The 72,089-nt window shown below is 46.0% G+C and overlaps 2 protein-coding genes across 5 annotated transcripts in view; one reads left to right on the top strand and one right to left on the bottom strand.

The window, feature by feature from the left end:
* PAK1 (p21 (RAC1) activated kinase 1) overlaps window positions 1–21,334 on the top strand; it is a 120,228-nt gene extending 98,894 nt beyond the window's left edge. For all 4 annotated transcript variants that reach the window (XM_068266731.1, XM_068266732.1, XM_068266733.1 and 1 more), the window contains 7 exons: window positions 3,341–3,389; window positions 4,763–4,875; window positions 7,796–7,913; window positions 8,957–9,056; window positions 9,988–10,184; window positions 11,577–11,714; window positions 20,968–21,334. In XM_068266731.1, the coding sequence (XP_068122832.1) occupies window positions 3,341–3,389; window positions 4,763–4,875; window positions 7,796–7,913; window positions 8,957–9,056; window positions 9,988–10,184; window positions 11,577–11,714; window positions 20,968–21,051 (799 nt within the window). In that variant the 3' untranslated portion in view covers window positions 21,052–21,334. The remainder of the gene's footprint in view (window positions 1–3,340; window positions 3,390–4,762; window positions 4,876–7,795; window positions 7,914–8,956; window positions 9,057–9,987; window positions 10,185–11,576; window positions 11,715–20,967) is intronic.
* Window positions 21,335–35,799: 14,465 nt separating this feature from the next.
* Window positions 35,800–68,750, bottom strand: ALG8 (ALG8 alpha-1,3-glucosyltransferase). The gene is made up of 13 exons (XM_068264805.1): window positions 68,585–68,750; window positions 62,886–62,964; window positions 61,451–61,644; window positions 60,939–61,048; window positions 58,628–58,695; window positions 54,433–54,559; window positions 51,810–51,913; window positions 50,190–50,310; window positions 41,330–41,469; window positions 40,287–40,426; window positions 38,727–38,824; window positions 37,642–37,714; window positions 35,800–36,164 (listed from the first exon to the last, which is right to left on the bottom strand). Exons 1-13 carry the CDS (start codon window positions 68,701–68,703, stop codon window positions 35,930–35,932), a joined length of 1,608 nt encoding a protein of 535 aa, XP_068120906.1. The 5' UTR covers window positions 68,704–68,750; the 3' UTR covers window positions 35,800–35,929.
* Window positions 68,751–72,089: the final 3,339 nt, after the last annotated feature.

Below are 72,089 nucleotides of genomic sequence, written 5' to 3'. Positions count from 1 at the left end.
TTTTTGGCAGTTGGAAACCGCTGTAATAAACAGCTGTTATTTCCCACAATGCAACAAGGCTCCCACAGTGTGAGGTCAGGACTTGGGGGGGGGGGGGGGGGGTGTCACTTGTGTGCTGAGTTCTGAAGGTTGGCTTTTATAATCGAATTGGAATGTAAAAGCTTCTTAAAGGAGTCATCAGTTAATATGTGCTACCCCATGAAATACTTACCCAGGGCTTCCTCCAGCCCCTTGCAGCTGACATGTCCCACACCACAGCTCTGCTCTCAGCTGCCGGCCCGGGGTCCCCACCAATGCAAAGGCCAACCTCGAGGTCGTCCTCTACTGCGCCTGTGTGGCGCGCCGCTGTCAATCAAGTCCACGTTGTTCGCGGTGTATTGCGTAGGTGCAGTACTCTGTGGACAATGTCGACTTGATTGACCGGCACAGGCGCAGTAGAGGAGGTTGGCCTTGGCACCGGCGAGGACCCCAGGCCAGCGTCTGCCAGCGGAGATGCTGTATGGGACGTGTCGGCTGCAATGGGCTGGAGGAAGCCCCGGGTAAGTATTTCATGGGGTAGCACATATTGACTGATAACTCCTTTACATCATTATGTTAATGGGGACACTCAATTGCCTTCTGATTAGTTTTGATTGTTCAAATCACGTCGAAAGATCAAATCCGAAGGAAAAACTGTGCCATTAATGGGCATCTTAATGCTTTTGAGTTTAGCATCAAGTTAAAATAACAGGAAACTGAGATCGATGTTTTTAACCACTTCCGGACCGCGCTGATTTAAATCTCTTCCCTGGTATGACGGCAGAGCTGTATGAGCCAGTCAAGAGCCCATTTCATTGGCTTCTGACCCATGATCACTGTGAGCCAATCACATTAGCTTACATTGGTGGACAGGGTCAGGAGCCAATGAAAGCGACTCCTGACCGGCTCACACATCTCTGCCGCCATAGCGACAGCAGAGGGCAGGACCTGCGGCGATGGGTGACCGGCAAAAGCGGCGGGTCCGTGTGGCGATTTGTCAGTAAGCACCGTTCTTTGGTACTGGCAGTCTCTGGTCCATAAGAGGCCAGAGACTGCTGGTACTGAAGAGGTTAAAGATGATTATGTTCATAAAATTTTAGTAACCGTAACAATAAAACTTGTTAATGTCTAGAGAGTGTGACTTGCAATGTCAGAAGCCTGTGCAGCTGAGGCAGAAGAATAACGGCACACTTGCTTGGCAGAGCGCTGGGTGTTAATCCTCCTGAAAAGTCACACTTAATTAACGTGACTTATAACGAGGTGTCGGTTCCCAGGCTATAGCTGTCCCATCAGCATTCTCCCAGAGAGTTTGTTTTTATTTAGAAATGGAAGCCAGCGATTGTCCCCTCCCAGCAGCCGGTGTGTCCCTGATGTCACCACTCTCTGCGGAAGAAACTGAGGGACTGTTTTGTGCAGGCCGGTCTGTCAGTAGCTTTGCTGGCATAAAGATTGTATAAAAATCCAGGGTTGTCTCCTGTGAGCTGGTTACGGACCAGTGGATGGGCTACATTCCCTCACAGCCGCGGAATGCCTGGCCTGCCTGTATGAATGTTCCCATTGTGTGTCCATCAGACAGTTCTCTGCTTGGGCTGCTAACATCCTGCAATACCACCTATCAGCATGTAGAATTTGGTCACAGAGTGCCACTCATGTTGGCAGGGGCGCCTCTAGGCATAGACAGTACAGGCAATTGCCTGGAGTGCCATTGGTCCTGGGGGGCGCCATGCTGCTGGATTAAGCCCCGCCCCCAATTAAGCCCCACCCAATATTAAGCCACACCCCTGTGTGTGTTCTATTACTTGCTTCTGCTGCATCTACTTAGCGTAAGTTGCAGGCAGCTGACACCTCTGTGCCTTGTGCATCCTTCTTTCCTCCTTTGTACCATCTCTGCCTCCTTCTGTGCCATCTTGCCTCCTTCTGTCCCCTGTGCCTCCTTTTGTCCCCTTTGCCTTTATTTGTCCCTGTGTGCTACTTCTGCCCTCCTGTTCCTCCTTCATTCCCACTCTGCCTCCTTCTGTAGCCCTTTGTGCCTCCTTCTGTCTCCATGTGCCTCTTCAGTCCCCATGTGCCACCTCTCTCCCTGCGCCTTCCTCTGTCCCCCTGTGCCTCCTTCTGTTCCCATTTGTGCCTCCTTCTGACCCACTGTAGAAGGTGCCAGGCCGACCAGGCGGTCACAATTGCTGTGCGGGGGTGACCGCAGTCACCCCCCCCCCCCTGCCAGATGTTGTGTCCCCAGGTGGTGAACAGGCTTGTCAGTTCACTGGGCCGAAGCCTTTAAGCTCACTTCTGCAGCCTTACATTACGTGTATTTTCTGGTGAAACGCTGCCCGCAATGCAAATTTTCTGTTGAAACTCTTTCGCATTATGATTATTTCCTTGTGAAACGCTGCTACATTACGATTATTTTCATGGAAGGGCGCCATGGGGGTGGGTGCCACAGATTTTCTCGCCTGGAGTGACAAAATGGGTAGAGGCGACCCTGCATGTTGGTCTGTTTGTTTACCTTGATAAGCATGAGTTGGGAGCCGGGAAGGGGTGCCACTAGTAGTTAGTACCGGTAGTTTACCAATATGTGTCTATGTACTTACCTGGCACTCATTCTCACTTAAATGCACCCACTAGTGCCTCAACCTAACCCTCCACCCAATGCCCAACACTATAAGTAAACCTTTATTTGGCTACAGGGCCGAATTTTTCCTGCTGCTTTGGAACTGCATCTTCCCCAGCTTGGCAGGCTATGCAGAATGGGCAGCTGGGAGCTCTCATACATACCTGTCTGGAAGCCTGGATCGGCTTCTTCTTCCTCCATCACAAGGGCAATGTACTCCTGATATGTCTTCTCGGTTCCAATCATGATATGTCATGTGATCGGGTTCCAGGAGACCATGTCCGCATTACAGTGCCACCCAATGATAAGAGTCTCTTCCATCACTCCTCTTCCACCACTGGGTGGCGCTGTAACGCTGACATGGTCTCCTGGATCCCGATCACATGATATGACGTGATCGGGACCTTGAAGATCTGCCGGATGTTCAGAGCTGCCGGTGGAGGAAGAGAAGAAGCTGTCCAAAACAGGTAACTATAACTGCTACATACTGGCTCGTCTGGCTGCACTAGGCCAAACAAGCAGACATGATTAGACATGAGATCACTGCCCAGGACAGCCTCGAAGGCCGAGACTGGGTGACTCATGCTGTGTTGTTGGCATACTTCTGATTGGGGACTGATGTGAATGGGGGTTTTTACATTATAGAGTGTTGTGGAATGTGTAGACAAACAAATGTATGAAAAGAGTAAACTGGAATGTGTCTTCTTCACACAGGGCTTCCGGAACAGTGTACATCGCGGTGGAAGTGGCCACCGGTCAAGAGGTAAACCAGCTAAGCCATAGATAGATCGATAAATAGATAGATATGCTGTTTACTACACTACTACTTTGGTTCCTCGTCTCTGGATGCAGCTGGTGGGTGGGTCCATCAGCCATGATCATGTGACTTTCAGAGTAGGAATAACAATGGAGGCCAGATTACTAACTATGGGGTAGCAGCCCCCACAATCGCAGACTTCCATCAGAGCCCCCCTCCTATGCCCCCCTGACAGTGTCAGATCCACAGATCATCGTGGCAGCAGGGTCTTACCTCCGCCGTCGGACCTTCGTCTTGGTCTACCGCATGCCGGGTGTCTTCGTGTGAAACTCAGACCACGAAGACAGAGGTCAGAGGACATCTAGTGGGTGGAGCCTGAGCACTGGAAAGACCTGGTGGTGGAAGAAGTGAACCCGGACTGCCACTGCCGCAGCACTGATCTGTGGGTCTGCTGACACAGTCAGGGAGCACAGGAGGGGGGATGAGGGAAGAAGTCCTGGCCCCTCCTTCCTGCTTGGCACCAGGGGGCATGAATGTAGGAAGGGGGTCCCTGTGATGCACAGTTACGTCCCTGCCAGATAACATGTCCTGGATTCCCTGCAGTGCATATGTATGACGAGGTCACAGGAAGTGGGGGGCTGAGCAGCTGTAAGGCATACATCTAATTAAGGCACTGGGAAATTTGGGCGCAGGGTAAAGCCGATAAACGTCTTACCCTGCTCCTACACAAGTCCCAGCAGCGTTCATTTTTATTCCCCCTCCAGGCTGCCATTGACACTGGGTTAAGACATAATTCGGCTGTTGCTGGTAGTCGAATTACGCTATTTTTTATCGTAATTTGGGTTCCGTCTTTTGACAGCACCCAAATTACTGACTGAGTGCGCTGGTTGCGTCCAAATTTCCAGCGCAGTTTATTCTGTAGAGTAGAGATAGCACCGGGCCCCTTCTCTGCAAGGGGGTGGGGCTGTCAGAAGACAGCAGACATAGGTGGGAGGGATTTGGAAGAAAAAGACCTGGCAGGTAATTATAACTTTATGGACTAAGCTGAATTTGCTCTTTAAAGTTTATGTCAAGGCTTAAGCTAAAATTCTTCAGCAGACAGTACTCTTGTACAGAATATAAAATATACATGTGCTATTGTTGTCAATTCAGAAAAAAAAGAGTGCAACATATAGCAGTCATCTCAGCAGTGTAGGGACGCCAGGTCACTGATCAGGCTGTGAGAGGGGAGGGGTGCAGCAATGCAAACAGGAGAGGAGTAAACACTCCATCCTCTATTGTGATTTATACTGAAGGGAACAGTCAGTTGTCAGCTGTAAGCAGACTCCTGTGATTGGTGCTGAGGGAACCTACAATTTATATTTGTGTTTTGCACTCAGGTGGCCATTAAACAGATGAATCTACAGCAGCAGCCAAAGAAGGAGTTAATTATCAATGAAATCCTGGTAATGAGGGAAAACAAGAACCCAAACATTGTCAACTACCTGGACAGGTGAGGGGGGATGGCGTGTGTATACACTTTGATCTGGCTAAACGAACACAGGGCACAGAGCAGTGGATTTCTTCAGCAACTATATGTGGAATGAAAACTTTTCATTGTGTGCTGTGCAAGAGTTTGCGTCCGCTTTAACAGCTTGGATTGTACATCGATCGTCTTTCACCATTAACTACTCAAACTCAAATTAAAACTGGATTATACTATTAAAGCTAATATTTCAGTGACTACTGTTAGTTATGCAGTACTACTGCGCAGTCATAGAATGCCGTGCCATGCATGCGCAACTAGGACTGGCTTTCGGGCTGAATTGTCGGAACTGGAGCCATGTAGGGAGATGGAGTGGGACGAGCGGCCTTTTATTATTATTTTTTATTTATATAGCGCCAACATATTCCGCAGCGCTTTACAAAGCACAATAAGACGACAAGGGGAACATAGATACAACTAACAAATATACAGCAGAGTTCCAAGCAGCACAAATATAGTTACAAAAACAGTAAACATTAGGAGGAGGACCCTGCCCTTGCGAGCTTACAATCTAATGGGTTGTGGGGGACACACTAGCTAAGGGGGTGGAGGATGGATGAGGCAGTGACCCTTTGCCTCTGATTACATTGTGACAGATAAGTAAATAAGGGCTATAGAATGTTATAAGCTTGTCTGAAAAGGTGTGTTTTAAGAGTGCGTTTGAAGATGTCCAGGTTTGGAGCATGATGTACAGGCTGTGGAAGAGAGTTCCAGATAAAGGATGATGCTCGTGTAAAGTCCTGGATGCGAGCATGAGAGGAAGTGATCAGCTTAGAGGCCAGGAGAATTTCTTGGGAGGAGTGGAGGTTGCTGGAGGGACAATATCTTGAGATTAGTGATGAGATGTATGGAGGGCACAACTCATGGAGGGCTTTGTATGTTAGAGTCAGGAGTTTGAACTCTGGGTAATGGGTAACCAGTGGAGAGAACGGCACAGTGGGGCTGCGTTGGAAGAGCGTGTGGAAAGGTGAATGAGGCGGGCCGCTGAATTTAGAAGGGACTTAAGGAAGGGCCCCAGGTAAATATGGTACCTGATACACTTCTCGTCTCAGGTTCCCTTTAAGTTTACTTGTCATGAGAATAAGGAGGCTGCTATTGCTGACCTCCCTCTGAATATGTTGGCCATCAAGCCACAAGAGAGGCAGGCAGAGGTCAATCAGCAGGGAACAGTGACTGCAATAAGTACGCTCCCCATGCTTCTTACAAGTAACAGCTACATAATGTTATAAAGGGTAGTGGGTTAAAGAAAATCTGAAGCCACCCTGGAAAAAAAGTCAGATACTCCCCTATGGAGAGGGATCCCATAGAGCCTCCTGGCCCTCTCTCCATGCCCTTGTCCCACCTGGAAAGTAAGACCTTTGGAAGGTTTTGGAGATACTCGCATCACCAAGTGCTTCTGGGCGGCTTTGTACTGCACATGCGCAAGCGAGCACTCAGGCATGCGCGGTATGGAAGCACTTGGGGGTGCCAGTACTTCTGAATCCTTCACAAGGACTCCTGAAGGCATATAGTTGGTTAAATAACTTTCAAGGAGGAACAACAGTGGAACGAGGACACTGCGGGAGGACCAGGAAGGCTCTAAGTCATCCAGAGACTTCCCTCTCCATAGGTATTATTATTATTATTATTATTGATTTATAAAGCGCCAACATATTCCGTGGCGTTGTACAAAGTAAGAAACAAACATGGGGTACATAATAATACAGACAATGGTGCACACCAATATACAAGATACATAATTAGTGACAAAATACAAAGAATGATACAAAATACAGAATACAAAATATAGAATTTGTAATGACAGTGATAAAAGTAACATGATGAATAAAATGTATAATGATTTCCAAGACACAAAAGGGGGAGAGAGCCCTGCCCTTGTGGGCTTACAATCTAAAGGGAATGGGGGGAAACAAGGGTAGTATACGATAAAATATATAGAGGCTGTGTGTTTTAGAATACCTAGTAGGGGTGCAATTTGGTCTTAGGACAAAGGGAAGTGGCCTAGGGTAGCGCATATGCTTGTCGGAACAAATGTGTTTGTAGAGAGCGTTTAAAAGTAACAAAGGTTGGCGAGTGACGGATGTGTTGTGGGAGGGGATTCCAGAGAAGGGGTGAAGCGCGTGCAAAATCTTGTAAGCGGGAATGTGAGGAGGTGATTCTAGAGGAGGACAGCAGAAGATCGTGTGCAGGTCTGAGATTGCGATTGGGTTTGTATCTGGAAATTAGTGAGGATATGTACCGGGGAGAGAGATTGTGGAGAGCTTTGTAGATTAGGGTTAGGAGTTTGAACTGGATCCTCTGGTTAATTGGCAGCCAGTGAAGAGCTTGACAGAGAGGGTCAGCTGAGGAAGATCGAGAAGAAAGATGAATGAGACGAGCAGCTGAGTTCAGTACCGACTGGAGCGAGGCCAGTCTGTTAGAAGGTAGTCCACAAAGTAGTATGTTGCAGTAGTCCAGACGAGAAATTATAAGAGCATGTATTAACATTTTGGTTGTGTCTTGAGTGAGAAAGGGACGGATGCGAGATATGTTTTTGAGTTGGAGATGGCAGGAGCTGGTTATGGAGTGAACATGAGGAATAAAAGAGAGAGAAGAGTCGAATATTACCCCCAAGCACCGTGCTTTGGGAACTGAAGTTATGGGAGTGTTATTAACATTTATAGTTACTTCAGGCAGAGAGGTGGCCAGAGACTGTGGAAAAATTATTAGTTCCGTTTTACTCATATAAAGTTTTAGGAAGCGAGAGGATATGAAGGAGGATATAGCAGATAGGTATCTGACTCTTTTCAGGTTGGCTTCAGTTTTACTTTAAATATCTTTATTGCCATGACTTTACTCTATACTGCACTGCTTTCTCTATTTGATTCCTGTGATCTGATCCTTGCAGTTACCTGGTTGGGGATGAGCTGTGGGTGGTGATGGAGTACTTGGCTGGCGGATCGCTCACTGACGTCGTCACGGAAACAGTGATGGATGAAGGCCAGATCGCTGCTGTGTGCAGAGAGGTAACCTTGCTGGAATATCTATCACAGCTAGGGATGAGGGAGAATGATTTTGGGCTGTGTACATAAGGGTTGACCAAGCTGAGCCGCCGCCTCCCTTCCCATCCGTTCCAAGCTGCATTCCATCTTCTCACACTTCTGCCCTCAGAGCTTCCGATTTAGATGGCGAAAGAGATGGAACATGACCTGGAATGCATCGGAAAGGAGGCGTGGCTTAGGTGAGTTAACCCTTGCGTACACAGTTCACACACCCCCCCCCCCCCCCCCCACACACACTGCAGGACGATTTCAGCAAACTGCCCATCAATCAGTAGTTTATTGATGGGATCACTGGCAGAAGGTGCTGGGAATGTCAACAAGTACACGACCACCTTCAGAGTTCCTTACCCCTCAGAGACGTCAGCGGTCACATCTCCTTACTGATACAATACATAAACCAAACCGATCCATTCTTTTTTAATTTCCAATCAGTCAGTTCAGTGGTTTGCTATTGAAATAAGATCTGTTCTTTCTGTCTATAGATCTTTTTGATAGATTTATTTTATTGTTGTATATTTGATTCGCTGTGACCGCTCCTCGCAGGTCTTCTTCCCAGCTATAGCCACTAGGAAGGAAGCCTGCTCCTCATCAGATCAGCTCATTTTAGTGAGATCGTTTGGGCGCCGCCATAGGTCGAAATGAGAGTTACAGCTATAGCAGTGCTCAGTGACTAATTCAGGCACTAGCGATTGCAGGAGCTCAAATTAGTAAATAAAAGGCAATTCGGCTGTAGCCTGTGCATGAATCATATGTCTCCCCCCCCCCCCCTTCCCCATGCGAAATGCCAGCCGTAGTTGGTAGTATCACTGTTATTTTACATCAGTATGAACTGATCTTCCTGTATCCTGATGTGACTCGGTCCGGTCTCACTGCTGCAGATTAGATCAGGCTGGGCTGTTCTGAGGTTAACAGACAATTGTGCTGTAATAAATCAGGTTTGTGGATGATGATAGAGATGGATGTGTCTGCGCCGGTCCCTGTCTCACCCTTCTCTCCTATCTCTCTAGTGCTTACAGGCTCTTGAATTCCTGCACTCCAACCAAGTCATCCACCGGGACATAAAGAGTGACAACATTCTGCTGGGCATGGATGGATCCGTCAAACTGAGTGCGTATTTGCAACGTGTCACCCCAGCGGGAGCCCTGCGTATCCTGTGCCAGTGCATGTACATGGATCTCTGCATGCCTCCAATATACATAAGGCAGCCAGCGCAGGGATTTAGGATTACACTTTTGCTAATGATTTATTATATGCAGAGCTGGTCCCATGTTACATGGCGCCATGGGCAAAAGTCTGCCTTGACTCCCTCCCCAGTCACTGGCAGATATCAATCTGTCCTATGACTAATAATATGTATAAAAGCATGTGAGCCTCTTATGGAGCACATGGGGTAGGGGGCAGTTACGAAGAAGGTGAAAGCAGAGTACACAGGGACTACGTCTGGAAGTGATGGAAAAGGAATGGGGACAGTAAGGGGAAGGGAACGAGAGGGAGAAGTTAGGATAGATGAGCATGCTGGGAGTGACGGGGAAGCCGGATGAATAAACTGGGGGTCGGGGAGAGTGGAGCACATCGGAAGAGGGAGAAAAATGGATAACCATGTGGGGTGGAGCATGCCAAGGAGGGGGACGGATAAGCGGGGGAGGGGTGGACCAAACCATGAGAGTCAGGGAGTGGGGGGCAGGGAGTGGGACATAGCACAAGGGATCAGGGCCAGGCCAGGGGGGCACACAACTCACTCAGCTATCAATCCTCTATTGTGTTTGAGGCAGAGAGAAGTAAGAATACTCTAATAGCAATCAGTGTGGAAGGGATGGAGGGGCGCACTTTGGTGTCTTAGCCTTGGATGCTGGAGGACCTTGTCCCGGGCGCTGCGAGGGATGAAGGTGGGTGGGGGGAGGGGTGTGGAGACAAACATTCCCAAGATAATGTATAAGTGAATATTGTGTAAAAAAAAAAAAAAAAAGTGATTTGATTCAATACAATATTTTCAGTACAGTTACTTTTTAAGGCATAATTTTTTTATTCATCTTTTCAGCGGACTTTGGTTTCTGCGCCCAGATAACTCCGGAGCAGAGTAAGCGCAGTACCATGGTGGGCACGCCGTACTGGATGGCCCCCGAGGTGGTCACACGCAAGGCATACGGCCCGAAGGTGGACATCTGGTCTCTGGGCATCATGGCCATAGAGATGATAGAGGGAGAGCCTCCTTACCTGAATGAGAACCCCCTCAGGGTACGTATTACTTCTACTGCCACACTGTTCACACTTGTCAGGCTGCAACAGATACCCCCTAAAACAGGTATGTCAAACCGGTCCTACGAGGGCCGAGATCCCCACACATTTTTGATACAGCTCAAATGAATTGATGGGTCTGAATCAGGATAGGTGCGGTCCATCAGGTAGAGCACATTCCTTTCTTTCTCAGTCCATCCTAAACACTGGCATGGATCCGGCCCTCCAGGCCTGGAGTTCGAATTGAAAACTGAGTACAATCCACAATCCATCCACCAGGGGCGTAGCAAGCAACTAAGAATCCCCATAGCAAAGTTTTGGTTGCGCGCCCCCCCCCCCCCCCCCCTCCCCACAACAATTATAAGGAACCTTTGTACTCCACCCAAACACACCAGTTTTAGGTAGCCAAAGATCCCCCATAATTACCTTCAGTATCGGTAGCCAGAGCTACCCCCAGTACACGTAGACAGAAGTGCTTCCCGCTAAAGTACCCCCAGTATAAGGTAGCCCCTCAGTACAGGGAGCCAGAAGTGCTCCCCACTAAAAGGTAACCAAAGGTACCCCTAGTATTAGGTAGCCCCCAGTATGGGTAATTCGAGAGACCTCCAGTAATAGCCCCCTAGTATAGCTAGCCAGAAAGACCCCCAGTATTAGGTAGTCCTTCAGTATAGGTAGCCAGAGGGGCCCCCGCATAGATAACATCTCTCCATTGCTCCGCTTGCATTATTCTGCACCTAAGGTGGCCCGCTTTGGACCCTATAGTCGCTGATGGCCATTGCCACTGGGCCCATAGGAGCCGCTATGGCTGCTACAGTGATCTTTTATACCACTGCCATCCGCTAACAGGATTGATCAATTCGGCACCCAATTGTAATGTCCACCAGGGAAATGTGTGGTGCTACTGCACAATAAGTTCAGATGATGTTATCCACTGCATATCCGTTCTACAATAGATCTTCTAGTGTACGGGCTAGGTCTGTCACTAATACCACTGCTCGCATGCGCGCACCCGCCGCGCGGCCATCACGCGCGCGTCCGACGCACACGCCCACCCCTTCTGGCCCCGTCCTCCTCCGGCTCTCCGCAGTGTCTTTGCGTCTGTCCCTGCACATGCGCAGTGCAAAAAAGCACTGACACAGGGACGGACGCAGGGACATTAGGGTTTTATTATAGAGGCTGGGACTGATTCCAATCACAGAACAGTCATTAATAGTCATTAACACCAATCAGGAATGCCCTAGTGTCTAATAACTTGTTGAATTTCATGTCTGTTTCATATCTCGGATAGGGTTTACTTACCTTCCTTACTTTCCGTCCATGTCACCTGTGTCATTTTGCCTGTGATTCCTTCAGAGGCCAGCCTTTTACCTAACATTTCCCTCCTACAAACAGGCGCTGTATCTGATCGCTACCAATGGAACCCCTGAGCTGCAGAACCCAGAGAAGCTGTCAGTAGCATTCCGGGACTTCCTGAACCGTTGCCTGGAGATGGACGTGGAGAAGAGGGGATCCGCCAAAGATCTGCTACAGGTATGCTGCAGTCATGTGACCGCGGACACATAACCAAGGCCAGATTTATTCTTGCCCCGGCCCTATGCCAACTTTCTTTTGACTTCCCTTCTACATGGAACAGCCCCCTCCCATTCCGTGTGCAGCCCACTCTTCCATGTGTAACATCCATGTGCAGCAGTCCTCTTTTATGTACAGCCGCTTCTTCAATGTGTTGTGCCCATTTGGAGCCTTTCTTTTTCATTTATAGCCTCTTTCTTCATATGAAGCCACACCTCTTCCGTGCTCAGCCACCCCCTTGGGTAACAGCTGCCCAAGGCCCAGACCTTTGTTGCATTGCAAGCAAATCAGCCCTGCTAATAACCTATCATGTTTGCTATTCATTTTGTTGCAGTACGTAAAGCCAAACTTGGGGATGTAATTACAAATCAATGGGTATCCTAGCAATATTTTGACGCCCCTCAGCATGATTCAGCAATAGCACCGTTCTCCATAGATATGGAGCCTAACTATAGAGTGGACTAACCACGTATAGAAATAAATAGGTAAATATTTTGTTTGAAGACTGCTGGTGCACTCTAAACCTTTGCTGGCAAATCTCATTTGGCTGCCTAGTGCAGCAAACGAGTGGGCAGCAGGGATCAGTTATATTTACCTGTTCCGGGCGATGACTTCACCCGCAGCTCTGAACTTCCGGCAGGTCTTCTGGATCTCGATCACGACATGGCATGTGATCGGGATCCAGGAGACCATGTCAGCGTTACAGCGCCATCAAGTGGTGGAAGATCGCTAAGACTCTTCCATCAACCCTCTTCCACCACCAGGGGCAGAGTAACGCTGACACAGTCTCCTGGATTCCAATCATGTCATATGTGATTGGAACCCAGAAGACATGTCGGAATTACATCACCTGCAGTAACGATCCACACAGGACTCAACCCTTCAAGGAGTGATTTCCAGCAGAATATTTATTTAAGCATAGCGGTCATACAGCATACAGGTAAGCACAACGTTTCGGGCAGAAGCCCTTTCTCAAGTGCTCTAACTAATCTGGTTACACCATGTGAAATATAAAACCAACTTTAACACACCACACCCAAATCATTGGGGGGCGGGCACATGCTTAAAGGTACACTAACCCTTTTCGGGTCAGAGAGCAGCAAAAAATATTCATAAGAAGCATCTGAGACTGAAGTCTTCGTTTAAGCCATAAGGTGACTGAGTGCCCAGCCTCTCCATCCACCACGCCTCACGTCTAAGCAAGGCAGTTCTACGATCCTGGCCTTCATGGAACTGCACTACCTCCAAAACCAACCATCTCAGCTGACTAACACTATGCCCTAAATCCCTGAAATGTCTTGCTAAAGGGGGGTCCCGATTTCTCTCCTCCTCCCCCCTTTTGTTTTTATTGGGGTTTTGAATGGTGCTTCTATGCTCATTTAATCGAGACCTTATATCTCTTTTAGTCTGACCTACATAGGCCAACCCACAGGGGCATTTTATACAGTAAACCACCCCCTTAGTGTCACAAGTGGCATAGTCTCTTAGTTGGATTGGGGTTCCCTGCCGTGGATGGCTGACTTCTGCCCCCCTAATAATGCCATTGCAATTTTGGCAATGCAAACAGGGAAAGGTGCCTACTTTCGGTGGCCCCAAAAACCGTTGTACAGGCCCACTCGTTCTCCCAATATCTGCACGGACCAAATGGTCCCTGATGGACTTACCCTTTCTGTATACAAATCTTGGGGGGGTCCTACATACAGGAGACAGCTGGGCATCCGCCTCAATCACCGGCCAAAACTTCAACATCGTGTCTCGTAGAACAGCAGATGCTTCTTATGAATATTTTTTGCTGCTCTCTGACCCGAAAAGGGTTAGTGTACCTTTAAGCATGTGCCCGCCCCCCAATGATTTGGGTGTGGTGTGTTAAAGTTGGTTTTATATTTCACATGGTGTAACCAGATTAGTTAGAGCACTTGAGAAAGGGCTTCTGCCCGAAACGTTGTGCTTACCTGTATGCTGTATGACCGCTATGCTTAAATAAATATTCTGCTGGAAATCACTCCTTGAAGGGTTGAGTCCTGTGTGGATCGTTACTGCAGATTGGACTTTGTTTGTGAGGAGTGATGGGCCTCTCACTGCACTGGACTCCCCGTGTGATATAGAGCATCCTCTGTGGCCGGCAGGTACGTCTTACGTTGTGTTGGAATTACATCACCGCCATGGTGGAGGAAGAAGAAACCGATCCATCTGTCTGGATAGGTAACTGTGAAAGCTCCTGGCTGCCCGCCCTGCACACCCTGCTAGCCTACAAGGCTGGGGCGGCACACTTTCTCAGCAGCAGGAAAAATTTGACCCTGCAGCCAAATAAAGTTTTACGTTATGTGGCTGCTAAAAGGTTAAGGGCTCGTTTCTACTATTGCGGTGCGGAATCGCCTGGATTCCACCGCTGATGAAATCGCATGCGGATGCGATTCCCCATGCGTTTTTGCTGCAAATTCGCATAGGTGAGGGTATATGCGATTTTAACCATGTCACTGCCTGTGTGAATTTACATTGGTACCTATGCGAATTCGCGGCAAAAAACGCATGGGGAAAACGCATGCGATTTCCCTATTAAATACATTGCATGCGATTCGCATGCATTCCACTCACAGGCGAATTCTGCGGCTCTTTTGTGCGTTTTTTCACCGCTGAAAAAAACGCACCTCAACAACGCTACAGTGGAAACAGGCCCATCCACTTGCATTACATGTGCGAACGCATGCGGATTCGCGATAGTGGAAACGAGCCCTAAAAGAGCAGCATAGCTGTGTTCTGGTAGGATAGAGAGAACTGTAGGTTGTTGTACTTGCACTGTGTACTCTGATCTGTGCAGGACTGAGCCGGTGTTCTATTCCTGTGCTGTCCATATTGCATGGAGCAGGTGGCCTCTCCTGTAGCTCTCCCCTATGAGGCTGGCAGCAGACACAGTACCAACAGAAGCTCTGAGCTCACTCTGTATAAATAGACTGTTCTTTACACTGTCAATGGTGCTGCGATCTCAGCATGCTGCAGCTAAAGCTTCATCCGGGCCAGACTTCCCACAATCCTCCTCTCCACAAAGCAGCCAAGTCCTGCCTAGCTGTACTGAGATACTGTATCAGTGTCACGCCATATACTGTACAGCAATCTGTGTGACCTGACCAATGGGTGAGCAGGAAACACAGCTGTGGACAAAGCATTGCAATGACTTACTTTCAGCAAGATTGAATAACTCCTAAAATAGATTAATTTACTCTTTAATGCCCCACATACAGTACATTTTTTAAATTGGAACTAAAGACCCAGGATTTTACTTCATCCCAATCAGTAACCGATATCTCCTTTCCCATGAGAAATATTTACCTTTCTCTAACAGATCATCAGGGATGTCTGTATGGCTGATATTGTGGTGGAAAAAAACAAAAAAAATGAGCCCTGTGGCCAGGGTTTAATCCAGTGCACTCCCTCCTTCCCCTGTATGGGCTGGTGCACACCAAAACCCGCTAGCAGATCCGCAAAACGCTAGCAGATTTTTAAACGCTTTTTTTTATTTTTATGAGGCGTTTTGCTAGCGTTTTGCGGATTGCTGCTGCGGTTTTCAGTATAGTAGATTTCATATATTGTTACAGTAAAGCTGTTACTGAACAGCTTCTGTAACAAAAACGCCTGCAAAACCGCTCTGAAGTGCCGTTTTTCAGAGCGGTTTGCGTTTTTCCTATACTTAACATTGAGGCAGAAACGCATCCGCAATCCAAAAAATGCCTCACCCAGGCATTTTTCGTTTCTGCAAAACGCCTGCCGCTCTGGTGTGCACCACCCCATTGAGATACATTGACCAAGCAGATCCGCAGCCGCAAGCGGATCTGAAAACGCCCAAAAAGCCGCTCGGTGTGCACCAGCCCTAAGTGTTTGTCAGCATGCACACAGCTTATGCTGGTGTATGTGCATGGTGCGCATGGACACAGAACGTTAGCTCCCTTGTGGGATTGGTAAGATTCACTGTCTGTCCCAGGAGAGGACGTCAGGATGTGTGCTCCTAATCCATTGATAGGTTTATGCTGGTGTATGCGCATGGTGCGCATGGTGCACATAGACACATAACGTTAGCTCCCTTGTGCGATTGGTAAGATGCACTATCTGTCCCAGGAGAGGACGTCAGGATGTGTGCTCCTAATCCATTGATAGGTTTGATGCAATGAATGTTTGCACTATGCATGTTACAGGGACACCTACGTTTACATGGGTACTTCTGTGCGCATACGAGAGGAATCGCTGCCGGGAGACTTGGGCGCAGGATACAGCCGGTATGGCCCATCCTGCTCCTGCACAAGTCCCGGCAACGTTAAATACTATTCCCCCTAAAGGCCGAATTACAGTGTTTTATAAGTAACTTTAGCTCAGTCTTCTGACTGCGCTGAAGTTACTCACTGTGCGCCGCTATTACGGCCTATGGTGGCGCCGGCTGCGCCCAAATCTCTGGCGCTGGAATGGAAGTGTTTGTTCTGTGCAGTGCAGGTGACTAAGCATAAGAATGCATTCCTTTGTGAACGAAGACCCCGGCTTTTAACATAGCTGTAGGGATAACAGTGGTGCCTGGAAAAGTGAATCTGTAAATGCATTTGTTTGAACATTTGCATGCGAGTGTGCGAAGGGTTCATGTTTTTTTTTTTTTATATTGTGGTGAAACCCCTCCCACAGTGTGATGTCAAAGCCATGGTCCTGACAGTTTGGTGTCCTGTGAACCTAGTTGGATTGTGGGAAATTACAGCTTTTTCCAACTGCCAAGCAAGCAATATCCCCCTCCCCATAGAACTCTCAGGCTACATACACACTTGAGATAAAAGTCTTTAGAAAAGTCAAGATCACAGACCAATTTTACCCCCTTCCATGTAGTATGAGAGCCATACCTTCACAGTCTATTCTATGGAGCTGAACTCCCCATCAGATAAACCTCTTTGCAAGATGCTGTACACATTCAACAGATCAGTATCTGCAAAAGATCTGTTCCTGCAAAAGATCTGTTCCTCCTGCAAAAGATCCGTTCCTGCAAAATGCATTCATATACAAAAGGATATTTGCGCTAAAGGAAAAATAAATTTGCAGGATGTGGTGCGGGATCCAAATACAAACTGTCAATTTTGTAATAAACAAATCACTCAAAAGACGGCCGCGCTCATGGATCAATCAAAAAGGCAGAAAAGTCACTCATCCACTGTTATAAGTATTCCATGTCAGTCCAAGTCCCAGGATGAAACATAGGATAAGACCCACGGTCAGGACCAATCTCCTTACTCAGACCCACACATCGCATATGCAAGAGGAGAAAGAATTACATAGCGTAAACAACAGTTAAATGCTGTTCCCGTCACCGCACCAGTGTGAAACCAACACCTTCCGCGATCACCTCCACACGTGGGTCCCCCCGTTTGACTCACACTCACCCTCACTGGCCTCCACTAGTCCGGAGGTAGGGATTCAAAACATGCGGGGGGCGATCAGGCACTGTGTAGGAAACCACTTGCGGCATCCAGTAACTCCAGAGTTAAGCAGACACTATGGACTAAAAAAAAGCTCCAATAGTGTAAAACCATTTAGTGGCTGGATAGTGTAATGGTTAAGGGCTCTGCCTCTGACACAGAAGACCTGGGTTCGAATCTCGGCTCTGCCTGTTCAGTAAGCCAGCACCTATTCAGTAGGAGACCTTGGGCAAGACTTCCTAACACTGCTACTGCCTATAGAGCGCGTCCTAGTGGCTGCAGCTCTGGTGCTTTGAGTCCGCCAGGAGAAATGCGCGATATAAATATTCTGTGTTTGTTTGTTACTAAAAATAAAAAGTATTAAAATTTACACTTACAAGAGTAGAGTATCAAAGCGCATTGTACAAGTAATGGTAATCATCCCAAGCGCTGCTCAGAAGCATGTCACTTCAGATCTTATTCCTTCCTGCGCGCTGGATCCTGTCGGCCGATCAAGTGATGCATAGCTCCGTCCTACGTGTTTCGTCAGCACGCTGACTCATCAGGGGCTGCCGTCCTCACGCATGTCGGCTCCTGATATACCCTAAAACAAATGTCTCCCACTCAAAACTCCACCCACTGGAGACCAGCTCCGTAACCCGCAGTCTAAACAGTGGAATCCTCATTGACATGCGCTCAAGTGTCACCATCCGGGAGGTAAACAAATCAATGGCAACATCAGCACAATATGTCAATCTTACAGACAAAATTTCAAAGATTTTTTATCTGATGGGGAGTTCAGCTCCTGTGTAGAGTATGGCTCTCATACTACATGGAAGGGGGGTAAAATTGGTCTGTGATCTTCCCTTTTCCAAAGACTTATGTGTATGTAGCCTCAGTAACGAACATTCCGTACAGATCACCTGGCAGAACTAAAGATGTCGCCACCAGTGATACATTTCAGAATGTAAATCGAAGATTTTACAACAAGCAAACACTAAATTATAAGTGAATACTGTAAAAAAAAATCAATTTTATTCATTACATTATTTTCACTACAGTTCATTTTTTATCCTCTCCTCTCTTTAGTCACAAAGCTGGTTTTAGAATACTTTTAAATAGCTTAATTTAGGTAGCATCTGGGTACACACCGTACAATTTTCTGGCAGATTTACCTGCCAGATCGATTATTTCCAACATGTCCGATCTGAATTTCAAATCGATTTTCCGATCATTTGTCATCGTTCTTTTTGATTGATTTTTCGCTCAGTTGTATGAAAAAAGAATCTGAATTTCGATTGAATTGGATATGCTGAAAATAAATCGATGCCAGAAAATTGTATGGTGTGTACCTAGCATTATAGACCAGAGTTCCCCAACCCTGTCCTCAGGGCTCGTTTCCACCATAGCGAATCCGCATGCGGCGCCGACATGCGGATTCGCTTGGTACATTGAAGTGGCCGGGGCTGTTTCCATATGTGCGGCGTGCGGGAGCGATTTGGCGGCGGGCCAAATCTGCACGACGGGACCTACAGAATTCACCTGCGTCGGGAATCCATGCGAATCGCCGCTAATGTATTTAATAGGAAAAATGCATGCGTTTTTTACATGCGTTTTTACCCGCGATTCGCGTGCGATTTCGCACCTTTTTCAAGGTTATTTTGCCCTGGCAGAGTCATGGTTAATTTCGCATGGCACCCTGCCATGCGAAATCGCACGCGAAATCGCGGGTAAAAACGCATGCGGAAATGCATCCGCATGCGTTTTTACAAGCGTCGGGATGCCGGCGAAATCGCGTCGCAACAGTGGAAACGGGCCCTCAAGGCCCATCAACAGTACATGTTGTGCAGGAAACCACAAACATGCACAGGTGAGGCAGTTAGTGCCTCAACAAAGCTGATTAATTACCTCTGTGGATTTGTACAAAACATGCAGTGTTAACCTCTTGCCGACCGCGTCACACCGATGGGCGTGGCCGCGGTGGCAGCCCCAGGACCGCCTAATGCCAATTGGCGTAAAGTCCTGGGGTTCTGTTTTGCAGGAGATTGCGCGCAGGCTGCGTGCGCATCTCCTGCTTGAGGGGGGGGGGGGGGGCGGAGCTCCGCCCCGCCTTCAGTCTCGGGAGACTGTTGGACGCCGTGATCGCCGTCTATTTACACTGTGCAGCGCTGCACTGGGAACAGCCGTGTGACACTGCTGTCCCCCTGGGGGACAAGAGAGCGATCGGCTCCGTAATTGGCTGGCTGTGGGGAGGGAGTGAGGGAGGGAGGGAAGGGGTTTGAAGAAACAGGTTTTGTTTTTATTTTTTTTAAACACTAACAATAATATTTATTACAAAAAAAGGTACTTATCCGTTAGCCGGGCGCATCTGGCAGGTGGCGACAAAACTCCACCAGAGTTACATCTTTCCCTACTATCCATGGCGGCCTGGAGGGGGAATAGTAATTAGCGCCACCTGCCGGATGCGCCCGGCTAACGGATAAGTACCCAAAAAAATAATCAGACCTCACCAACAGAGCTCTGTTGGTGGGGAGAAAAGGGGGGGATCACTTGTGTGCTGTGTTGTGCGGCCCAGCAGCTTGGCCTTAAAGCTGCAGTGGCCAATTTTAATAAAAATGGCCTGGTCACTAGGGGGGTTTAGCCCTGCAGTCCTCAAGAGGTTAAGGCGCGTACACGCCATACTGCAGCTAACGACGGGTCCATCAGACACGTCGTTAGCTGCAGTATGGCGTGTGTATGCGCCTTTAGTGGGCCTTAAGCACAGGGGCCCATATGCAATTCACCATTTCACCTGAGTTTTCTCCTAGTTGATATTTTCACAACTTGTAAATAAAATTCATTTTACACGACCAGCAAGTAAGAAAAGACTCAAAATAATTTGAACAGTACTTTTTCACCTACTTTGTGGTACTTTTTCCAGTGCAAAATGCTAAAAAGGTATTTTAATTTGAAGATGAAAAATTATTTCCTTGGAGAAAACTCAGGTGAAAAAGTGAATTGCATATGGGCCAGGGTTGGGGAACACTGTATATAGACAACAGACAGACAATACCCTTTGACATCTTTGCCCAGGCAGTTTCACATCTGCATCGTGTGTCTCGTTGAAACAGTGGTGATGATATTTCAGCTGAGTATAAAGAACTTCACTAGTTTAGGCTTGACATAATGTTGCCTGAAGGTGTTCAAGTCATTAAGGTGCCAGAAAATTTGGGCGCAGAGTAAAGCTGAAAAACAGCTCACCCTGCTCCTGCAAAAGTCCTGGTGGTGTTAAAGTGGACCTGAACTCTTGCACAGCACAGCAAAACAGAGAAATGCACCCTGTATGTATTTAGAGAGTTTAGCCTGTCTAATTCCCCCTCATCTATGACCAAGCACAAGTTGTAATTTGATCCCTCAGCTGCGTCAGCTGGCTGCCTTGGCATAGCAGCTCATTTGTAAACACAGGATGTTAACCCTATGTCTGCTTCCATGAAAGCAGGAAGTAGACACTGCAGATATTATTGCAGGATTTGTATCAGCTGTAATGTTCAGGTCTGTTTTAATTACTATTACCCCTCCAAGCTGCCATTGACTTGGGGGTATTGTTAACAGCCGAATTACGCTGTTTATCATAATTTGGGCTCCCATCTTTTGACAGCGCCCAAACTACTGACTGAGCCCCCCCTTCACATTATTGCGCCTGGTGCGCCCACATTTCCAGCGCTGTTTTTGCCCGTCACAGCCTGAAGTGAGTGAATTTTCCATGCATCTGGCCGGAATGTTGCTAATCTGTCATCTGTCTTTTGTTTCTACAGCACCCGTTCCTGAAGATCGCCAAACCTCTGTCTAGCCTGACTCCACTAATAGTAGCGGCCAAGCAAGCCACCAAGAACGGCTGATGGGCGGAGCCTCGTGGGTTACTACTTCCTGCTGGCCGGCCGCTCTGCGCTGGGACTGTGTTCAGCCGCCTCTTATCGGGTCTGCGGGCCGTTGGATGCCCGCCGGGGCCGGCTGCTCTGAAAAGCACAAGTGTTGAGGTCCCTCCTGGACTCGCACAGGACTGTGAACTTTTATATGTGACAAACGTTACGTCCATGGACGTCTCTTACTGTATTTTTTATGATTTGGAGCCTTGATGATTGCTGATGATACAATTAAATTAAAACACCTCGTTCTCCTGTACTCTGCACCAGAGCTTGCTGTTCTGCAGCACTATCCACTAAAGTGTCGTGTCAAAGCTGCAGCAAAAGGAGCGACAAGCTGGTCAAATCTAGCAGAGCAAACGTAGAGGATTGCAAAGCTATATAGTGGACATGCCATATAAGGCTAAATACTATTAGCTCCACCCCCACAGCAGTGGTGATTGCTGCATCTAAAGAGGCCCTGGTGAGGTCGGTGCCTCTAAAGCCTAGACTTATGGCCGGATTTCAGGCAAGGCCACGGCCTAGGGCACCAGGAAAGCTAGGGGCGTGCTGTGAGCAGCAGGGTGGCAGTAGCAGTTAGTCTGCCAAACAGTCGTCCTGCTACACAGAGTTTGCACATAGCAGCAGGCCGCTGGTAACAGCCTGATCTGGCACTTGGGGGAAGAAGGGGCAGCAAACGGGCACTTACAGCGATCTCTGAGAAGCCTGTCACTCACCAAATGTGCTGCTCGCCAAAGAGCTTACAATCTAATCTCTGCTATTATGTCACTAATCATGTCTCCTCAGAAGTGTGTGTGTGTGTGTGTGTGCGCGTGCGTGCCTGCCTTGGGTGGTAAAAAGTACAAATCCACTATGAAATGCGATCGCGATTCCGATCGCGATCGCGTTTCAATTTCCACCATGCGATTGCGATTGAGCTACTATATTCATTATAGTCCAGCTCAATCGCATACAAAACGCGGCAGGACGACGATTGCGCTTTGACCAAAATCGCATCGCAATCGGATCGCACTAATGGAAAATGCTGCTGCAGTTTCCATTAGTTTAATGTACCTTGCGATTTGCGATCAGAAGCAAATCGCAAATCGCAGGCTAGTGGAAAAAGGCCCTAAGTGATGTCTGAAACAAGCATGTGGCTAATCTTGTCAGAAACATCTGATCTGCATGCGTGTCCAGGGTCTATGGCTACAAGTATTAAGAGGAGCAGAAGCAGCAGGACAGCCAGGCAACTGGTATTATCTAAAACCATATCATTCCCACTTCAGGTTCCCTTTAAAGGATACCTGATATGACATGTGACATGATGAGATAGACATGGGTATGTACAGTGCCTAGCACACAAATAACTAGGCTGTGTTCATATTTTTCTTTCTCTGCCTGAAAAAGTTAAATATCAGGTATGTAAGTGGCTGACTCAGTCCTGACTCAGATAGGAAGTGACTACAGTGTGACCCTCACTGATAAGAAATTCCAACTATAAAACTTTTTTCTAGCAGAAAATGGCTTCTGAGAGCAGGAAAGAGATAAAAACGATCAATAGTTCATAGATTTTAGCTATGGCATATTTCAAAGAATGTGTCATTGAGCAAAAAAAAATAAAGCAGTAAATACTTATAGCAGATTTAAATATAAAAAAACTGGAATATCTTAAGTCATTTTTAGGAGAAGGATAGATACAATTGTTTATTTCATTAGTTTTCATCTGGGATGTCCTTTAAATCCTAGGGGAGATGTGAATGATCGCATAATGATTTGTAAAGGGTTTAATTAGTAGTGAACTGTTCCAGCTTCCCTGCTCTCTTTTGATTGGAACATTTCCAAGCTGCCTACAATTTGCATGCAAGCTAAAACTATTAGGCCTCTTTTCCACAGACTCTTTAACCTCCTTAGCGGTAACCCCGTGTGTGACACGGGGTAAGCCGCTGCTCAGGCCCTGCTGGGCCGATTTACTTAATTTTTTTTTTGCTGGACGCAGCTAGCACTTTGCTAGCTGCGCCAGCACCCCGATCGCCGCCGCCGCACGCCCGATCGCCGCTATCCGGTGCGGCGCGCGGCCCCCCCCAGACCCCGAGCGCTGCCTGGCCAATCAGTGCCAGGCAGCGCCGAGGGGTGGATCGGGTCTCCCAATGACGTCGCTGACGTCATTCCGCCCCGTCGCCATGGCGACGGGGGAAGCCCTCTTTGAACGGGATTTCCTGATCGCCTATCGCCGGAGGCGATCGGCGGGGCTGGGGGGATGCCGCTGAGCAGCGGCTATCATGTAGCGAGCCCTCGGCTCGCTACATGATTTAAAAAAAAAATAATTAAAAAAAAACTGCTGCGCTGCCCCCTGGCGGTATTTTTCATACCGCCAAGGGGGTTAACTGTGTGCTAAGCAAGCAGTTACCAGGCAGCAGGGAGCAGTTGTGAGAGTTTGAGAGGCATTTCAACTCTCCGTGGCCAATTTTACCACTTGCATGGAGTATGAGAGCTGACCTACGCAATCTGTTCATAGTGTTCAAAGCCTGTTGGCGCCTCTACTACTTAACCTCTTGAGAACCATGGTGTTTAACCCACCCTAGTGACCAGGTCATTTTTAGATAAATTGGCCACTGCAGCTTTAAGGCCAAGCTGCAGGGCCATATGACACAGCACACTTGTGATCCCCCCCCCCCCCTTTTCTCCCCACCAACAGAGCTCTCTGTTGGTGTGGTCTAATCGCTTCCCAGATGTTTGTTTATTTATATTTGTTTTTTTAAAAAAGTGTTTGTTTTATATTTCTCATACTCCCCCTCCCTCCCCCCGCCAGCCAATCCACGTGATCAGCTGTCATAGGCTTCAGCCTATGACAGCCAATCACCCCTGTGCCTAAGGAGGGGGCAGCCGTGTCACACGGCTGTCCCCAGTGCAGCGCTGCTGCATATCGCAGAGCTGTACAGGTGCTTAGACGGCAGTTTCACCGTCTAACAGTCTCCCAAGCGGCGATTGCCGCTCGGAGACTGAAGGCGGGGCTCAGCTCCGCCCACTAAGCAGGAGATGCACGCGCAGCCTGTGCACGATCTCCTGCAAACCAGAGCCCCAGGACTTTACGCCGATCGGTGTTAGCCAGTCCTGGGGCTGCGGCCACGTCCATCGGCGTGAAGCAGTCGGCTACCGGTTAAGGTGGTAAAGTTGGTCAGTGATTGGCCAATCAAAATTAGATGTGTGTATGCACCTTTAGGGTCTGAACCTCAGTAGTGAGGTTTTCTGAAGGTCCAGCTTTGCTGTTAGGGGAGGTGAAGGGTTAAGCAGACATCCTTCTTGGTGGCTGAGTCAGGCAGTGAGTACAGGATGATTCCCACGGGGAGATGTGCAGCCGGGTACGTCATGCCAGCGCTATCTCACTCAGTACTGGCACACAGCTCAGCCAGCGTCACAGGGGAATAACGACCAGCGGTCTCTTCCCACTCACACCGCTTAATGCAATCATAGCGAATATCTCAGAGCTGCTATGAAAGATACATCCTCAGGACAAGCCGTCCCAGAACAGACATTTCTCCATCTTCTCATAATGTATCTTTCTGGTAAATACAACCTTTGAATTAACAGCTAAAACTTAAAGTGGACCTGAACTGGAGCAAAGGACAGAAGAAAAACGAAGAGAAATGCACCCTGTATGTATTTAAAGAGTTTAGCCTAATTCCCCCTCATCTTTAAGTAATTACAAATGTAATTTGAACTCTGCTGTGTCAGCATAAAAATTTGGCAGACATAGCTAATTTGTAGACACAGGATGGTTAACCCTTTGCCTGCTTCAATGAAAGCATGAAGTAGACACACTGTAGATTTATTGCAGGAGTTCTGTTAGCTGTAACAAAGAATGGTTTTTCTTAAAGCAGCCTTTCTCAACCTTTTTACCTTGGAGGAACCCTCCAAATAACTTTTGGCTCGAGGAACCCCTGCATTTATGTTGCAAGAGGCATGGTTTTTAAAAGTAGGTGAGGATGTTCATTTCACTAAGGCCCCTTTTATACTTAAAGGGGCACTACACTACAGCAAAAACCTGTAAAATTTAAAGGAATACTGTAGGGGGGTCAGGGGAAAATTAGTTGAGCTTACCTGGGGCTTCTAACGGTCCCCCAAAGACATCCTGTGCCCGTGCAGCCACTCACCAATGTCCCGGTCCCACCTCTGGAATTTCAGACTTTAAAGTCTGAAAACCACTGCGCCTGCATTGCCGTGTCCTCGCTCCCGCTGATGTCACCAGAAGCATACTGCGCAGGCACAGACCATACTGGGCTTTTGCTATACACTCCTGGTGACGTCAGTGGGAGCGAGGACACGGCTACGCAGGCGCAGTGGTTTTCAGACATTAAAGTCTGAAATTCCAGAAGTGAACCGGAGGCGGGGCCGGAGCATCGGTAAGTGGCTGCGCGGGCACAGGATGTCTTTGGGGGACCATTAGAAGCCCCAGGTAAGTTCAACTCATTTTCTCCCGACCCCATACAGTACTCCTTTAAAATATGTGCAAACATATACAAATAAGAAGTACACTTTTTTCCAGAGTAAAATGAGCCATAAATTACTTTTCTCCTATGTTGCTGTCACTTACAATAGGTAGTAGAAATCTGACAGAAGTGACAGGTTTTGGACTAGTCCATCTCTTTATAGGGGATTCTCAGGGATATATTCATTTTCAAAAGCACTTAGTGAATGGCAGTTGCTCTGTCCAACTGCCAAAAACTGTGTAGCGAGCAGGGAAGCTGGCCAGCATCATTGTTTAAATCCCTTAGGGCAGTGATGACTAACCTTGGCACTCCAGCTGTGACAAAAATACAAATCCCATCATGCCTCTGACAGCTTTAAGCATAATTTGGGGAGGCAGAATATTGGGCGCTAGTCTACTTTAGGGGACCCAGCGCAAATCCCCATAGACAATTGGAACTGAGCTGAAACCGGAACGAATTTCCGCTTTCAGCTTGTTTAAAACCCCACAAGTTATATATGTATGGAAAGCTAAGATTCTCCACTAACGAATTCTGGCACTTTCGGTGAGAAAAAAGCTTAAACTCACCGTGCAGGAAGCGCCGAAAGTCCGCAATCGTGGCTCCATCGGCCATTTTAGCTGTCTGCTGCTGCTGTTTGTCTCCCTCCTCATTGGAGGGATTGTTAGCTGGGGGCGTGCCAGGAAGAAAAAGTGAACTCCACACGCCACCCAGTGGCTGTGGAATACAAGTAATTCTTGTATTGAAAACTGTCATTGTAATTTAAAACTTGCAAAAATACAAGAAATGGATTTAATGAAATAATAAAAAAAAATAATGAAAATAATTAAGGTGTGCGTGCAATCTCCACTATCCATGTGGACATAGAGTAGGAATAAAAAGTTGTCCGAGCGAAGCGAGGACCGAGCCCGTAGCCCAGCGAGCGAAGCGAGCGGGCAAGGGGACAGTGACTCCACTAAAGCAGGTGTGCGTGCAATCTCCACTATCCATGTGGACATAGAGTAGGAATAAAATGTTGTCCGAGCGAAGCGAGGACCGAGCCCGCAGCCCAGCGAGCGGGCAAGGGGACAGTGACTCCACTAAAGCAGGTGTGCGTGCAATCTCCACTATCCATGTGGACATAGAGTAGGAATAAAAAGTTGTCCGAGCGAAGCGAGGACCGAGCCCGTAGCCCAGCGAGCGAAGCGAGCGGGCAAGGGGACAGTGACTCCACTAAAGCAGGTGTGCGTATAAATAACATTATTTTAATAATAATGTATTAATGTGTTATAATACATTATTATTCCCATACCCAAGTTCAGAGCAACTTATGTTTTAACACTCAGCCACTGGGTGGCGTGTGGAGTTCACTTTTTCTTCCTGGCAGCTAACAATCCCTCCAATGAGGAGGGAGACAAACAGCAGCAGCAGACAGCTAAAATGGCCGACGGAGCCACGATTGCGGACTTTCGGCGCTTCCTGCACGGTGAGTTTAAGCTTTTTTCTCACCGAAAGTGCCAGAATTCGTTAGAGGAGAATCTTAGCTTTCCATACATATATAACCTGTGGGGTTTTAAACAAGCTGAAAGCGGAAATTCGTTCCGTTTTCAGCTCAGTTCCAATTGTCTATGGGGATTTGCGCTGGGTCCCCTAAAGTAGACTAGCTCCGAGTATTGCAATGCCTCATGGGACATGTAGTTCCACCACAGCTGGAGTGCCAAGTTTAGCCATCACTGCCTTTGGGAATATCTTTATAAAGAATAAAAGCCTTGCTAAAGGTGCGTACACACATGCGACTATAGTCAATGGAAACAATCGTTCCCCAAACATTTCAAACGACGATCGTTTAAAAAAAAACAGCCAACGACCATTAAATCTAACGGACGAGCTAGATCGTTAAAAACAAACGAACTAGCTTAGTGGAATTTTTCCAACGACGATAGTTTGCAAAAGTAGTACATAGTTGGAAAATGGTCGTTCGTACTAGGCTTGACATGCGCATTTTGCTATTTCTCCATGGAACTTTTCATTTTTATGCGCAAGCGCAATAGTTGCTTTTCGTGATGTAACGTTCGTTCTAACGATCAGATCGTTACACACATTTAAAAACTAACTTTACTTAGGTCGTTCTTTCGGCAATTAAAAGGTTCGTTAGTCGCTCACAACGAACGATCGTTATCGTATGTGTGTACGTAGCTTTAGAATCTCCTATGAAGAGATGGACTAGTCCAAAACCGGTCACTTAGGTCAGATTTCTACTGCCTACTGTGAGTGACAGCAACATAGGAGAAAAGTAAATTTATGGCTCATTTTACTCTGGAAAAAACATACCGCATACTAATGAATACCAACTGATTAAGTGTAAACAGGGCCTACCTCCTATTACACTGCCACTCATACTATGCTTATTATTCTGACCCCCAATTGAGTGCTTCTTTTTGCAGTACCCCCTATTATAATATGCTGTATTATACTTCCTCCACAATGGGGGAAAATGCCGAGAAACCCCTGTAGAGTACTCAAGGAACCCTGGTTGAGAAAGCCTGCTTTCACTACCTAATGACCGCAGACACTCCAGGACCGCCCAATGCCAATTGGAGTCAGGTCCTGGAACTGTGGTTTCCCAGGGAAGGGCCGAACGCATGAGCAATCGTTCCCTGACAGTTCACAGTGCAGAGCTCCATGATTAGCAGGCTGTTTGTAAAGGAAAGGGGAAAGAAATCCCCTTTGGTTACATCCGTACAGCGATGCGGTCTCCTGCAGCACTGTATGAGATCGGCAACCCCTGGCCTCTGATTGGCCAGGGATCGCCATCCTCTCCTAGGCTGATTCCTATGAGAGGCGGAACAGGACGGATCGCCGCCCTGTTCAAACCTTGAGGTGGAGGGGAGGAAGGGGGATGGCACCAATTCAAGCCTCTGGAGGTAAAAAAAATTAATTAACAACTGCCACAGCGATTGGAGCCCTCCGGCGGCATTTCCCCTTAGGGACAAAACAAGAAGGTGAGTGATAGCTGGGCTGTGCAGGAGCCTGAATTGGGGAAGGGGGTGTCAAAGCACTGTAGTCTTCAAGTGGTTAAAGGTTGTGTTCTGCATCTTTTAGAGCAGAGAGTAAGTTCTGAGTTCAGGTCTGCTTTAAAGGAACACTGTAGTGAGAGGTAGGTGAAGGCTTCCCTCCCCTTTTAAACTATGCCTTTTGCCTGGCTGTCCTGCCTCTAATATCTTTAGCTATAGACCCCGAACAAGCATGCAGATAAGCGGTTTCTGACTGAATTAGCTGTGTGCTTGTTTCTGGTGTGATTCAGACTTTACTGCAGCCGAATGCTGGGAATACACCATGAGAATTTTTTTTTTTTTTTTATTAGATAGATGGTTTGATGGATAATTTCCAACAGGTCCGATCTATAAGAAATCGATCAGAAAAATGATCGAAAATCAGAAGTGAATAAAAAATGATCGGACAGTAGATCTGCTAAAAAAAAATCTTGTGTATTCCCAGCATACAAGATCAGCATACGAGATCAGCAGGGCTGCCAGGCAACTGGTATTGTTTAAAGGGAACCAGAGACGAAGCACCCTCGTATTTTACCATATATATCAGTGGGAACATTAGAGAAACCACCTACTCTGCTCTTTGCGTCATTCTTCTCTGCTAAACCTGCCCGTTATCAGCCTTGGTTAGAATCCCTGACTGAGCATTCAGTCTGGCTTTTCCCCGGAATGATTAAAGCTGAGTCAGTCTTCTGTGATGTCTTTTCAAGCCCAAGCCTGCCCCCTTGTGGCTCTGTTATAATCATTCCAGGCAAAGCTAGACTGAATGCTCAGTCGGGGATTCTTATCAGGGCTGATAACAGGCAGATTTAGCAGAGAAGAATGAAACTAATGCTGGGAATACACGGGTCGATCCGGCGGCCGATTAGCCGCCGGATCGACCCCAGCAGTGTCCCCACATCGATTGCCGCTCATACCCGCCGGCGCTTCCTTATCACCGCCGGATTCCCTGCCATTGACCGCCGGTGGGGATCGAGCGGCTTGATCGGGCCAGCTGAATATTAGCTGGCCAGCTCAGCTGGTCGATACACGGTACAGAAACGTACAGTGTATCCCCAGCATGATGCTGGGAATACACCATACAATTTTCTGTTAGATTCTTCTGTTAGAATGCACAATTAGATTATTTTCTGTAGAGAAGGGTCATTATCTCTGGTGCATTGTCTTCTGGTTATCTCCTGCTGAGTAGAACAATGCCTAATTGCTCGGCAGATAGATGGTTAGATAATTTCCAACATGTTATACTTTATCTATCCGGCAGATAAATCTAAAGGCCCATACACACGTCTGATTTTTGCAAACGACGGGTCGTTTGAACGTCCCGTCGTTCAGCCGCCGGGCAAATCGCTCAAACTCCGTCTTATCACGCGAACGACAGTCTGGACGACTGTACGACGGGACGTTCAAACGACCCGGCATTCACAAAAATCAGACGTGTGTATGGGCCTTAATGCTGGGCATACACGGAGTTTCTTTTCCTTATCAAGCGAGCCGCTGAGGGCTCGATTGATAATATCCGAAAGGTCCGATGACCTTCCCGGATAGATTCTCCGCTCTATCCCCGCCGGCGGACAATAGTGGGAAATCGAGCGCCAATCGATCCGCGGGGACGCGGCGGAAGACGATCCAGCGGCTAATCGGCTGCCGGATGGACCCGTGTATGCCCAGCATAACAGAAGATTGTATGGTGTATTCCCAGCATTAGAGAAGAGTAGGCATTTACTGTCATGTTCCCATTGAGAGAAAATATATATATATATATATATATATATATAACACAGTTTTCCCCCTAGCATAAAAGAAACACTTTAAATGATCATTTTAAAACCACTTTTGTTTTAGCAGACTTCTGCATAGTTTGAAAAGTGGTTAGAAACTTTTTTTTTAGCTCTCTGCTGTCTAATTTACCTCATTCTGGAACTTCTGTGGCTCTACTTACCACCACACATGAGCAACCGCCCCAGTAAGAAGTTGCGTCTCCACAATCCATGTACACCCCCACCCCATACACACTAGACTAAACAGCAGTAACTACCTCTGATGCTGGGAATACACCGGTCAATTCTGAGCCATTAAGATGGCTCGATAGATCATTTCCAACATGTCCGATCTCCCGCCCGATCGTTTCCCCGCTCGATTCCGGATTGCAGTGAATGGAAAAAGCTAAGAAAAACAAGTGAACGATAAGAGAATTGACTGCGGAATTGAGCTGCAAAAACAAGACGTGTATTCACGGCATTACACTCTCCGCTCCTCTTGATAAAATATATAAATGATTAGTTCTCACACCTATTGATATATATATATATATATAAAAAAAAAAAATTGTAGTGACATGATGAAATAGACATGTGTTGTACAGTGCCAAGCACACAGATAATTAGGCTGTGTTCCTTTTTTTTCTTTCTTTCTCTGCCTGAAAGAGTTAAACATCAGGTATGCAAGTGACAGTTTCTGTCAGGGTCAGACTATAGCTATAGCATAACCCTTACTGATAAGTGATTACAGCCATAAAAACACTTTGTCTGTAAATGGCTTCCTGAGAGCACTAAAGAAATAAAAAGCATCAATAAAGGTGGCCATACACTTATAGATTTGCAGCAGATTCGACCATCAGATAGATTCAGACTTGACAGGCATCTGACAAATCTGACAGGAATCTACCTGATGTGTGCCACACACTAGGAACAGATTTCAGAATTAAATCTATTGGAAATCGATCTAAATGCATTATTGGACGATTAGATTCAATGCAACTCTATGGGCCATCGATCTGCTGGAAATGGACTGGGGAAATCGGTATGTATGCCTGACACGCGTGGTGTTACAACCGCTGCAATTCGGCTGCATTGAAATTGCACCGGCATGCAAAAGACAAGGACGCTGAATTGCTCATTAAGCTAAGCACACAGTTCAGTCATTTGTCTGAAGTGGAAACAGACACTGAACCATTGTGACTGAATAGAAAAAGTTGAGACAACTTAGAGCTGAACAACTAATGCACTAGTGCCACCTACTGGTGAAAGATTAAATTGCATTAATTTGACTAGAATGTAAAGGCCAAAATGTGGAGCAGGTTAAAAGCACACCCAACTAAAAACATAACCCCCCCCCAGTATTCCTGCATTCCCTAAAGGCTGAACAAGCAAAGAAGGGAGGGAGAGCCCATTTACACTTGCGTTTGCAAACCGCCAGCGAATTTTGTCGGCGTTTTGCAGGAAAAAAATAAAAAATAAATCACTGAATATTGCGGTGCAGTGACGCGCTATAAATATTCCTGAGCAAAGCCAGACTGAGCATTCAAAAATATACATATATCCAGGCACATCGCCTCTAGTTAGGATATTAATAATTAAGGAAAGGGAGGTGCTGAAGGGGGTGTGGCTAGAAAACAGCAAAAATCAATTAACCCTTCGCACTCTCGCATGCAAATGTTCAAACAAATGCATTCACAGATTCACTCATCCAGGCACAACTGTTATCCCTAAAGCTAAGTTAAAAGCCAGGGTTTTAGTTCACAGAAGAATGCATTCTTATGCTTAGTCACCTATACTGCGCAGAAGTACCCAGGTAAACATAGGTGTCCTAACTCTGGTCCTGTAACATGCATAGTGCAGACATGCAAACACATTCATTGCATCAAACCTATCAATGGATTAGGAGCACACATCCTGACGTCCTCTCCTGGGGTTAGATTTTTGCGGTTTTCTAGCCACACCCCCTTCAGCACCTCCCTTTCCTTAAAGTGAACCTCCGGACTAAAAATCGACTCAGCAGCACTGGAAAGCCCTGGTGTTTCTTTAACAGTATCACAGCATCAGAACTTTGTTTCTCTTATACAAGCCTCATTTTTAGCTGCACAGAAGAAAACTGCCCGGGCTTTTTTCCCCTGATGCTGTGCAAAGCATGATGGGATTTCTGATGTTGTTGCTCTCATTCTGCTGTTCTGGTGCAAATTGTTTTTTTTTTTTTTACATTTTGAATTTGACATTTGAAGCCTAGCGTGTGCAGCTGGGAGGGGTTATCAGGACACAGGACAGTTGGAACTGTGTCTCCTGCTCCTTGTCACCTCCTTTCAACCAAAAAGATGGCTGCCCCCATGACAAAGATGGCAGCCCCCATCAATCACAAACATTTGCCTGTTCTTTTAAAACGGGGTGGGTAAAAAAAATTATATTACCTATCTATTCTAATTAACATAACTAATGTAACTTAATGACAGTATATTTGTTTAGGCTGAAGTTCCCCTTTAATTATTTATTTAATGTCCTAACTAGAGGCGATGTGCCTGGATATATGTATATTTTTTCTAGTTACTGACCCCTGTGGCTAGGGTCTAATCCAGTGTACTCCCTCCTTCCCCTGTATGGGTTTGTCAGCATGCACACAGCTTATGCTGGTGTATGCGCATGGTGCACATGGATACATTACGTTAGCTCCCTTGTGCGATTGGTAAGATGCACTGTCTTTCCCAGGAGAGGAAGTTAGGATGTGTGCTCCTAATCCATTGATAGGTTTGATGCAATGAATGTGTTTGCATGTCTGCACTATGCATGTTACAGGGACAGAGTTAGGACACCTATGTTTACCTGGGTACTTCTGCGCAGTATAGGTGACTCACAGAAGAATGCATTCTTATGCTTAACTAAAACCCCGGCTTTTAACTTAGCTGTAGGGATAACAGTTGTACCTGGATGAGTGAATCTGTGAATGCATTTGTTTGAACATTTGCATGTGAGAGTGCGAAGGGTTAATAGATTTTTGCTAAATGCTCAGTCAGGGATTTTATCAGGTCTGATAAGAAACAAGCTTTGCAGTGCAGAAAGAAACAGAGAGCAGGGTAGGTGTTTTCTCTAATGTTCCCACTGATCTATATGGTAAAATACATGAGGGTGATTCGTCTCTGGTTCACTTTAAGGTAAAATGGCCTGTAAGCTGACGTGGTTAAACAATACCAGTTGCCTGGCAGCCCTGCTGATGTATTTGGCATTAGTAGTATCTGAATAAGACCAGAAACAAGCATGCAGCTAATCTTGTCAGATCTGACAATAATGTCAGAAACACCTGATCTGCTGCATGCTTGTTCAGTGTCTATGGCTAAAATTATTAGAGGCAGAGGATCAGCAGGACAGCCAGGCAACTGGTATTGCTTATAAGGAAATAACTGTGGCAGCCTCCATATACCTCTCAATTCAGTTGCCCTTTAAGGAGGCCATACACAAAACAATACAATTTAATATCAATATTTTCAATAAAAATTAATGTTCGTATAAGATTCTTAATGGATGTGTGAAAAATCAGATAGAAAAATATAAAAACGTACATTTGTGTATGGTATATTGTTTCCATTTGTCTAAATTATTGGATCAGATTTTTGTGGTAAAAAAATAAAATGTATGGCCTCTCAAACTAACCTTCCCCCTACCTATGTTAACGCCCCCCCCCCCCATCAACACGCTCCAAAAATGGCTAGGCACAGGTTTGAAATCGCTCGGAAAAATAACTTCAAAAACGCTTAGCGTTTACGATTATGCTAGCGATTTTTGGTGTGCACTGGCCCAATTTCTGATAGCCAAGCTAACCTCCTGAACGATGTTCAGCCATACCACCGGAACCATTGCCAGAACCCTGTGCACCACTGAACGCTCAGCCAAACCAGCAGAGCCATAACCAGAACCCTGCGCACCACTGAACGCTCAGCCACACCACCAGAGCAATTGTCACAATCCTGTGCACCACTGAACACTCAGCCACACCACCGGAACCATTGCCAGAACCCTGTGCACCACTGAACGCTCAGCCAAACCAGCAGAGCCATAACCAGAACCCTGCGCACCACTGAACGCTCAGCCACACCACCAGAGCAATTGTCACAATCCTGTGCACCACTGAACACTCAGCCATACCACCGGAACCATTGCCAGAACCCTGTGCACCACTGAACGCTCAGCCAAACCACCGGAGCCATTACCAGAACCCTGCACACCACTGAACGCTCAGCCAAACCACCGGAGCCATTACCAGAACCCTGCACACCACTGAACGCTCAGCCAAACCACCGGAGCCATTGCCAGAACCCTGTGCACCACTGAACGCTCAGCCAAACCACCGGAACCATTGCCAGAACCCTGTGCACCACTGAACGCTCAGCCAAACCACCGGAGCCATTACCAGAACCCTGCACACCACTGAACGCTCAGCCAAACCACCGGAGCCATTGCCAGAACCCTGTGCACCACTGAACGCTCAGCCAAACCACCGGAGCCATTGCCAGAACCCTGCGCACCACTGAACACTCAGCCATACCACCGGAGCCATTGCCAGAACCCCATGCACCACTGAACGCTCAGCCATACCACCAGAGCCATTGCCGGAACCCTGTGCTCCACTGAACACTCAGCCACACTGCCAGAGCCCTTGCTAGAACCCTGTGCATCACTTAAAGGGACACTTAAGTCAAAAATTTTTTTTTAAAAAAAATGATTTTTACTCCACTGGGGCTTCCAATAGCCCCCTGCAGCTGTCCGGTGCCCTCGACGTCTCCCTCCGATCCTCCTGGCCCCGCCGGCAGCTACTTCCTGTTTCGGTGACAGGAGCTGACAGGCTGGGGACGCAAGTGATTCTTCGCGTTCCTGGCCACAATAGCGCCATCTATGCTGCTATAGCATATATCATATACCATATAGCAGCATAGAGGGTGCTAATGTGTCTGGGAACGCGAAGAATCACTCGCGTCCCCAGCCTGTCAGCTCCTGTCACCGAAACAGGAAGTGGCTGCTGGCGGGGCCAGGAGGATCGGAGGGAGACGGCGAGGGCAGCGGAGAGCTTCAGGGGGCTATTGGAAGCCCTAGGTGAGTAAAACTCATTTTTTTTGTTTGACTTAAGTGTCCCTTTAACACTCAGCCACACTGCTAGAGCCAGCTGGTGCTCAACTATAATATAGCCAAGCACCCATTACCACAGCACCTCCGCTATCGATCCCTGAAATTTGGTTATACAACAGCCTAACTCCAGCCAGAGTCACCGCCACAGTTCCCACCACCCAAATTACTTTGACAGTGCACCAATTATATTCGGGTCTATGGTGCCACCCAATTTCCCTGATTCGACAAAAGAAGCCTTGTGACTTGTGTTTCAACAAGACAATCAACTAAAATAACGTATAAAATGCATATACAAAACAAAAACACAAAAAAACAAAAACAAAAAAAAAAAAACACAAGACCACCAGCTATTACCAACTCTAGTTTATGTACAAAAAAGTGCATCTTTACATGATATAAAAATAATTTCTTTTAGCAAAATTCTCCCATTTTTGGTCCACCGGTGTCCTACACAAGTCGTGAAAAATGTTGGGGACGTTTACTGGTGTTCCTTGCGAGCTGCAGCAAGCGAGGAGAGCTCAGAGATGTACAGCCGGAGCCAGGAGTAGGCCACGCCCATCGAGCAGAAAAACGAAATCAGCAGCAGAGGAAGGAAGGGCAGGGTCTGGTGCCAGGAGGTGTAGGGGTAGACTAACTCGCACAGAAGCACTATCTGCGTCAAACTGCACAGGTACAGCCACTCCATCCAGTTCAGCAACAACCACCCTTCTCTCCTGCAAGAGTTCACAGAATCAGAATTACAAGCTATTCTATCATTAAATAGTTTAAAAAAAATGATGTAATCATTACACAAAACATTTTCTTATTAAAAGAGAAGCACCCCTCAATGACAAGGAATTACAGTCATAAAGCACTTTACTGACAGAGAACTGGTCTTCTGAGAGCAGGGGATAGAAAAAAAAAAAAAAGTATAATATTTTAGCACTCAGACATGGGAAAGACTATTTCATTGAGCAGAGAACAAAACAAACCTGCTTTTTTAGTTTTTAAAACTAACATAAAACTGTGAAATATCTAAAAGTCATTTTAAGGAGTAGGAGAATAGATACAATTGTTTATCCTATCAGTTCATTTGCGCTTAAAGGACCACTATTGCAAACAATTGTAACATTGAAAACACTTTTATAAGAGTGAAAATGCACTATAAATTATTTTTCTCCTATGTTGCTAATAGCTTACAGTAGGCTGTAAAAAAAAAAAAAAAAACCTAACTATTTTCTTTATTCTTTATAAAAGCACTTCAAGGAAAATCTATATAAAAATGCCAGCTGGCTACCCCCCATTTCCACGCTATTTTTGCAGTTGGACTGAGCAACTGCCATTCAGAAACGCTTTCAAAAATAAAAGAAAACCCTGGGATTCCTCCACGAGGAGATGGACTAGTCCAAAATCTGTGAGATTTTTACTGCCTACTGTAAGTGACAGAAAAAAAAAAGTAATTTATAGTGCATTTTACTCGGGAACAAATGTGCATTTTATTAATATGCACAAACAAGCATTTTAAATTTTACACTTTTTGACAACAGTCTTCAAGGTTCAATTTAAAGAGGAACGTACAGTTCCTCTTTGACTTGAACTTTAAAGAAATAGACATACAGAAGAATGCAGTAAATTAATCAGGATACCCACTTCTATGTTAAATATCCTGCCTGGCCCAATACTGTATATTGGTGCATATTGGTACGTAACCCCACCCTCCTAATCATGTCAAAGTCGAGGCTGTTTAGTTATGCAGAACTACCCCTCACATTCTGCAAGACCAGGTGCTATTTCTGCTCACTATGGAACAACAAAACATTCCGCAGAGATGCACCTGCCAGCAGTAAAAATTTCACCATCTGTGATAAATTTTATAATGCAAGTCAGGGTAAGGAAAGATTTTACAATGGGCAAACACTGACAAATGTATAAAGTAATATTGTAAAAACTAAGAAAATGTATTCATGATGTTATATTCAGTTATCTTATAGTTCATAAAGAAGTCATTCAAATATGCTGTCTCAGGAAGTGACAACCTACAAAAGCTGGTAAAGGGGAGGGGCAAGACTAGGGGCTTTCTCTCCCCCCTCCCCCCCAAAAAAAAGAAGGGGTGGGGCTGCTGCTGTTCCATCCTCATCCACTCTAGCGCCGTTTTTTGCACATGGAAAGTTTAGATTTTGCTTAGTCAGAAAATTACCCTTATCTGATTACCTGAATAAGGCCCTCAATGAACTGATGGTGAAGGTTGTAAACGTGATCATCAGCATTATCTTAAGAGGTATTTCTGGAAAAAAAAAAATTGTAATACGCTGCAGTTGAGAGATATCAAAATCATCATACCATCTACAATAATAAGCTGTCAGATGTATTTAAGTGTGTCCCTCCATCCCGCACACGCCTCCTTCTGCCTATGCCCAGCTCTGATTGGCCGCAGCAATGTACAAGTCTGGCCCACACCCACCCTGCTTGCCCCGCCGACTGGGCAGCATAAGCAACGTCCAGAAAAGGTGCACGTCGTTCAGAGAGATGGGTGTACACTCTCGTCCCGTGCCACACCAGCTATTGAAAGCAAAAATACTAGAAACAACTGAATATGTTCTACAGAAATACGAGTGAGTGAGTGAGTGAGTTTTATTTTCTCTTAAACACTACCAGTTGCCTGGCTATCCTGCTGATCTCTTTGGCTACAGTAGTGCTTGAATGACACCAGAAACAAGCATGCAGCTAATCTCGTCAGATCTGCCAATAAAGTCAGAAACATCTGCTGTATGCTTGTTCAGGCTCGATCGCTAAAACTATTAGCACTGGAACACTGGCAGAGGCAGTGGATCAACAGGACAGCCAGGCAACTGGTATTGCTTAAAAGGAAATAAATATGGCAGCCTCCTTTAAAAACTAAAATTAAGACAGTGGAAGCAAAATCTCGGTCACATGATGTCGATGTGCATTCCAGTAACAGCATGCGATAATGCGAATGACCAACGTACGCAATGGACTCCCAAGCCCCTGTTCCAACAAATGTTAGTTCCCCTCCGCCCCGGGCTCTGTAAATTCTAACCTGTCCGCTAGTGCGACTCCCGGCCACTCCTCTGCCTCCCCCCGTGTCACCCGTTACCACATGTGCCTGAATCACGTGGCATGCGGTCCTTGTGTAATTAATGAAATACTGGATTCCCCAACAATCTACAACCCAACTGATGATTTAAGTGTCCTTTGAATAGCATTGGTGCACCACCAACCCACCAGGAGGAGGCGACATGCACAGCTGTCCCCAGATAACACAGGATCCTCTTTACCTTGTGCTGTGAAGATCAGGGGAAAGAGTGAGAAGTGACCAGCTGTGGTTAAAACAAGAAATATCCCAGCATCCTTTGCATTGAGGACCGCCAATATGCTGAAACACAAGGCACAGATTATTATATATTTATATAGCACTGACATCTTCTGCAGCACTTTACAGAGTACATAGTCATGTCACTTATTGCAATTTGAACAGAGGCGCTAAAAGGATAAGATCAATTTTTTAAAAAAGGTTAAAAAGTGCTTGGGAGGCAGTGGTGGACTTACCTCCTTTAAGCAGACACAATAAGCTGTGTATTCAACAAAAATGATACATTTATTGGTACACTCCAAGGGGTAATTCACAGTCAAGTGAATTAACCCTTGGAGTGTACCAATAAATATATCCTTTTTGTTGAATACACAGCTTGTTGTGTCTGCTTAAAGGAGGTAAGTCCACCACTGCCTCCCAAGCACTTTTTAAGCTTTTTTAAAAATTGATCTTATCCTTTTGGCACCTCTGTTCCAATTGCAATACGTTATACATCCACCCCTGGTGGAGGGGGGGATACCCCTTTTTCTTCACGTCTACAGAGAGCGACTTCTTAATCCTGAGTGCGGACAGGTCAATCTCCTCACCTGCTTATACAGTGGTTGCCTGGAGGTAACCCTGGTTTGTGAGTATACACTTTACTCTTTTCCGTTATACCAACTGTCTTGACTTACACTATATTGGGCTCTCGGTTCTCTTTTTACATATAGTCATGTCACTGACTGTCCTAGGAGGAGCTCACAAAGTAATCCTACCATGGCCAATTCTACCCACTTACCCACCCAGGCCATGCAATGTATCGGGAACAGAACTACGCCCGGCTACAGTGATTGTGCATGTGTACAGATCTTTAAAAGATCATCATTTATATAGCGCCCACATCTTCCTCAGCGCTGTACAGAGTATATTGTCTTGTCACTAACTGTCCCTCAGAGGGGCTCATAGTCTAGTCCCTACCATAGTCTTCCCATGTCTATGTATGTATCGTGTAGTGTATGTTTTGTAGTGTAGGGCCAATTTAGGAGGAAGCCAATTAACTTATCTGTATGTTTTTGGGATGTGGGAGGAAACAGGAATGCCCAGAGGAAACGCACGCAGGCAGGCACTGGGAGAACATACAAACTGTGCAGATAGTACCATGGCAGGTATTCAATACAGAGACCCATTGCTGCAAAGCGAGAGCGTTAACCACTACGCCACTGTGCTGCTCGACCACATTTAAAAATCTACTGTATATGTATTATGCTAGGTACACACGATACAATTTTTGGCAGATTTACCTGCCAGATCGATTTTTCCAACATGTCCGATCAGCATTTTGATCGATTTCCATAAAAGTGAACGGAAGTCGATTGGAAAATTGATCGAAGCTCAGATCGGACAGGTTGGAGAGAAATTTTTTTTTTTAATTGATCTAGCAGGTAAATCTGACAGAAAATTGTATCATTTGTACCTAGCATAAGATCTCATAGATCTGTCCATTCTTAGAAGATGTACACATGCCACGTACTGCAAGAAGCCTCACCTTAGTGGAAGGATGACCAGGAGGATGGCTTTCTCATGAACATGCCAGCCAAACATGAATGAGCTGAGAGCACAGAGGATCAGACAGCGGAGGAAAGCCTGAGGGGCCTGCGGCCTCACCCACAGGCAGTGCACAGACGGCTGCAACACAACAGAAAACACAGAGTCACAGGAAGACTAAACTGCAGACCCGCCAGTGCAGCTTTTGTACAAGCCAAACATGGAACACCTATTTAAAGAGGTACTGTAGTGACATTGTAGGATTCTTTACGAAATGGGATGGTCAGTCATAAAATCAAATTCCATTTACTGTAGCCACTGCTCTGCTTATTATACAGTCTGCAACCTGGCCCTGCATTGCAAACACTCCAATCTAATCAAAACTGTTTCTGCTGTAATAAATCTATATCTCAATCAGCCTGGCTCTATATGGTTCATTATCCACGAGAAGGAAGCTCGTCATCACCCCTCTCACATTCCTGCTCCTCACTGATTGAAATCTGATCTATTCTGTGCTCACATGTGTTTACAAAGCAAGCTAGATATAGGACAGTGCCGTTTCTAGGGGAGGAAAATAAATAAGGGAAGAAATTACATCAAGAAGTCAGAGGGAATAAAATGGAAAATGCCAGGAACAGTTCTCTTTTATTTACTATATAAAATTCACTGAAATCAAAATGTGGGCAGTGCAATCCATGTGTTATGCAAGTAGAACAAGTATTTATTTACTCACCTGTAGAATAATAATAATAATAATAATAATAATAAGTGCGTGTGTGTGTGTGTGTGTGTGTGTGTGTGTGGTGTGTGTGGTGTGTGTGTTTTTTACTGTGATGGTATGGCTGTCCCTCCTGCTTTAAATATCCTTTTCTAAGCATCAGAAACACTTCCTACATCTATATATTGGTATGTAGCCCCGCGCTCACACTGACGCAGAATTGACCCACCCCCCAGAGCATTCTGGGAGACCAGTGATGTTTTCTACTGGCTTTAGAACTCTCAGTAAGGAACACTCCGCAGAGCTCCTGTAAATATGTCCGTTACCAGAATGGAGAGCAGCGTGCAGACGAGGGTGGCCAGTGGGGTGACCGACGGAAGGACGTTATGCTGGAACTCCTGCACCATACCGCCAGTCATGGATCCCGTCTGGATGGCATAAGCGTCCAGCAGCTTCATCTTCACACCTGCAATGTCACAAAGGCCACATGACACAAAGATAACAGTCCTGTTCCGGGATATTACCGACATAATGCATTACCCAATAGCCATCAGTAGAGGACGCCACGGATAGGCACAATATATGGAAGTGGCCTTCCCTGTGCGCAGCCCTGTGGTGAGAATCCCTGAAGAATAATTACAACCCAGTCATTTAGAATTGGGGTCAGAGGAGTTAAGCCATGTATATTTATTAGATTCAGTCACCCAAAAACTTAATTCATGATGGTTTTGGGTGCGACCATAGGTGCCTACTGGTAACTTCCTCTCCAGCAATCTGCCACATTTAAAAGGACAACTGCAGTGAGCGTTGGAGGCTGCCATATTTATTTCCTTTTAAACAATACCAGTTGCCTGGCAGCCCAGCTGATCTCTTTGTCTGCAGTAGTACCTGAAAAAAGGACCACAAACAAGTATGCAGCTAATCTTGTCACAACTGACAATGTCAAACACCTGATCTGCTGCATGCTTGTTCGGGGTCTATGGCTAATAGTATTAGAGGCAGAGGATCAGCAGGATAGCCAGGCAACTGGTATTGCTTAAAAGCAAATACATATGGCAGCCTCCGCATACCTCTCGCTACAGTGGTCCTTTAAAGGGAACCAGAGACGAAGCACCCTTGTGTATTTTACCATAGAAATTAGTGGGAACATTAGAGAAAACATTTACCATGCTCTCTGTTCCATCCTCACTGCTAAAAGTGTCTGTTATCTAGCTGAGATAAGAATCCCGGACTGAGCATTGAGTCTGGCTTTGCTATAATGACTCAGCTATAATGATTCCTGAGCAAAGCCAGCAGGGGGCAGGCTTGGACTTGAAGACAGCAAAGAACACAGTCTCAGCTATAATTATTCTGTAGCAAAGCCAGACCGACTGCTTAGTCGGGATTCTTATCTTAGAGGTGATAACAGGCAAATTAAACAGAGAACAATGCAACAGAGCAGATTAGGTGTTTACTGTCATGTTCCCACTGATTTATAAGGTAAAATACATGAGGTTGCTTCATCTCTGGTTCTCTTTAAAGCACAGTTCCCCAACCCTGTCCTCAAGGCCCACCAACAGTGCATGTTTTGCAGGAAACCACAAACATTCACAGGTTAGGCAATTAGTGTCTCAGCAGAGCTGATTATCTACCTCTGTGGCTTTCCACAAAACATGCACTGTTGGTGGGCCTTGAGGACAGGGTTGGAGGACACTGTTTAAAGGATGCTTAAAGAGACACTGAAGCGAAAAAAATATATGATATACTGAATTGGTTGTGTACTATGAATAATTACTAGAAGATTAGCAGCAAAGAAAATATTCTCATACTTTTATTTTCAGGTATATAGTGTTTTTTCTAACATTGCATCATTCTATAATATGTGCAGATTACACAACACTCAGCATTTAAAATGAGTCTTTCAGAGCAGTCTGTGAAGTAATGACCCCTCCTCTAGCAGAGAAAAAGTAAACAGTTCACTTACAGTTGAGATAATAAAAAAGTCAGCTAACAGCCCTCTCCACGACTAAAGGTCCGTACACACGCCGGACTTTTGGCAACGACGGGTCCGTCGTTGCCTCCCGCTGGGTGGGCGTGCCAGCGACAGTCCGGCGTGTGTACGCTCTGTCGTCAGACTGATACGGCTGTTTCTGAGCGATCCGCCCGGCGGATCGCTCAGAAACAGCCGTGTCAGTCTGACGACAGAGCGTACACACGCCGGACTGTCGCTGGCACGCCCACCCAGCGGGAGGCAACGACGGACCCGTCGTTGCCAAAAGTCCGGCGTGTGTACGGACCTTAACTTAGTCGGAGAGCTTAATGGCTTGTTTGCATAGAGATAACTGGAGTTTCTCAACTCTTCCTGTACTGGAAACAATTAGACTGATGTATCTGATCTTAATGTTTTATTTCTTAGCTGTACTACACATACAAATCATAATATAATTTTTTTTTCACTTCAGTGTCTCTTTAACCACTTGAGGACCGAGGGCCCGTTTCCACTCTCGCGGAAACGGCCGCGAATCCGCAGAGTTTCCCCGCAGGCAAATCGCGCGGGGAAACTCTGCCATAGGGGACAACGGCGCCGCCGGCCGAATCGCTTGCAGTAGCGATTCGGCCGGAAACCCCCACAGAATTCGCGGCGGAGGCTGCGATTCCCATAGCCGTGCATGGCACGGCTGATGGGAATCGCCTGCGATCCCGCCCACCCGCTCAGTGCCGGCGTGCGTCTACGAGACGCACGCCGCACTAGTGGAAACGAGCCCTAGGGCTTTCTACCCCTTAAGGACCGGCCACTTTTTTTCCCATTCAGACCACTGCAGCTTTCACGGTTTATTGCTCGCTCATACAACCTACCACCTAAATGAATTTTGGCTCCTTTTCTTGTCACTAATAAAGCTTTCTTTTGGTGCCATTTGATTGCTCCTGCGATTTTTACTTTTTATTATATTCATCAAAAAAGACATGAATTTTGGCAAAAAATTTGATTTTTTTAACTTTCTGTGCTGACATTTTTCAAATAAAGTAAAATTTCTGTATACATGCAGCGCGAAAAATGTGGACAAATGTTTTTGATTAAAAAAAAAACAAAAAACATTCAGTGTATATTTATTGGTTTGGGTAAAAGTTCTAGCGTTTACAAACTATGGTGCAAAAAGTGAATTTTCCCATTTTCAAGCATCTATGACTTTTCTGACCACCTGACATGTTTCATGAGGGGCTAGAATTCCAGGATAGTATAAATACCCCCCAAATGACCCCATTTTGGAAAGAAGACATCCCAAAGTATTCACTGAGAGGCATAGTGAGTTCATAGAAGATATTAATTTTTGTCACAAGTAAGCGGAAAATGACACTGACAAAAAAAAAAAAAAATAAATTTCCATTTCTTCTAACTTGCGACAAAAAAAAATGAAATCTGCCACGGACTCACCATGCCCCTCTCTGAATACCTTGAAGTGTCTACTTTCCAAAATGGGATCATTTGTGGGGTGTGTTTACTGTCCTCGCATTTTGGGGGGTGCTAATTTGTAAGCACCCCTGTAAAGCCTAAAGGTGCTCATTGGACTTTGGGCCCCTTAGCGCAGTTAGGCTGCAAAAAAGTGCCACACATGTGGTATTGCCGTACTCAGGAGAAGTAGTATAATGTGTTTTGGGGTGTATTTTTACACATACCCATGCTGGGTGGGAGAAATATCTCTGTAAATGACAATTGTTTGATTTTTTTTTTATACACAATTGTCCATTTACAGAGATATTTCTCCCACTCAGCATGGGTATGTGTACAAATACACCCCAAAACACATTATACTACTTCTGAGTACGGCGATACCACATGTGGCACTTTTTTGCACCCTAACTGCGCTAAGGGGCCCAAAGTCCAATGAGTACCTTTAGGATTTCACAGGTCATTTTGAGAAATTTCGTTTCAAGACTACTCCTCACAGTTTAGGGCCCCTAAAATGCCAGGACAGTATAGGAACCCCACAAATGACCCCATTTTAGAAAGAAGACACCCGAAGGTATTCCCTTAGTAGTACGGTGAGTTCATAGAAGATTTTATTTTTTGTCACAAGTTAGCGGAAAATGACACTTTGTGAAAACAAACAATAAAAATCAATTTCCGCTAACTTGTGACAAAAAATTATTATTATTATTAATTTATTTATAAAGCGCCAACATATTCCGTGGCGCTGTACAATGTAAGAAAACAAACAAGGGATACATGATACAGACAATGATATACATGAAAATATGAACACTGATACAAGATACAGCACTGCTGATTACAATTTGATTTAACAGGATGACTAAAATGTATAAATGTCTAACAGTGTGCAAGCAATTGAATTAATAACATTCCATGACACAAAAGGGTGAGAGCCCTGCCCTTGCAAGCTTACAATCTAAAGGAAATAAAATCTTCTATGAACTCACCGTACTACTGAATATCTTGGGGTGTCTTCTTTCTAAAATGGGGTCATTTGTGTACTTCCTATACTGTCCTGGCATTTTAGGGGCCCTAAACCGTGAGGAGTAGTCTTGAAACAAAAATGACCTGTGAAATCCTAAAGGTACTCATTGGACTTTGGGCCCCTTAGCGCAGTTAGGGTGCAAAAAAGTGCCACACATGTGGTATCGCCGTACTCTGGAGAAGTGGTACAATGTGTTTTGGGGTGCATTTTTACACATACCCATGCTGGGTGGGAGAAATAACTCTGATTTTTTTTTTTACACACAATTGTCCATTTACAAAAGATTGTCATTTACAGAGGCATTTCTCCCACCTAGCATGGGTATGTGTAAAAATACACCTCAAAACACATTGTACTACTTCTCCCGAGTACGGCGATACCACATGTGTGGCACTTTTTTGCACCCTAACTGCGCTAAAGGGGCCCAAAGTCCAATGAGCACCTTTAGGATTTCACAGGTCATTTTTGTTTCAAGACTACTCCTCACGGTTTAGGGCCCCTAAAATGCCAGGGCAGTATAGGAACCCCACAAATGACCCCATTTTAGAAAGAAGACACCCCAAGGTATTCCGTTAGGAGTATGGTGAGTTCATAGAAGTTTTTATTTTTTTGTCACAAGTTAGCGGAAATTGATTTTAATTGTTTTTTTTTTTTTTACAAAGTGTCATTTTCCGCTAACTTGTGACAAAAAATAAATTCTATGAACTCACCATACTCCTAACGGAATACCTTTGGGTGTCTTCTTTCTAGAATGGGGTCATTTGTGGGGTTCCTATACTGCCCTGGCATTTTAGGGGCCCTAAACCGTGAGGAGTAGTCTTGAAACCAAATGTCGCAAAATGACCTGTGAAATCCTAAAGGTACTCATTGGACTTTGGGCCCCTTAGCGTACTTAGGGTGTAAAAAAGTGCCACACATGTGGTACCGCCGTACTCAGGAGAAGTAGTATAATGTGTTTTGGGGTGTATTTTTACGCATACCCATGCTAAGTGGGAGAAAGATCTCTGTAAATGACAATTGTTTGATTTGTGTGTAAAAAAAAAAAAAAATCAAAAAAAAAAAAATCAAAAAAAAAAAATCAAACAATTGTCATTTACAGAGATCTTTCTCCCACTTAGCATGGGTATGCGTAAAAATACACCCCAAAACACATTATACTACTTTTCCTGAGTACGGCGGTACCACATGTGTGACACTTTTTTGCAGCCTAGGAGCGCTAAGGGGCCCAACGTCCTATTCACAGGTCATTTTGAGGCATTTGTTTTCTAGACTACTCCTCGCGGTTTAGGGCCCCTAAAATGCCAGGGCAGTATAGGAACCCCACAAGTGACCCCATTTTAGAAAGAAGACACCCCAAGGTATTCCGTTAGGAGTATGGTGAGTTCATAGAAGTTTTTATTTTTTGTCACAAGTTAGTGAAAAATGACACTTTGTGAAAAAAAAACCAATAAAAATCAATTTCCGCTAACTTTTGTCAAAAAATAAAAATCTTCTATGAACTCGTCATACACCGAACAGAATACCTTGGGGTGTTTTTTTTTCTAAAATGGGGTTACTTGTGGGGTTCCTATACCGCCCTGGCATTTTACGGGCCCAAAACCGTGAGTAGTCTGGAAACCAAATGTCTCAAAATGACTGTTCAGGGGTATAAGCATCTGCAAATTTTGATGACAGGTGGTCTATGAGGGGGCGAATTTTGTGGAACCGGTCATAAGCAGGGTGGCCTTTTAGATGACAGGTTGTATTGGGCCTGATCTGATGGATAGGAGTGCTAGGGGGGTGACAGGAGGTGATTGATGGGTGTCTCAGGGGGTGGTTAGAGGGGAAAATAGATGCAATCAATGCACTGGGGAGGTGATCGGAAGGGGGTCTGAGGGGGATCTGAGGGTTTGGCCGAGTGATCAGGAGCCCACACGGAGCAAATTAGGGCCTGATCTGATGGGTAGGTGTGCTAGGGGGTGACAGGAGGTGATTGATGGGTGTCTCAAGGTGTGATTAGAGGGGGGAATAGATGCAAGCAATGCACTGGCGAGGTGATCAGGGCTGGGGTCTGAGGGCATTCTGAGGGTGTGGGCGAGTGATTGAGTGCCCTAGGGGCAGATAGGGGTCTAATCTGATAGGTAGCAGTGACAGGGGGTGATTGATGGGTAATTAGTGGGTGTTTAGGGTAGAGAACAGATGTAAACACTGCACTTGGGAGGTGATCGGACGTCGGATCTGCGGGCGATCTATTGGTGTGGGTGGGTGATCAGATTGCCCGCAAGGGGCAGGTTAGGGGCTGATTGATGGGTGGCAGTGACAGGGGGTGACAGGGGGTGATTGATGGGTGATAGGTGATCAGTGGGTTATTACAGGGAAGAACAGATGTAATTAATGCACTGGTGAATTGATAAGGGGGGGTCAGAGGGCAATCTGAGCGTGTGGGCGGGTGATTGGGTGCCCGCAAGGGGCAGATTAGGGTCTGATCTGATAGGTAAAAGTGACAGGTGGTGATAGGGGGTGATTGATGGGTAATTAGTGGGTGTTTAGAGGAGAGAATAGATGTAAACAATACATTTGGAAGGTAATCTGACGGCGGGTTTGCGGGCGATCTAATGGTGTGGGGGGGTGATCAGATTGCCCGCAAGTGGCAGGTTAGGGGCTGATTGATGGGTGGCAGTGACAGGGGGTGATTGATGGGTGATTGACAGGTGATCAGGGGGGATAGATGCATACAGTACATGGGGGGGGGGGGGTGATCAGGAGGGAGCAGGGGGCGGGGGGGGGGGGGGAATAAAAAAAAAATAGCGTTGACAGATAGTGACAGGGAGTGATTGAAGGGTGATTAGGGGGGTGATTGGGTGCAAACAGGGGTCTGGGGGGTGGGCAGGGGGGGGGTCTGATGGGTGCTGTGGGCGATCTGGGGCAGGGGGGGGGGGGAAATCAGTGTGCTTGGTGCAGACTAGGGTGGCTGCAGCCTGCCCTGGTGGTCCCTCGGACACTGGGACCACCAGGGCAGGGGGCAGCGTGTATAATACACTTTGTAAACATTACAAAGTGTATTATACACTTTGTATGCGGCGATCGTCGGGTTAACATCCCGCCGGCGCTTCCGTATGGCCGGCGGGATGTTGCGGCGGGTGAGCGGCGCCAGGCGGAGGATCGCGTCACGGATGACGCGATCGCTCCGCCCATGCCCCTACAAGGATCGCCGCCATTTGTCTATACGGCGGTCCTTGCGGGGTGCACTTCCCGGCCGCCAATTGTATATACGGCGGTCGGGAAGTGGTTAAAGTGAGAGGGATGGGGGGTCCGAAATAATCATTTCCTTTTACACAATACCAGTTGCCTGGCATCCTGCTAATCTTTCATGCATCAACAGTGTCTGAATCACACACCTGAAACAAGCATGGGACAAACCCAGTCAGACTTCAGTCAGCAACATCTGATCTGGGCTTGTTCAGGGTCTATGGCTATCAATAGTATCAGAAGTAAGATCAACAGGACTGTCAGGCAATTGCATTGTTAAAATGGAAATAAATATGCCTGCCTCTATATCCCTCTCACTTCAGGTGTGCTTTAAAGGATACCCGAGGTGACATGTGACATGATGAGATAAACATGTACAGTGCCTAGCGCACACAAATAACTGTGCGGTGTTCCTTTTTTCCTTTCTCTGCCTGAAAGAGTTAAATATCAGGTACGTAAGTGGCTGACTCAGTCCTGACTCAGACAGGAAGTGACTACAGTGTGACCCTAGCATTTTCTGCTAGGAAAGTGTTTTATAGTTGGGATTTCTTATCAGTGATGGTCACACTGTAGTCACTTCCTGTCTGAATCAGGACTGAGTCAGCCACTTACATACCGGATATTTAACTCTTTCAGGCAGAGAAAGGAAAAAAAGGAACACAGCCTAGTTATTTGTGTGCTAGGCACTGTACATACACATGTCTATCTCATGTTACATGTCACTTCGGGCATCCTTTAAAGATCCTGAGCTGACCAGAACAATTTCCTGCTACAAGCTGCAGTGAGGCCCCTCCTCTTTCAGTAGGACAGAACCAGCTGTTCAGCTCGTCTGTACACTAATTAAAAAGGTAACCTGAGAAAGGATGTAAAAAAGAATTGATACCTGTGGCTTCCTCGAGCCCCATGACCACCGTTGCCTCCCCCTGCTGTCATCCCGGGTGGCTCCACTAGTCCGCTATCAGCCCCAGTTATCTTCTTTCAAAAGCATTAGTCGGGCTCTTTTGCGCATGCGCGGCCTGGCTGTGTGCCTGTCCCGTACTGCGCAGGTGCAGAATGCTCCCGGCCATGTGAACACGACAGGCGCACCAGATTCTCTTTAAGGATTAAACCATCAACTGATGTAATCAAGACAGACTGTTTCAGTTAATATTTACCCGTATGTTCGGATGGATTCCATTAATCTGACCGAAATGGATAGCAGTTTTCCTTCTGTTAGTGGGCCAAAACGATTGTTTCTAAATGATCATAACAATTGAACATAAGCAATCGTCCGGGGGATTTTATCATTAATGGGAACTTTAATTTTTGTTCCCCCCTTTTTTAAACAGATTAAAACTAAAGAAAAATGAAATCAGGAAAGTTCTTCAAATAATTCCCTATAGCGGAGGACATTCTTGATCCAGGTTCAGGTACTTTATGTCTTTGGTTTCATCCCTATGAACTGCCACAAATCTGGATACTGGTGAATGGTTAACTGGGTGGTAGGCGGAGTTTCAAAACTTACCAATAATAGAAAGCGCTTTATCCGCCACATTGTATAACGCCCAGAAATTCGGGGCCCAGTAGGCGTGACACAGGCCTCTCTTAAAGGGGAAAAGGCGAGAAAAGACTTGAGGAAGTTGCCCCTGGAAAGAAAAAACGTACACAAGTTATATTGGAGGAGATTCTACAATACAAAGCCATCTATGTAGCTATGAACATTTTACACCTCAGTCTGCAGCCAGTTACGAGTATTAAAAGAAAAAAAACAAACCCACACCTGTTGGTATTCAAAGCTGTGCTTAGAACGGCTATTTTGACTCTTCTCCCAATATTACCAGCTCTGCACAGCTATTAGAAACCAAGAAAAGAAAAGTGGCGCTTGATTCCCTTTAAAGGGGAACTGAAGAGAGAGGTATATGGAGTCTGCCATGTTTATTTCCTTTTAAGCAATACCAGGTGCCTGGAAGCCCTGCTGATCCTCAGCCTCTAATACTATTAGCCATAGCCCCTGAACAAGCATGCAGCAGATGAGGTGGTTGCCTGGCAGCCCTGCTGATCCTCTGCCTTTAATACTATTAGCCATAGCCCCTGAACAAGCATGCAGCAGATCAGGTGTTTCAGACTTTAAAGTCAGATCTGACAAGACTAGCTGCATGCTTGTTTTTGGTGTTATTCAGATACTACTGCAGAGAAATAGACCAGCAGGGCTGCCAGGCAACTAGTATTGATTAAAAGGAAATAAATATGGCAGCCCCTGTATACCTCTTACTTCAGTTCCCCTTTAAGCTAGGGGGCCCACGTCTATCACTAAGTCGGGAGGTAAATTACCTGAGAGATAAGCTAAAGCTGGCCATCTACTGGCCCAATTTGCCGCCGTTTCGAACGCAGATTTGATCACTGGGATCGAATCTGCTGCCAATCGTTCGCGCTAAACGCACCCGCCGATCCGATTTCCTCCCGAAATCGGATCAGTCCATCGATCGCGCCATGCAGGAAATTATCGTCGATCGCCCGCGGGTAGGGAGCGCGTCGCTAGCGGCAGCCGATCCGATACAGGTATACATTACCTGATGCTGGCTGAATTTTGCCCACAGCAGCGCACCCCTTTGTGTATTAGCATGGCTGCACAGTGCAGGTGCAAAGTACAGTCGGCACAGCGGCATGAAGCAGCTTTCCTTTGTGCACAGCCAGCTCTGTTCTATTGTGCAGGCTCAAACGCTAGTGACGCCTGCGCAGTGCGTCCACGGAGATGAAGAGGATCCCGACCATTATCCCCTTTGAATAAGAGCATACGTGTTCTAATGTTATATTGTTCTGGCTGTCCTAGCAGTACGGCTGGGTTCACACATAAAAAGGTGCCCAGTCCTGTCTGTTTTGTGTGTGTTTCTATGGCTGTGTTCACACATAAAAAAGGTGTACATTTCTGGTTCAGTCAGGTAAAACGGATGCAAAACTGACTGCACTGGAAATGTGCAGATTTATATGTGAACCAGGCCTTAGCAAGGATGGTTAATGAGATCCAAATAATTATGAGTTGATGCAGGATTATTCAAATTTATTCAGCTTGAAAATGGACCAATCGAATGCGGCCAAAGAGGAATTCAAGTGGTCCATTTCTCCCATAGGAGTTCAGATTTCATACCAGGTATATGAAGGGTCCAAAAGACACTGTAAACACCAACAGCACAATGACTGCCAAAGCGAGGAACCGCAAAACGCTGAAACTTTTCCATCTCACAGATCCATCTATGGAACAAAACACAAGCAGTTATCTCTGCGCCTAGTTGCACCGCGTATATCTCATTACCATGCATGATTGCAGGACTTCACTAGGGCTGCTCCCACTCTCTGGAACTCGCTCCCACCTTTAATACCTTCAAACAAGCCCTCAAGACTCACCTTTTCATGCTCGCGTACCCCCCCTACATCAGCACCATAATACGCTCTGCTGCGCACCCTCCCAGACGCACCTATTGTCTCTACCCCCACTCTTTAGATTGTAAGCCTCTGGCAGGTCCCTCCGCCCTAGTGTTTCCAGCTTGATTATGGAGTCTTGCTGTCTGCCACCCCTTTTGTGGACTTGAACTATTTTGACCAAAAGAGAAACCAAGCAGCTCGGGGTGACCCAAACCACTAGGAATGTATAGGGGGATATTTTGACCAAAGACACTGAACTACTGTTATCAAAAGACATTTGCATGATCTTGTTTTGTTGTGAGCTCCTCGTATGTACGACCTTGGACATATTGTATCTTTGTTTATCATTTATCTATTGTGCAGCGCCGCGTAATATGTTGGCAATTTATAAATACAATAAATAATAATCTCAATGCTGAACCCTACACAGAACTTGTGTGCCAGAATCAGATCTCAGCCAGGACACCATCTGCATGGAGGTCACATGTTGTGCGCTGTGTGTGTATAGTGTGTGTGTGTGTGGTGTGTGTGGTGTTTGTGTGTGGTGTGTGTGTGTGGTGTGTGTGTGTGGTGTGTGTGTGTGGTGTGTGTGTGTGGGTGGTGTGTGTGTGTGGTGTGTGTGTGTGGGGTGTGTGTGTGGTGTGTGTGTGTGGGGTGTGTGTGTGGGGTGTGTGTGTGGGGTGTGTGTGTGTGTGGGGTGTGTGTGTGGGGTGTGTGTGTGGGGTGTGTGTGTGGTGTGTGTGTGGTGTGTGTGTGTGTGGTGTGTGTGTGTGGTGTGTGTGGTGTGTGGTGTGTGTGGTGTGTGGTGTGTGTGGTGTGTGGTGTGTGTGGTGTGTGGTGTGTGTGTGTGTGTGGGGTGTGTGTGTGTGGGGTGTGTGTGTGGGGTGTGTGTGTGGGGTGTGTGTGTGGGGTGTGTGTGTGTGGTGTGTGTGTGTGTGTGGTGTGTGTGTGTGGTGTGTGTGTGTGGTGTGTGTGTGTGGTGTGTGTGTATGTGTGGTGTGTGTGTATGTGTGGTGTGTGTGTATGTGTGGTGTGTGTGGTGTGTGTGGTGTGGTGTGTGGTGTGTGTGTGGGGGGGGGGGGGGGGAATCTGCTCCAGGCAGGTCTATTGTGAGCCCAGTAAAGGTGCGAACACACCTCTGATAGATGTCACCCCACTCCACATAGCAACAGTCCGTGTCATCAGCTACACAGCTGATTCGTGTCTGTGCAGCCCAGCGATGCCCAAGGGGCCCATTTCCCCAAAAGAGGCCCTATTAGAAAACCATTAATTGGTAGAATAGAATAGTGAGTAAAGTAGAGTTTAACAGGACAAACCTCTATATTTACGGCATTCAACCTTAACTATTAGAAACATTTCAGCTGAGATTTTGATAAAAATATGTGCTCCTGACTTATTCACTTTAAGGGGACACTGGAACAAAAAAAAAAAAAAAAAAAAAAAACACAACAAACTTATGATAGAATTGTATATGTGTAGTATGGATAATGAATAGAACATTAGTAGCAAAGAAAAGTCATATTTTTACTTTCAGTTTTTTCCCCCCAAATAACATTGCATCATTCTCTAATATTTGCAGTTTACACACTACTCAGCATTCTAAATGATTTCACAGAGCAGAGCTAATGACCTTTTCAACTTCTCTATAGTAAAACCTTAAAGATACAGAGGGACAGTTGAGAAAAGCTTCAGAAGACAGAACTGCTCTCTACTTTGCAACTGGCAAAGCTCAGAGAAGCTTTTTTGCATAGATAACAAGTTTCTTAACTCTTCCTGTACTGGAAACAATACCAGAGTCATCTGTGTTGTTAATGTACTATTTCTTAGCTGTACTAAACATACAAATCACATCAGAAGTTTATTTTAACTTCAGATTCTCTATAAATGTGACCACACAAGGTACAATAAAATGATCTGATTTCTGGCTTTTCCATATAAACGATTGGTTGTCCTAAAGAATCGAAAGCTTTTCTTTTTAGTCGAGCAAGAAATCCAACTGGATTTCCCATTTTTATCCTTCATAAGTCGATCAGAAGTGGTGGATTTTTATGATCAATTTTTCTGTAAATTGAATGGTGTGAGGTAGATTGTCATTTTTTTATATATACACTCCCAAGCAATTTTCTAAGTTCTTTCAAATTTTTTTTTTTTTTTTTTTCATAATTTGGTAAAAATTTAACACGTGTGTGGTACATTGGTCAGATTTTTTTAAAATGTTACAATGAATCAGAAAAAAATTAATTTTAAACCTTGAATTTAAAAATTGTATCATGTGTGGATTTCAAGAGATACTTTGTACGTAAAACGACTGGCACTTCTCAGGACGCAGATGTAATCATCATACCGACCTGAATTATTGGCCATAAAGCAGTATGTTCGTAGCAGGTAGATGCCATAGGCTGGGGCGATGTACAGATAGATGTGCTTGAAGTTCAGCAGGACAGCGAACAGGAAGGCGCTCTCCAGGTGTCTGTGCTGTAGGAAGACAGGAGGGAACATATTACAACTTCCAAATGCAGACCACCCGGATGTTGCCTCCACCCCCCATTTAAAATGAGGCTTCTGTCGCTAATAACCTTGTTTCAAAAAAAATCAATCACATGACTTGAAAACAGCCAAGCTGAAAAAGTGATCAGTGTTTATGAGAGGGGCTTCTGCTGCTTGGCTCCGCATTTACTTGCTGTTCAGACAGGATCCTCTAAACCAGGGAAGTCTTTGAATTGGACCTGAACTCAGAACTTCCTCTTTGCTCTAAAAAGGTATGCAACAGCATAACAACCTTCAAAGAAAAAAACATTTCTTTATTACAGCTTATATAAATCCTAAAATAAATCTCCACTGTTTCTACTATTTCAGTCATGTGACACAGGGTGAGATCAAATTACAACTTGTGATTAAATATTTAATTATGTTAGTGGGGCACAGAGGCTGGTTGTGCACACTAACACCAGCCTCAGTTGCCCCATGGTGTGCCTCCAGGACCCCTCTGAGCGCCGCTATACCCCCCGCAGTGCTAGAGACACACAGCGTGTCGCCAGCACAATGTTTACCTATGCCTGTCTGTCCGTTAGCGCCGCTCCCCCGTATCGGCGCTACCCGCCCGCGTCCCTTCCCTCCAATCAGCGGGAGGGAAAGGACACGGGCGGGTAGCGCTGATATGGAGGAGGCGGGGGAGCGGCGCTGACAGGCATAAGTAAACATTGTGCTGGCGACACGCTGCGTGTCGCCAGCACTGCGGGGGGTATAGCCAGGGCTGTGGAGTCGGAGTCGTAGAGTCGGAGTCGTGGAGTCGGGCAATTTTGGGTGCCTGGAGTCGGAGTCGGGAAAAAATGCACCGACTCCGACTCCTAATGAATTTGTAACTGTAATTAAAATAGAAAATATGATAAAATGTTCTATTTCTTAGATAATAGTCATTAAAAATAATGTATATATACAGTATATATACACAGTAATAGCTGTGCTTAGTCCACAAAAATGAAATAAACCAATCAAAATTAGTTACTTGTGCTGCTTCAATAAAGCAGTCCCCATATTTTTAAGGTCAGATATACATATCTGATTGTGACTGTATATATGGTGTGTACACAGGAATCTCTTATATATACTAAATAACATCTATGCTGTAAGAATAAAGCCTGATGTGTAGCTGTGTCACTAATAGAGATGGTCAACGAGATGGAAATAATTCTGCATTGATGCTGATTTATGCAAATGTATGCACTCCCTTTGCTGATGAAATCAAATAATTTGATATGTTAAAATTTGGTTTGGTGACTACAAATTAAAGGGTAACTGAGACGGATGAAAAGTAAAGTTTTATACATACCTGGATCTTCCTCCAGCCCCCTTCAGGCTAATCAGTCCCTCGCTGTCCTCCACCACCCGGATCTTCTGCTATGAGTCCTGGTAATTCAGCGCTGTCCGGTCGCATGCCGCTCCCACAGCCAGGAACATTCTGCACCTGCGCAATAGTGCTGCACAGGTGTAGTATGCTCCTGGCGGCGGAGTGTGTGCATGCGCACTATGCCTGACTGGCTCAAGTACCTGGACTCATAGCAGAAGATCCAGGTGGCGGAGGAGGACAACGAGGGACTGATTATCCTGAAGGCGCCTGGAGGAAGCCCCAGGTATGTATAAAACTTTAATTTCATCTGTCTCAGGTTTACTTTGTTACACAGTAGTACTATACTCTACATATGCACTCCCCACAGAGCTGCAGGGAATCCACTGAGAATGCTGTGCACATTGAACACAGAGGTGTTGTCTGTTTACAATCTCCTCATTCCCCTGCAGAGTACCTGCACATCATTCTTACATGTACCCACACTTACATTGCCTAGGGCCTGATAGATGTTCTTTGTTCCGGTTTGTACCTTTTACAAGTACTCTTACCAAGGACTAGTTTTAGTCTAAAGGGAATAAATATAGTAGTCTACATATCCTTCTCACTTCAGTTGTCTTGTAAAATTCCTAAGCGTTGGCAGTTAAGAGACGAATTTCATGTTACATACTTTTAATCAACAAAATTGTAATATGCAAATTAGAGGAGTCGGAGTCGTGGAGTCGGAGTCGGTGGAATCCTAAACTGAGGAGTCGGAGTCGGTGGATTTTTGGACCGACTCCACAGCCCTGGGTATAGCGGCACGCAGGGGGGGGGGTCCTGGAGGCACACCATGGGGCAACAGAGGCTGGTGTTAGTGTGCACAACCAGCCTCTGTGCCCCACTAGCATAATAAAAGCCCACCTCGGGTTCTCTTTAAACACAAATGAGGGGACATTAGACAGGCTAAACCAGGCATGGGCAAACTTGGCCCTCCAGCTGTTGAGGAACTACAAGTCCCACATTGCATTGCAGGAGTCTGACAGCCACAGTTATGACTCAAAGGCAAATGCATTGTGGGATTTGTAGTTCATTAACCACCCTGGCGTTCTGATTAAATCGCCAGGGTGGCTGCGGGAGGGTTTTTTTTAAATAAAAAAAAAACTATTTCATGCAGCCAACTGAAAGTTGGCTGCATGAAAGCCCACTAGAGGGCGCTCCGGAGGCGATCTTCCGATCGCCTCCGGCGCCCAGAATAAACAAGGAAGGCCGCAATGAGCGGCCTTCCTTGTTTTGCTTATATCGTCGCCATAGCGACGAGCGGAGTGACGTCATCGACGTCAGCCGACGTCGTGACGTCAGCCGCCTCCGATCCAGCCCTTAGCGCTGGCCGGAACTTTTTGTTCCGGCTGCGCAGGGCTCAGGCGGCTAGGGGGGCCCTCTTTCGCCGCTGCTCGCGGCGAATCGCCGCAGAGCGGCGGCGATCAGGCAGCACACGCGGCTGGCAAAGTGCCGGCTGCGTGTGCTGCTTTTTATTTCATCAAAATCGGCCCAGCAGGGCCTGAGCGGCAGCCGCTGGCGGTGTTGGACGAGCTGAGCTCGTCCAGACCGCTCAGCTGGTTAACAGCTGGAGGGCCAAGTTAGCCCATGCCTGGGCTAAACTCTAAATACATACAGGGTACATTTCTCTATGCTTTCCTCGTGTCCTGTGCAAGAGTTCAGGTCTACTTTAAAGTCCGGCCTGAGGTCCAAATGCGGCCCACAAAGCCTTTTCCAGTGGCTCCCAAAGCTCCTGTGAGATTTCCTTTGCCTGCAGTCCGTTGTTGTGGCCCCGTATGCACCAATGTTTAGGGCCAACCTGTGTCGCCGCTCTGCTTCCCCTTCCGCTCTCCTACAGTCCTATAGGGATTAGTATAGAACTACAAGAAATGGCCGCCAGAGTGTGTCATTTTTTCTAGTCCTATTGTGATCACTACGGGGCAACGAAAAATGGCCACAGAAGTCCCGGTAAAGGGGTAGGACCAGCAGCAGCCACTGCACAGTGAAGGGGACATGTTGACAGCACACGTGGTATATGGTTTCTTTGCCCCCAAAAAAGTTTTATTTGACAAAACTACAATAGACATACTGTACTTAGGGGCAATCAGAACAAATTGTGTTTACTTTTCCTAGTGCATCCCCCAAGCAATCTCAAGATCAGTGAAATGGCCCTTGGTTCAAAAACTTTGGCTACCCGTGCGCTAAACGTATTTAACAAAATTAAGTTAAATGTTTCTTGTGGCTGCGTTCCCATCCATATAAGAGCAGGACTGTACTGCACATGCAACTATGGTCCGCTCCTTCACAGTAGCATGAAGCCACTTGTGCACAACCTTTATCTCATGAGCGGCTTCGTGCTACTGCAGAATTTACTTGCACACCTGCTATAAGGCTGCATTTGTTCAAGGATGGGAGCTGGGTCATGAAGAGGAAAAGAGTTTTGGGCAGCAGTGGAAGGGGGGGGGGGGGGGGTCGGAAGAGGATCGGGGTTCTAGAGGCTTACTACTACTTAAGTATCTGTTTTTCAAATTCTGTCCCTACAGGTCTACTTTAATATAAAGAAGCACCGCATAAGCTGCCCAGGCGAGTTGATGTTATCACACAGACTGAATGTAGGCAGAGGAGGACTCAGCAAGACCAGCATCCCCCAGGCCAGTCTACAGACACATAGCTCAGCTTACCTGAAACATGCGGGCAATGGACAGCAGCAGGATGCCCGACAGGAAGCCATTGTACTGAAAGTGAACGTCTACAAAGCATTTAAGGAAAACCGAACCAGCTGTGCACAAAACATAACTGATGATGAACAACAAGGGTTAAAAACTCCTAGCAGAATGCAGTAAACTGCTGTACCATATATACACTCGCATATAAGCCGACCCACATAAGCCGAGGTACCAACATTTCCCTCAGAAACCAGGAAAAAGTGATTGACTCTCATATAAGCCCCCTCCCCAGTATAGCTCCCTCCATAGTAGCCAAATGTGCCTCCAGTACAATTCATACCCTTTACCCATAGCCAGATGTGCCCCATGGATGTTACAGCTGTGTCTCCAAGACACCACTAGATGACGTCCTAGATATGAGACACGGCTATTGCCACACAGGAAGAATCCTCGATCATTAAACAGCTGACAATGCTGCTTGCACACTCCACAAGCCAGGGGACACAGGTAGACTTGAGCAGCGCACTCTGTACACCATGTTGTAGTGGATGGGGGGCACGGACACAGCAGGGAGCCAGCTGGCAAGAGATCACTAGTGTACGATCCTTATGCTCCAATGTCAGTAACAAAACCACCTCCACCCTCTATTCTGCTCCACTGACTCGCATATAGGCCAAGGGGGTAACTTTTAAGCAGATTTTTGTGCTTAAAAATGAGGCTTATATGTGAGTATATAAGGTAACCAACATTTCACTGACCAAAATGAGATCTGTTGGCAGACCTGAAGTCAGAACTTCCTCTTTGCTCTAAAAGATCAGCGACATTCCTTTGCTACAGCTGATACAAACCCTGCAATACATCTGCAGTATGTCTACTTCCTGCTTTCATGAAAGCAGACATATGGTTAACATCCTGTATTTACAAATTAGCTGCTCTGCAGAGGCAGCCAGCTGAGAGGTCAAATTACACTTGTGCTTAGTCACAGATGAGGGGGAATTAGACAGGCTAAACTCACTAAATACATACAGGGTCCATTTCTCTCAGTTTTCCTTCTGTCCTGTGCAGGTCCTCTTTAAAGCACACCTGAACTGAAAGGTATATGGAAGCTGCCATATGCATTTCCTTTTTAACAATGCACATTAGCTGGCAATCCTGATGATCCTCTGCCTTAAACACTTTGAGGCTCCTTCACTTCATTCTACACCGCACCGGTCCCGAAAGGACACACATTAGCGCTACAACCATACAGTGAGGCATACTTTACCACAGCTTTTGCATTGCCACGGCGGGCCCTGCTATACCGCAAGCAATGTGATACCCCATAGAGCTAAAGGGGCCCATACACTGGTCGATTTTAACCATCGATCGATTCTATAGAATCGATCAGTAATTGATTCTATCATATTCCCCATTCGATCGATTTGTGGCTGATTTCGATCTGACAGGATGGAAGATCTAGGTCGATCTTCTGCTGGCAGCAGATCGATGGCCCATAGAGTTGCATTGCATCTATTGGTTCAATAATGCATTTAGAACGATTTTCAATAGATTTCATTCTGAAATCTATTGAAAATCTGTTCCTAGTGTGTGGCACACATCAGATAGATTCCTGTCAGATTTGACTTGACAGGCATCTGACAGAAATATATCTGATGGTCGATCTGCTGTAAATCTATAAGTGTATGGCCAACTTAACCCTGATTCTGTAACTGAATGCTGTGTTTTTGTGAAAAAAAAAAAAAAAAAAAAAGCGCACAGCAAGTGTGAAAGGGCCCTTATCTAAAGGCAAAGCATGCAGATCAGATGTTTCTGACTTAAATCTGACTGGATTAGCTGCATGCTTGGTTCTTGCGTGCGAGCCAGACACTACTGCAGCCAAATAGATCAGCAGGACAGCCAGGCAACTGGTATTGTTTAACCAAAAATAAATAAATAAATACGGTAGCCACCATATCCCTCTCACTTCAGGCTTGCTTTAAAGTGAATGTTAAGCGGGAAAAAAAAAAAAAAAAAACCCCAGATACTTACCTATGGAGAGGACAGTTTTGGGTTCTATAGAGCATTCCCATTCCTCTCCCAGTCTCCTCGTTCCAGCGCTGGCTCCTCCAGTAGCAGTATTTAACCTCCTTAGCGGTAATCCCGAGTCAGGCTCGGGCCGTAAATCCACAGCTCAGAGCGGTAACCCCAAGTTGGATCCATGGGAGGAGAGTAATGTGCAGGGCAGTTGCAGATCTATCTACTTTACATGAAATTTGAATGCAAGGAGACAGGATTTCCATCTCATTGATAAGTCCCCTGGTGCTGTGCCAAATGTGAAAAAGGATACGATCTACAATGAGCAACCCGAAGTTCCAGAGCAGGAGGACGGCGAGGATGAACGCCGGCTTGTCTATGAGGGTTCTGCGGTCCATCTTACGGTCCACAATGTGGCAGCACCTGGAGCAGAACATCACAAGAGGTCACAATCATTCAGCAGAGACAATGAACCAGTAAAAAACAAAAACTTAAAAAGTAGATTTACAAATAAAATAAAAAACAGTGGGGTATCTAAAAAAGTCATTTTTAGGAGAAGGATGCAAGTCGGCCTTTGTGTACAAGTCATGCAAACTACATAGCTCCAGAGCATGCGCATGTGTGAAAAGTCACTTAGGTTTGCAGCTTTGGAACCACATAATCATTTAGAATATCGGTGTACAAGAACAAGGTCGTTCAAAGTACTTGTCATTTCTTTCTGCCATTGTCTGAGTGACGTCACTCATTTGTGTGCGCAGAGTTCACCTTTAGGGTAACGCAATGGAATTCTTTTTCAAGGACAAGAGATAAGTTGGATGTACTCACTCTTTGACAGCGTAGAAGTAGAGAAGGTCGGTGAGGATTACAGAGAATCTTTGGAACAAGATTGTTTGCTGGCTGGAATAGTCCAAATTCTCCACTACAAGCATTTTTGGATCGAAAAAGAGCGCCACGTAGGACAGAGCGTACTCAAGCCAGGCGAAGAAAGGAGGGTAGTCTAGAGTCCACTCCGAGGTCTCCTGCAAATCACCAGAATTATTCCATGAGCCAACATAAATGATACTTGGCGTGTAAGACAACCTTACATGGAACTATCAGTTTAGAGCGGATTCTGGTCATTGTATCCTCTTTTACAACTTTCAGAAAATAAACACAATCCCTAGATTTTCCTCCCCAACATTTTTATTTTTCATTAAATCTCTAGATTTTGGAGGATTATATGTATTTTGAAAGAAATGCTACCCAGTTATGTTTATTTTGGGGAAAATTCTGCCACATTATGTGTATTTAGGGAGGAAATGCTGCACTATGGTTATCATTCATAAAGGAGCTGTCAGTAAGGGGAATCAACGCGGGAAAACACCGCTGCCGGTATTTTAGACTTCTGGGTGGGCATTCATAAAAATGTATCCATGTGCGGAAGCAGTGCTGAGATTCCCCGAACTAGGCTGGCGGTAGGCTTGCGGAGACACGAAGCTGCCGAGTTGATACATTTCTCTGTGTTCCGCTCTACTGCAGCTGCCTGGGGGGTCTCTGTGTCTCCATTCACTTACATTGTTATCGCTACATCAGAGTGAGCGGTACTTCCCGACGTCACACCGCTTGCGGTGATCTTCATGAACTAACATTTTGCTACATTTGTTCCCATAATCACCGCACAAGGCGGTGATTTATCACTCTGCTCGGTAGTGTCATTTTTTCATGCGGAAAGAGCCTTTATGAATGCTGACCTTGCCGAGTGTTCGGTAAAGTCAGCTGTCTTAAGCATTTCCGCATGCGGAAATGCTTTATGAATGATACCCATTATGTGTATTTTGGAGGAAATGCTACCGCATTTGTATGTATTTTTGGTGGACAAATTCTGCCACATTAAGTGTATTTGGGGTAAACACTGCCGCATTATGTATCTTGCTATATGTGGGGGTCTGCCTGCTGTCCCTGGGCCTGTGCTTAGTGCCAAATAGGTCTGGCTACTGCCATTTGCGGGTCGGTGGGGAACGTTATCTAATTACCTAACTGCATTTTGGGAGAAAATTCTGGACCACTGTCTATGTGTTACACTGTTACCTTAGTTAGCTCCACCCACATCCTGTCAAGGCCACACCCATTTTTTGTCATTACTATTTTGGTTTGGCCTCTTGGTCAAACTTGAGAACCCCATGTCAATGGCCCTCGGGTCCAAAAAGTTTGCCCACTCCTGGACTAAACTGTGCCTGTTACGCTCAACTGCAGGGTTTCTATAGCTTCCGATGACACTCACCTCATAGTACCAGTAGGCTATGGGCCGACTGTGGGTGATGGCCAGCCAGTTTCGGTGTACTTCAAAGTCTGTGGAATGGCTGCGGATGAACATGAAGATCAGAGATGTCAGCATAGGAACATATTATACACCTTACTGCTGGCCAAATATTCTACACATTGTACTGCAAACCAACTACAGCTAAAGCTTTACTTCTGCTTATGAATAAAGCAGGGAGGGGTCAGAACTTGCAACTTGTGGAGGCAACATTTCCTGGTTTCCTGCCCCAGTGACAAACGATAACCAACCAAGCCGTAAGTGGGGTAAATCTCCCCAGCAGGAATACAGCAACTGAAAAAAATATCCCTCTTATTGGCGGAGGCCAAACTAAAAAAGGCCAACTAGATTATAGGGGGGCTGGAAGCAGCTCCATGTATGGCTAAATCTTTGAGCAGAGGGCAGACACAACGATGAAAAACAGGCTCTATCCCCATTTCTGTACTATCCAAAAGTAAAAACATTTATTCTTGCTACTGTGCTTTACCACAAGCATGTCTTGCAAATAAACAGTATGTACTTTAGATTTTGCTTAAAAAACAAAAACAAAACTGAACTGTCACAGCCTGAAATCTCAAGTGCAAACAGGTGTCGGCCTTTTGTTTACTGATCTCCCCCTGTACTCTACAAACATCAGAAACTGCTGCTTGACTGAGAAACTAGCAGCATGTCCGTACAGCCCTCCCTCAGCTGACATCATAAATTATCAGGAATGATTGCTTCCGGCCATAATCATGGAATGTGTGTACCTTGGTTTTAGAAAAGAAAATCAAAAGATCAACATGACGGACCCTAAAGGTGCCCATACACTCGTCAGATTGGCAGCAGATAGATAAGAAATGCATCTGATGATCTATCTGATGCGTTTTTAGAACATTTTTTACCAGGATAGAATTCCAATAGATTTCAGTTTGAAATCTATTGAAATTCGATCTGATGGCATTTTTTTGCCATCAGATTTCCATTAAGGCCAATGCAAACTGATAAGCAATCTCATCAGATCGACCTAAATTTTCCACCCTGCAAGTTCGATGGAAATCCATCGAAATCGATCGAAATCGGCCGTCGATCGGTCAATTGGCCAACCGATTTGCAATCGATCTATCGATCGATCGGGATCGATCGGTCGGCCAGAAAATCGGCTGAGTGTATGGGCTGCTTTAAACAGCAGCAGATAAAAAAATAAAAAAAAATAATAATCTTCCCTGCTTATTTCCAACAATTCCAAAAGCGCTAGGTTAATAAAAAAGTCAACAGAGGTGATCCCACAGTAACAATAATAAAAAAAAAAAAAAAAAAAAAAAAAAAAAAAAAAAAAAAAAAAAAAAAAATCGCTTTACAGTACAGCGTTTCTACTACCCAATACCACTTGCTGTACGCATAAAGCTTTGCACTAATGGAAATCACTAGCACTTAAAGAGACACTGAAGCGAAAAAAAAATGATGATATTATGATTTGTATGTGTACTACAGCTAAGAAAAAAAACATTAAGGTCAGATACATCAGTCTAATTGTTTCCAGTGCAATAAGAGTTGAGAAACTCCAGTTATCTCTATGCAAAAAAGCTATTAAGCTCTCCAACCAACTTGGTCCTGGAGAGGGCTGTTATCTGACTTTTATTATCTCAACTGTAATTAAACTGTTTACTTTTGCCTCTAGCAGAGGAGAGTTTATTACATCACAGACTGCTCTGAAAGACTCATTTTGAATGCTGAGTGTTGTGTAATCTGGACATATTATAGAGTGATGCAATGTTAGAAAAAACACTATATACCTGAAAAGAAAAATATGAGAATATTTTCTTTGCTGCTAATCTTCTAGTAATTATTCATAGTACACAACCAATTCATTATATCATATATTTTTTTTCGCTTCAGTGTCTCTTTAAAGGGGTTCTGTGGATCTTAAGAAAAACAGACACTTACCTTGGGCTTCTATCGACCCCCTGCAGCTGTCATGTCCCACGCCATCCTCCTACGATCCTCAGTTCCCCACCGCCGTACCAATTATTCGCCTGATGCTAATGCGGCTGTACATCTCCGGGAACTTACTGCGCAGGCACATTACGAGAAAACTACTCCCGGAGGTGGTAAAATTTGTCAGCTATTGGCCAATCAAAATTGAATGTGTGTAGCAGGTTTAAAGGATATCCGAGTTGAAAAAAAAAAGTTAAAGAGACTCTGTAACGTCAAAAAGATCCCCTGGGGGGTACTCACCTCGGGTGGGGAAAGCCTCCGGATCCTAATGAGGCTTCCCACGCCGTCCTCTGTCCCACGGGGGTCTCGCTGCAGCCCTCCGAACAGCGGGCGACAGAGCCAACTGTCAGTTCAATATTTATCTTTGCAGATGGTTGGAAAAGTGTACAGCGCTCACTCTGTGCACTAAAACGCAGGAGTTATACCGTAGAACCTACATCAATTGCTATACCACAAACTAGCATAAACACAGACTAAAGTGTGCCAAAAAGTCTATGTGACTTGGAGAACAGTTCAATAGGCAATAGACCATCAAAGTCCACTCCACAGGATCGGTGTAATGTGCTACCACCAGGGTATATGTTTCTAGGCACCTCCGCAGTAATTAGTATACAGTAATACTCTCACCGATGTTTAGGGGCTGGTACCAAAGATGCCAGCAATCTCGCTTTTTATATATCTCCCCGCTGTTTCGACGACCTTCTTCCTGTAGATTACTCAGAGAAACAAGGGGGGGTACATAGCGTAAACCAGTTTGGATACCAGTATATCAGCAGACCCTCCACCAGTGCTGTAAAGCCAGTGCTGTTAAACATTCATATGGCACCCTTTGAGGTTTTGATGTATCCACATGCAGCCCGTGACACCACAGAGACTCAAAATGCGCACACCAGATTCCTATGCTGACCCTTTATAGACCAGCTGAAGCGCTTGTGATGCCGGCTGCTGCTTTGTTTACCCTCGTGCCGTGGTTGTATTCCTTAAGAGACTCAGAAAAGAAAGCTCCCATAGCATAATTCCATTTAATATACTTGTAGACACATAAAAGTTACACTCACATTTGTAAAAACGATATGCGCATATCATAAAAGACTCCTCATCTGTTGCTGTACATCCGCGTCTCTGCCGCCGTTCCGCCTGAGGCGTGGCCTCAGGCGGAACAGCGGCAGAGACGCGGATGTACAGCAACAGATGAGGAGTCTTTTATGATATGCGCATATCGTTTTTACAAATGTGAGTGTAACTTTTATGTGTCTACAAGTATATTAAATGGAATTATGCTATGGGAGCTTTCGTTTCTGAGTCTCTTAAGGAATACAACCACGGCACGAGGGTAAACAAAGCAGCAGCCGGCATCACAAGCGCTTCAGCATAGGAATCTGGTGAGCGCATTTTGAGTCTCTGTGGTGTCACGGGCTGCATGTGGATACATCAAAACCTCAAAGGGTGCCATATGAATGTTTAACAGCACTGGCTTTACAGCACTGGTGGAGGGTCTGCTGATATACTGGTATCCAAACTGGTTTACGCTATGCACCCCCCCCTTGTTTCTCTGAGTAATCTACAGGAAGAAGGTCGTCGAAACAGCAGGGAGATATATAAAAAGCGAGATTGCTGGCATCTTTGGTATCAGCCCCTAAACATCGGTGAGAGTATTACTGTATACTAATTACTGCGGAGGTGCCTAGAAACATATACCCTGGTGGTAGCACATTACACCGATCCTGTGGAGTGGACTTTGATGGTCTATTGCCTATTGAACTGTTCTCCAAGTCACATAGACTTTTTGGCACACTTTAGTCTGTGTTTATGCTAGTTTGTGGTATAGCAATTGATGTAGGTTCTACGGTATAACTCCTGCGTTTTAGTGCACAGAGTGAGCGCTGTACACTTTTCCAACCATTTGTTTTAGGGAGGTGATACCCCCCACGTGTGTAGCGATCCTCTGGGGTACTGTCTGGCTTTTAATTAATACAAATCATACAGTTTAAAGAGGTAAAGGGGAGGGAGGAGCGCCCAGACCACATAGTTCTTTATTTATCTTTGCAGGCTCCAGCGGGGGCGCTGTAGCTGCTCTCGGCTCCGAACTACACGGAAATACCCGATCTCAGTCAGGTCCGCTCTACTGTGCAGGTGCCGGAAACTTGCACCTGCGCAGTAGAGCAGACCCGACGGCGATTGGGTATTTCCGTGTAGTTCGGAGCCAACAGCCGTCAGAGCGCCTGCGCAGGAGCCAGGAAGGTAAATATTGACGTCATTATTCTCGGAGGGCTGCAGCGAGACCCCTGAGGGACGGAGGACGGCGTGGGAAGCCTCATTAGGATCCGGAGGCTTCCCCCACCCGAGGTGAGTACCCCCCAGGGGATCTTTTGATGTTACAGATCCTCTTTAAGCTTTACTTACCTAGGGCAGTGATTGCTAATCTTGGCACCAGCTGTGACAAAACTACAAATTCCATCATGCCTCTGCCTCCCCGAGTTATGCTTAGAGCTGTCAGAGTTTTGCAATGCCTCATGGGACTTTTAGTTCCACCACAGCTGGAGTGCCAAGGTTAGCCATCACTGACCTAGGGCTTCTTCCAGCCCGTCTGGTCCATCATTGCCGTTGTCTTGCCCTCCAAAGTGCCTCTGTCCCCTCCGTAAGATTGCTGACCACATCTGTGGTCGCGGGCTTCTGTGCATGCGATCCTCTTGTGCTCCTGTAGTCAGAAGCATTCTGCATTTGTGCAGGACGCTAGTGTATAAATGTACCCCCGAGTGTGTAGCCCACCGCCCATCTGTCTTCCTAACCCCCCACTCTTCCATTAACGATATACATGCCACTAGCTTCTATACACTAGGGGGCAGAGCCGGGGGTTTCAAGATCTGTTACCTGCCCATAAACCAGCGATCCCCGATCGAATTCAGCATGAAATCTCTTGGGAGGTGGCCTTGTGATGCCACCTCCACCATCCCCCCTAATGTAAAATGTGCCTCGTGTAGTATACTTTACCTGTAAGTGTCCGCTGCTGGCTCAGGACTCCGTTTACATATGCACGCCCCACGACGGCAGCCATGTGCATGTGGACAAAGCATGGAGCCAGCAGCGGACACCAACAGGTAAAGTATACTGCACAGGGCACATTTTACACTGGGGTGGGAGAACTACATTGGTAGGGGGAGTCTGCGCCCAGGATTCTGTCGCTCACCCCGATATCACAAACCATTACCGCTGTGCACCCAATCGGGCATGTCAGCCCTAAATCTTGCACCATGTCTGATTAATACATGCAACCAATTACATGCCAATATTGCTCGCCCTCACCACCATGCAACCGGTCAACTACAATGGCAAGACAGCATGCATACCAGATTGGCCCAAAATCGGTCTCATTGTCAATCGGGCATGCTCTTGCTATCACCGATTTCCAACCAATTCAATTAATTATCAAATTGGATCGTTAGCCAGCCACCAAGTCAAGAGATGTATGGCCACCTTTGCAGAGCCACAGTAGCTCCCTAACATGCATGCAACAAAGCTGCTGTTTGCTATGGATCATTGGAGCTGCTGTCTGCATTGCACGCTGGGAGCTGTAGTCCCACACTAGCACCCCCCGCAGCAGCTGTCATTCATTCATCTCTGGCTCTGCCTGCTAGCAGCCTGGCACATGGCTCAGTGCGGGTGGAGAAAGGCTTCCTGGCTCTTACTATGCCGGTATCAGCAGAACCTTCATGAACGTGACCCCCAGCGCCAGCGAGTAAAACCAGCTCCTAGCCCCGGCCAGCGGGGGACCGCTCTCCACGGTGGGATCTCTGGAGGCCGCCATCTTGCTACACCCAGAACACTTCCGGGCAGCAGCTGTCACAAAAGACGTGTCTGTGGGCGTGGCCTCGGGACCAGACGTCCTATCGCTGGAGTTGCGTGCGGCGGTCTGCGTGTCACGTGACCACGAGCCCAGGCGGCGCCAATTACAGCTCAGCACGTGCTAATTTTTCTTGTGAGTTGGAAGATTTCCTGTATGGCAGTGTGACGGTCCAGGACTTCAGGAGAAAGGAGAGAGTTATTGTTGAGCTGAAATGATTGACCTCCTCAGTGTAGACAGCTGCTTTTCCACTGTTCCAGTGAGGTTTGGATAAAAGGAACAACTTGGCAGAAAAAGCTGTTCTCTTTCATGTTGTGTGATGAATTCATGGTGCCTGTGTACTTTCAAAGAAACAGCCCGGGGTCACCCAGCAGGGGAGATCACATAGCTCCCAACCATCCTTTTTTTGGAGGGACAGTCCCTCTTTAGGAACCCAATACCTCTGTCCCTATTTTTTTCTCATTTGTCCCTCTTTCAGGACTTATGTAACCCTATGTAAATATTTCTATTTTTCTACTGATTTTTTTATTGACTCTAAACATTATTCCCATCCTTTAAATTGATATATTTATTATATTCATATGTTAGTATGAATGAAAATGAACAAAAAAGAAAAGATTGGTGTGGTTTGAATTAGAATTAGAAAACAACATATTTTCGTTTGAAATCTTTATGCTATGGGTGACTGGGGGCGTGATTAGGGTGTGGCTCTTTCTCATCTCAAAAAGTTGGGAGGTATGAGATCAGAAGAGGGCAGGAGTGTCAAATACACAGTGGACCGAAATTAAAATCGACCACGTCAGGGGCCAACCTCTATTTAGATTCCCCTAGTGTAATAGTGACCCCTTCTATCCCCTATACAGTCCCCTGGAATCTACAGATGTTTCCTCTAGTGATGGGAATTCCGGCTCTTCTCAGAGAATCGGCTCCCATTAAAGAGCCGGCTCTTACGGCTCTGAATCGGCTCTTAATTAAATATCACTAGACCCACTCAGAATCGGATTAAAAGCCCCGCCCCCGTCTCCATGCCAACTCCAGACTACTTCTCTGACTGAGGCAATCCCTCCTGCTACTGCTCTGCTCCGCCCCAAACACTCCTTCAAGCTGCAAGAGGAGGACTACATCTCCCAGAATGGGCGGCTGAGGCATCGGCTCTTCTCAGAGTGAGCATCGGCTCCTCTGATTCACTTCAAAGAGCCGGCTCTCAGAGCCGGCTCGTTCGCGAACGACCCATCACTAGTTTCCTCCCCAATAAAGTTCCCTGGGGTCCAGGCAGGGCCGGCCTTAGGTTTCACAGTGCCCTGAGCGAAACCTGATTTTTTGGCCCCCCTTCATCCTCTTCACGCATGTGCGCACACACTCACGCACACACACGCACAGGCCCATATACAATTCACCTTTTCTCCTGAGATATCTCCTAGGACAGTGGTTAGCAACTTTTTTGACGTTGTGACACATCACGCCAAATGCTCAGATCTCTGTGACACGTCACATATGTAAAATGGAAAAATACTATTAATAACCATAAATGGATGGAAAGCGTGAATTATCCTGAATATACTTTGCAATGAAGGCTAGAACCTTTCAGGAATATTAATAAAAACAATGAGTGGACCCCCCCCCCCCCCCTGCCCCCATTTACAATGATAGCACAGCACCGGCAATTTGCACCATGCGTTATAGCCGCAGTGCGCACCCCCAACCCCCCCCCCCCCCCCCCCGATCTCATGTGTAGGTGCCCTCAATATAGGTTGCCAAGCATAGGTGCCCCCAGTATAGGAAGTGAGTTGAAGGTCTCCATCCCCCCCCATAGGTAGCCAGGCATAGGGGCCTCCAGTATAGGTAGCCAGGTGTTGGTGCCCTCAGTAAAGGTAGCCAGCTATAGGTGCCCCCAGTATAGGTAGCCAGGTGTAGGTGCCCTCAGTATAGGTAACCAGCTATGGGCGCCCCCTTGGAAGGCGGCGCCCTGTGCGACCGCTCTGGTCGCACAGGTCAAAGGCCGACTATGGGTCCAGGGCACCCCCCTCCCCCGATACAGTTCTGGTGTCTAGTGGTCCACCTCCCTCCCCTATTAAGAGCCCTGGTGTCTACTAGTCCTCCCTCCGTACAGTTTCCTTGTGTATGCTACCCCCTTCCTCCCCTATACAGTTCCTTGGTGCCTAGATACCACTCTCCATCCCCTATATAGATCCCTGGTGTCTATTGGTCCTCCTCCCTCCCCTATACAGTTCTCTCAATGATCTGAATGGTCTCATCCGAGCGGGGAAAAGCGTGCTGTGGTCACCATTGCCTCCTAACAGGTATTCTGTTCCTTCCTCCCAGGTCTCTCTGCCTATTCTGGCTATTCATTCACTTCATCACTGCTCATCTCTCCCTTCTCTAGACCTTTGGTTCACATTTTTATCCGCACAACTTCACTGTTGTACACTGTTTGGTCTTTATTTCTCACACGACTGAGGTGAATTACTTTACTCCCTTTTTATTTGAACGCCGCTGGCTCTATTCTGTCACACTGGTGGCTTTATGCTTAACTCTTGGTGTATCACACTATGGGTTTGATTCACTAAACCGTGATAACTTAAATCACGGCCGTTTTCGCGCGCATTTTCGCGTTTCTACGTGATTGCGAATTTACAATTCGAGAAAACGTCTGTGATATGAGTTCTCACGGTTTTAGTGAATCAAGCCCTATCCGTGCAGTCTGGCGTGGTCTGGCGTGGTCTGGCGTGGTACACTGCACCTTAAAGGAGACCCGATGTGACATGATAAGATAGACATCTGTATGTACAGTGCCAAGCACACAAATACCTATGCTGTGTTCATTTTTTTCTTCATCAACCTGAAACAGTTAAACGTCAGGTATGTAAGTGGCAGTTCCTGTCTGAGTCAGGACTGGGTCAGACTACAGTGTGACCCTCACTGATAAGACATTACAACTATAAAACACTTTCCTAGCAGAAATTGGCTTCTGAGAGCAGCAAAGAGATAAAAAGGGTCAATAATTCATAGATTTTAGCTCTGGCATACTTCAATAAATGTGTCATTGGGCAAAAACAATACAACAGTAACAACTTAAAAAGTAGTTTTAAATATAAAATAAAACTGGAATATTTTAAAAAGTCATTTTTAGGAGAAGGATGATAGATACGACTGTTTATTGTATTAGTTTATTTTCATCTCGGATGTGAGGTGCACTTTTGTATTCATATATGCACATTGCAAGTTGTCTATAGATATTGTTTATAGATATTGATATAGAGAGATGATTTTTCAGTGCCGTGTTTTATATTCTTATTTACTGTATTTTTGGGACTATAAGACTCACTTTTCTCCCCCAAAAGTAGTGGGAA

This window comes from Hyperolius riggenbachi, chromosome 2, assembly GCF_040937935.1.
Source record: "Hyperolius riggenbachi isolate aHypRig1 chromosome 2, aHypRig1.pri, whole genome shotgun sequence".
Classification (NCBI taxonomy): domain Eukaryota; kingdom Metazoa; phylum Chordata; class Amphibia; order Anura; family Hyperoliidae; genus Hyperolius; species Hyperolius riggenbachi.
The sequence above is the reverse complement of the archived record's forward strand: the minus strand, read 5'-3'. Positions and strand labels throughout refer to the sequence as shown.

Coding starts and splice junctions, on each gene's coding strand:
- ALG8 (XM_068264805.1), bottom strand. CDS start 68,703: ATGGCGGCCTCCAGAGATCCCACCGTGGAGAGCGGTCCCCCGCTGGCC. Junction 61,049..61,450: donor TACTTCTACGCTGTCAAAGA/GTGAGTACATCC, acceptor GTTCTGCTCCAG/GTGCTGCCACATTGTGGACC. Junction 58,696..60,938: donor CGGGTTGCTCATTGTAGATC/GTATCCTTTTTC, acceptor AATGCTTTGTAG/ACGTTCACTTTCAGTACAAT.